General features: G+C 37.7%; 3 protein-coding genes across 3 annotated transcripts; 2 read left to right on the top strand and 1 right to left on the bottom strand.

Moving 5' to 3' along the window:
- Nucleotides 1-30,247: 30,247 nt before the first annotated feature.
- On the top strand, nt 30,248-32,577 carry LOC141691316 (uncharacterized). Its single transcript, XM_074496048.1, has 3 exons — nt 30,248-31,467; nt 31,596-32,029; nt 32,122-32,577. Exons 1-3 carry the CDS (start codon nt 30,699-30,701, stop codon nt 32,575-32,577), a joined length of 1,659 nt encoding a protein of 552 aa, XP_074352149.1. The 5' UTR covers nt 30,248-30,698.
- A 2,305-nt stretch (nt 32,578-34,882) lies between these two features.
- On the bottom strand, nt 34,883-35,377 carry LOC141691317 (uncharacterized). Its single transcript, XM_074496049.1, has one exon. The coding sequence runs from the start codon at nt 35,375-35,377 to the stop codon at nt 34,883-34,885; it is 495 nt and encodes a 164-aa protein (XP_074352150.1).
- Nucleotides 35,378-44,504: 9,127 nt separating this feature from the next.
- LOC141692579 (phosphoinositide phospholipase C 6-like) lies at nt 44,505-49,937 on the top strand. Its single transcript, XM_074497469.1, has 12 exons — nt 44,505-45,140; nt 45,590-45,786; nt 46,237-46,372; nt 46,471-46,746; nt 46,836-46,889; nt 46,978-47,082; nt 47,203-47,781; nt 47,857-48,068; nt 48,168-48,285; nt 48,540-48,689; nt 48,767-48,853; nt 49,401-49,937. The coding sequence occupies exons 1-12, from the start codon at nt 44,814-44,816 to the stop codon at nt 49,692-49,694; spliced, it is 2,535 nt and encodes an 844-aa protein (XP_074353570.1). The 5' UTR covers nt 44,505-44,813; the 3' UTR covers nt 49,695-49,937.
- The last annotated feature ends 22,152 nt before the right edge of the window (nt 49,938-72,089 follow it).

Raw genomic sequence — 72,089 nt, forward strand, 5'->3', positions numbered from 1 at the left:
AAGTATAACTGATGTGTTTGAAAGATTCAATAAGCTGATAAATGACTTGCAGCTCCATGACAAATACTATAAAGCTGAAGAAGTGAACTTAAAGCTCTTGCTTACTCTCCCTGATCATTTGAACAGAAAATCTCAGCAATCAGGGAAGGGAGATACTTCAACAGAATAATACTGGAAGCTCTATATGGAATTCTTAAAACATATGAACTAGAAATGATTCAAAGGAAATCATTGAGATCTGGTCAATGACATGTTGTAGATGGCTTAAGTGCTTTATTTGTAAATGAAATCCAAACATCTAATGATTAGACAAGATCTCAAACTCCAGTTGCCTCGCCAAGTGAGCAAAGAACAATGGATTCATAGGAACAAGTCATTCTGGAATTGGAAGAAGATGAGTTCTATACTTTTGATGAACTGGATGAGCTAGATCAGTCAATGACCTATTTGGCTAGAAAATTCTCTAACATTAGAGTAAAGAAACCAAGATACTTCAAGGGTAAATGACAGTCTTTCAACAAAGATAACAGCTGGAAAGGAAAAGGGAAATACACTTTTAACAGAAAGAATGGTTACAAAACTGGATCTGTTGACAGATCTAAGATAAGGTGCTACAACTGTGATGAACTAGGCCATTTTGCTACAGAATGCAGGAAACCCAAGAAAGCAAAGAAAGACTGTTGGATATATTTGAGATGTCATGTCTAATATGTTTCATGTTTAGTTTTCAGATCTTAAATAACAGGAAATATCAGTTCTTACTGAAATTAAGACTTACTGGAAGTCAGGACTTAAGGATATCAGGACTTAGATTATCAGAAGATAATATCAGAAGATGGATATCAAAACTTAAGTACTGGAGGACTAACAGTTAAGGAAGGAAGCTGATTTACAGGAAAGAAGATCGAAACTAATACGGAATAAGATATGCATGGAAAGAGTTCGAGGACTAGAAGAATTATATAAGATATCTGGTTGATATATTTTAGGAGACAGAATTATATTCCATATCAACTAGAAGTTATCTTGTAACTGTGTGTCTATATAAACACAGACATAGGTTTACTCTATAAGAGTTACGATCATCGAGAAGATCATATATTGTAACTTAGCAGCTCTCGTGATATTTGTTCATCACTGAGAGAGAACAGTTCCATTGTAACAGAGTTTGTTATATCGAATACATCTATTTACTGTTACTTGTGCTTTAAATCGATTTGATTGTATTCTACACTGTATTCAACCCCCTTCTACAGTGTTGTGTGACCTAACAAAGACAATGCTTATCTTGAACTGGAAGCAAAGTATGAAGCTCTTCTGAAGAAACAGTAAAATAAAGCTTATATTGTTGAGGGAAAAAGTTGGGATGATTCTGATGAAGATGAGGAAGTTGGAAACTATGCTTTAATGGCCCTGGAGCAAGGAGAATCATCCTCATCAAAATCATAGGTACCAACTCTCACTACCATTGATTTAAATGTGAGTCAATATAAGGAAACTGTAGAAAAGATGAACACATAAATGTTTTACATACATACAAGTATGGTTGCTGCTAATGAAGAAGTTAGCAGACTGACAAAGATAAATGAGAAGCTTGAAAGTGAGAAACAAAAAGATGAATTGTTGTTGGTGGAGCTTGAAATTGTAAGACAAGAAAATGCATATCTGAAGAACAAGCTCAAGTGTGTAAGTGAAACTGAAGCAGTGATAAGGGAGAAGCTGGAAAAGAATGAAGTTAAATTGAAATCCTTCAAGAATGCATCTGAGTTAATTGGACAGTACCATGAGAAAAATAAGCCATATGCAAACATTGTTATTGGTCTTGACTATGATGCCTTAAACAACAAAAAGAAAGATATAGATGACAAAGGAAAAGCAACAGAAAATGAAAATGTTCCAGCAATGCTGAAAAAGGTTGTCTCACCTATGTTCAAGGCATGTGAAGTTAATTTCAGTGAAAAAGAGTTGATATTCAAGCAAGAAATTGTTGATGAAGATAAAGAGAAGAAAAATGCAGAAATAACTCCATCTTCTAAAGCTGAAGAGAAGCTCATGAATAAACAAAGTTCCAAGACACCTGTCAAAGAGACCAAGACTGAAGATGCAAGAAAGAAGAAGAAAAATAGAAATGGTAAAATTGGGATAAATAAAAGAAATGATTTTGTTTATATTGCAGATGATCCAAGAAAGAAGTGTGAAAAATATGGCTCTGTAAATCATCTAACTCACCTTTGTAAAAAGGTTGTTAGCAAGCTAGTTGAAGGAGCATGCAAGTACAATGAAGCAGATGCAAATGATCCTTACTCATTCTGTGATAAGTTTGACTGTATCCCTTGCAACTTGAAAGTGATGAAGAGTTGCCGCAAACTGAGAATAGATCTTAAAAAAACAAAAATTGGGTCTACATCAGATAGGGAAAATGCAAAACAGTCATTGAATTCTATTTTATCTGAAACAACTCATTCTACTTCTGCTAAATCAGTTAACATGAAGAAAGTACCCAACACTGCTTGGGTTGCTAAACACACTTAAAACTCATTGTGTGCAGGGAAAAATGAAGAAGGTCATATGGATCATTGATAGTGGATGTTCCAGACGTATGACAGGTGATAAGGCCCTGCTATCACAATTTGAGAAGAAAGCTGGCCCTTTGGTGACCTTTGGAGACAAAACCAAAGAATTCACAATCGGATATGGCAAGATTGTTTCTGAAAAAGTTGTTATTGATGATGTAGCACTGGTAGCTGGTCTTGTAGTGAATCTTCTCAGTGTTAGCCAATTTGCAGACAAAGTGTTTGAAGTCTTATTCAACAAAGAAGAATTCACTTTTATCAGCAAGAGAACTGGTGAAGTTGCTCTGAAAGGAGCAAGGAAAAGAAGCTTGTTTGTTACAGACTTGGACTCAATAAATAAGGATGGAATTTGATGCTTCTACACCAAGGCATCAGAAGAAGAAAGCAAGCTATGGCATAAGAAGTTGCCTCACTTGAATTTCAAGGCAATTAACACCTTGGTCAAAAAGGAGTTAGTGAGAGACATACCTAAACTGGAGTTTGCTCAAGTTGAAGTTTGTGAAGCTTGTCAGAAAGAAAAAATGAAAAGATCAAGTCACAAGTCAAAAACTGTGAATTCTATAAGTGCACCATTGCAACTTATTCACATGGACTTGTTTGGGCCAGTAAATATCTTATCAATTTCAAGGAACAAATATGCATTTGTGATGGTGGATGATTTCTCAAGATAAACCTGGGCAGAGTTCATGCACTCTAAAGATAAAACTCCACATATCATAATTGAGCACATCAAGAAGATAGAAAAATAGGCTGAAGATCACAATTGTGTAAAAATATTGAGAAGTGATAATGGAACAGAATTTAGAAATTCAATATTGAGTAAATTCTGCAAAAGTAAGGGCATTGTTCAAGAATTCTCAGCTGCTAGAACACCTCAATAAAATGGAGTAGTTGAAAGAAAGAACAAAACATTAGTTCAAGCTGCTAGAACAATGCTGCAAGATGCCAAGTTGCCAACAAGTTTCTGGGAAGAGGCTGTTAACACTGCATGTTACACTCAGAACAAATATCTCATTAACAAGGCATATGGAAAATCACCATACTCAATCATGTCTAAAAGAAAGCCTACTGTAAAGTATCTTCATGTGTTTGGAATCAAGTGTTATATTTTGAAAGACAACTCTGAATATGTGAGAAAATTTGACTCAAAAGTATTTGAAGCAATTTTTCTGGGATATTCATTGGAGAGAACTGCCTACAAGGTCTATGTGATAGATCAAAAGAAGATTATGGAAAGCACAGATGTGACTTTTGATGATGACAAGTGTCCAGGCTTGGAATGCCTTGATGAAAATGAATCTGAAGCCCTTGTATTTGAAAACCTCAGCATTGATAGTGATTCTGATGGTGAAGATGAAGTCAATGCACAACAGATGTTGAATGAAGAGATTACTGAACTGGAAAATTATGGGAATGGCAACTCATCTTAAACACCTGAATTTGATAGCACAAACTCAGGGGAGAAAGAGAAGAAGGATCTATCAGTCATACCAATAATGAAGAGAATGATGAAGGCACAAGTCAACAAACTCATACAAGGAAGTGGGATAGGAGTCACACTAGAGAAGCAATTATTGGTGATCTTACTGCTGATGTGAGGACTAGAAGTGCAACTGCTAATAAGTTTCTACATGCATGCTTTCTGTCTCAAATTGAACCCAAGAAAACTGAAGAAGCTCTGATGGATCCTGATTGAATATCTTCTATGCAAGAGGAGCTTATTCAGTTTGAAAGGAACAAAGTTTGATAGTTAGTTCCTGCACCAAAGAATAGAAGCATTATTGGAACAAAATAGATGTTCAGAAAAAAGATGGATGAAAATGGTATAGTTACCAGAAACAAAGCAAGGTTGGTTGCAAAAGGCTACTCACAAGAAGAAAGAATTGATTATGATAAAACTTTTGCTCCAGTTGCAAGACTTGAAGTAATAAGGATTTTTCTAGCATTTGCTGCACATTCAAATTTTAAAGTGTATCAAATGGATGTCAAGAGTACCTTCCTAAATGGTGAATTAGAAGAAGAAGTTTATGTGCAACAGCCTCCTGGCTTTGAAGATCCGGAATTTCCAAATTTTGTGTACAAATTACTCAAGACTTTATATGGACTAAAACAGGCACCTAGAGCTTGGTATGATACATTATCAGAATTCATACTGAAGCATGATTTTACTAGAGGTACTATAGACAAGACTCTCTTCTACAAGAAATATGGGGAAGATATGATCCTAGTTCAGATCTATATGGATGATATCATCTTTGGTTCTACAAATGAAAAGTTTTGCCAAAGATTTTCTAAGCTTATGCAGAGTGAATATAAAATGAGTATGATGGGGGAATTAAGTTACTTTCTTGGACTACAAGTCAGTCAAAAAAGTGATAGGATCTTCTTCATCCAAACTAAGTATGTCAAGGACTTATTGAAAAAGTTTGGTATGGTTGATTGTTCACCTGCTTCTACACCTATGTCTACAGCAACAAAGCTGGATGAAGATAGTAAAGGCAAGAGTGTAGATATTTCAAGCTATAGAGGAATGATTGGATCATTACTTTACTTAACTGCAAGTAGACCAGACATCATGTTTGTAACATGTCTATGTGCAAGATTTCAAGCCAATCCAAAAGAATCACATTTGATGGCTGTGAAGAGGATTTTTAGATATTTGAAAGGGACTCCAAACTTGGGATTATGGTATCCTGAGGGAACTGGTTTTGAAGTTGTTGGCTACACAGATGCAGATTTTGCTGGATGCAGGGTTGACAGAAAGAGTACTAGTGGAAGCTATCAATTCTTGGACAAAGATTGGTATCCTGGTATAGCAAGAAACAACAATCTGTATCAACTTCTATAGAAGAGGCTGAATACATAGCTGCAGGAAGTTGTTGTGCTCAAGTGCTTTAGATTAGAAATCAGCTAATGGATTATGGTCTAGTATTACACAAAATTTCTATCATGTGTGACAATACTAGTGCTATATCTATAGTGGCTAATCCAGTTAATCATTCTAGAACAAAGCACATTGATGTAAGGTACCATTTTATTAGAGAACATTCTACAAATGGTACCATTGAGCTCATTTTTATTCCCACAGAAAAATAATTGGCTGATATTTTTACTAAACCTTTGGATGAAGCAACTTATACTAGACTTGTAGGTGAAATTGGAATGCTTAATTCTTCATCCTAAGGCAAGAACTCAGCTAATATTTTGCAGCAGATTAATTTCTAGTAAATCAAAATTAATTTGATTCAATTGGAAATTAACTGAAATATGAATTATAAATATTTCAGAAATCTCTGCATATTTATTTTTCAAAATAAAAAATTTAGTTTGGAATTTTTCAAATTCTAAGTAAACTACTCAGTTGTTAATTCACATTCTTAATATGTAAAATTAACAAAAGGAAGAATTGAGTTGTTCAAAAGTATATAGAGAACTGAGTTCTCGATAAGTCTAATTGACTTATCGACAAGTCATTTAAGACTTCTCGAGTGAGTTCTTTATAAGTCAATTCATTGACTTCTCGAGTGACTTCTCGATAAGCTTTATTATGACTTATCGGTAAGTCCTTGTAGAGTTCTCTAGTAGTGTTAATTCACAGGGTTCTCTACAAGTATAATTTTTAGACTTCTCAATAACTCAAACTGAAATAATTTAACTTAATAAATTATTTTGGTAAAATACTTTTGGCAAATTTATTCTAATTTTTTTTTTGAATTTATTCAAATAAAAGTTGGAATTAATTCAGTCCATTTTTGGACAAACTGGGTATTTATTTGACATCTCGATAAGTCAACTTTTAGTTCTCTATAAGAGTAATTTAAAATGACTTTGTTAGGTCACACACACTGTAGAGGGGGTGAATACAGTGTAAAATACAATCAAATCGAACTTTAATATCTTAAGTAACAGAAAACAAACTATATTGAAACAATAAACTCTGTTACAGTATGGAACTGTTACCTCTCAGTGATGAACAAATATCACGAGAGCTGCTAGGGTTACAATGAATAATCTTCTCGAATATGATAACACTTATAGTGTAAACCCTATGTCTGTGTTTATATATTACACAGTTACAAGATAATCGCTAATTGATATGGAATATAATTCTGCTTCCTAAAATATATCAATCAGATATCTTTTCTTCCAAGTATTCCATTCTTCACGGAACTCCTTCTTCATGCATATCTCTTCTTATGTTTATCTGGATCTTCTTTCCTTTAATCAGCTACTATCCTTATCTGATTGTCCTTCAGCACTTAAGTTCTGATATCCAACTTCTGATGATTATCTCCTGATAATATAAGTACTGATATCCTTAAGTCCTGACTTCCAGTATAAGTACTGATTCCCAGTTAAGTACTGATTTGTCCTGTTAAGTAAGATCTGAAAACTAAACATAAATCATATTAGCCATGATATTATCAAATATATCTAACAATCTCCCCCAACTTGTAAATTTGCATAATATACAAGTTTAATAGATATTTGATGATGTCAAAAATATTAAGTACAAATGCATGAGAATTAGACTAGATAGCTACAACTTACAGTCCTTAAAGCTTTATCAATATTTAACTTCTGATAACAACTTCAGTCTGTACAAATATCAGAATTTAAGCAGTTGTAGATCTTCGACTTGGCTTCATCTTCTGATCTCTCTGATGTCAGGAGTTGTTCTGAGATAGTTCTTCAACAAACATCTCTCAGCATATCTAAGTTCATCAATCATCCTCCTTTTAGCATCTTTAAGCTCTGTAGTATCTTCACCAATTTGAAAGATTGCAGCCCTGAGATCATTAATCTTTGCTTTTCTTATATCATGATCCAGTCTGATCAAATAAGCTTTATCAGGCTCAAGATTGAATTCCACAGCCCTGTAACCTAGAAAGGTAGTTATAATTTTAGCAGTATTGGGCTTCATTTCAACTATATCATCCTTGTGATCTCTGTACTTTGGAACATATGTGCTGTCAGACTTAACAGAATAAAGCCTTTCCTGTCTCTGAATCTGATCCTTCAAATAGTTTGCAGCAGTTCCTGTCAATCTGTCATCCACTTGAAGTAAGAATAGTACATGCTCCAGTTCTTCAAAATACTTCAATGGAATGGTATTTTGCCTTATATGATAAACCCTACCATCTGTCATGAAGTACAACAAGATGTGTTCTTTCAAGTAGGTATGGTAAACCATTTGTACAGATTCTAGTTGATTCAATCTCTCAGGAGTTGCTCCAATACCTGGTTCACTCAAGAAAGTTGGATCATTGGTAGTGTTCTGTATTCTTCTTTCATCAGCACTTCCCAATCCAGTTTTATCTCTTGCTTCCTTTCTAGTAACTACTCTTGCTTCAAAACCACTTGCAGCAGTCTTCAAAGGTTGAGTCTGTTTTGCTTTAGTGAATCCTGGTAGGAGTGTCTTTGGTCTAACTTCTGATATCAAGTTAACTTGAGTTGTGTCAGAGGTTACTTGCTTCTTTGAAATATCAAAACTTACTTTATCTTGACTCTGAACAACTTGAGCCATGTCAGAGGTTGTTTTAAGAACTTTTCTTGAAGTCAGAGCAAGATCATCCTTTTCATCAGTAATTTCTTCATCCTCAGGAGGCACATAAACCTTGATAGGTTCACCGACCTTTTCTTTACCCTTGGATCTTGGATCTATCTGCGGTTGTGATTTAGCCAATGTTGCTTCATCATTTGTCCTTTCTTTTATCACAATGCCTTTGAGTTTTGGAAGTGGCTTTTTACCAGAAGCTTCAGATTTAGATGTGACTTTCTCTGATTTAAGTCTGGCTTCTTCCTCCATTACACTCTCCAAGTCCATTCCTGGATTTTCCTGAAGAAATAACTGTCTTGAGATTTCCTCATCAAGATCTAAAAGTTCATCAGAACTTATCCTTTTACCAGTAGCAGAACTTATTATTTTCCCAGTATCAGAACTTGTCCTGTGACTTGTGATTTCATCTTTTCTTGATGTGAAACCTCTACCTTGACTATGACCTCTACCCATTCCAGAGCGTCCTTGATCATCCTTTTCATTATCCTTCCCTTTCAGTGTCTTGTCAGTCTTGCATTTGGACTTCATTACTTTCTCCCCCTTTTTGGCATCAGCAGGAAGTAGAAGAGAGACAAGCAATTCCACTGAGGCTTGGATTTCAGTAAGTTGAGATTGCTGAGAAGCTTGATTTGTCAGAATATCATTAATCTGAGCTTGTTGTTTTTCTTGAGTCTTCTCAATATAAGCAATCCTGTCAAAGGTAGGTTGGAAGAACTTTTTCTTATCAATCTTTTGAATTTGTTCCTGTTTGATGAATTTTTCCTGAATCTTGTGTAGCTCTACATGATTAGTTGAATGAAGACCTTGTAGATGTTTAGTACTCAATGCAGTGACTCTAAGCTGAATTTTGAAATCATCAAAATTTAACATTTCATCAGCTTTAGTCAAGTGCTCAGCAAGATGCTTTTCAGTTGGAACACAGGAAACTGAGTTCCACTCCTTAGTCCACTCCTGTCCTGCAGGAGTTTCACTCCAAGGCACTGGTGCTTCTCTGGTAACAAACTTCTTAACAAGTTCAGACTTAAGAATAGTTTGTTGAGGAGCATGTCCTGAAGGACCTGCTGCATCAACATCTGCATTTGGAGCAGCATCACCAGTATCTCTAGCATTTGCAGCATCGGAACTTACAGAATCAGTATCTTCGGATAAGACAACAGTGTGAGTAGCAATGGAGGCTTCAGCATCCTCTAATTGCTGATCTGGTTCAAAGGTCTGATCAACAGCCATATCCTGATGCTCACCTATATTCTAATCATCAGCATTTAGATGCAGAGAAGGTGTAGTAGATAACTCTGGAGTTTGAACAGCATCAGTAACAGGTGTTGTTGATAGATTATTTGCTGTTGGAGCTTCTAGGAAAATTACTTCAGGCACAACCAAGTTTTGAACATCAATATCAGCACTTGTGCCTGGATCAACAGGAGATACAGATGGTGTGTTGGCCTTTTCAGAAACAGCTTCCTGAGATGGAGTTAATGGAGAAGAAGTGACTTTAGCAAATTCCTTTTCTTGTGAGATCAGAGATTCCTGATCCCCTTCCTTAACTGCTTCCTCTTCATCATCTGAAACTGGCCTATTTGCCCTCTGTTTCTTGTATCTCTTTGTAGATTTGGATTCCTTGGGAGTTTCAGGAACTGTCATTCTTCTAAGCCTCTTGAGAAGCCTAGATCCCCCAATTCCAGAATCCTTCTGAGAAGTCTCTTTCTCAGCTTCATCAATAACAGGTTCTGAAGAAGGAACCTGGTCCTCAGTATCAGATTCATCTCTCAAGGCAATCCTCCTTCTCTTTTGAGGTGTTTGAGGAACAGTCTTTGTCCTCTTTGGCTTGGAAGATGAAGGCTTCACAGTAGATACTGAGGTTGAGAGTTGAACTGTCTGTGAAGTGGAGAGATAGGATTTGATATATTGCCTGAGGGTTGGTTGAGTAGAATCGGTGGTAGGTGCTGATGGTTGTTGTGGTGTTTGGGAGGTTGTTGTTGGTTGGACATCAGAATAAACAGATCTATAAGTAACAGGATCAGCATTTACTAAGATCTGTTTTACAGATTGAGGAATCTGTAAAGGTCTAACCACTGATTTCTTAGTGTCAGCATTTATCAGGTCATTAAAGTAACATTTTGTAACCTTAAAAGGTGGAGTTGAGGAACTGACTAATTGAGGTTCATCAGTACAAAAAGTATATATAAGTTGACAGAATCTAGCAAAGTAAACAACATTCCTATCCTCTGTCATCCTATCCCCAATAAAACCAATTATAGCAGTTGCAAAATCAAAATGAGTTTGGTTTATAATAGCATACCCGATGTGCTGACTCAGAATTGGGATAGCATCAAAATTCGAACACTTGTTCCCAAAAGCTTTAGTGATGCAATCGAAGAAGAAGCTCCATTCTCTTCTGATATGAGCCCGTTTCAACTGCCCAAGCTTTTCCAAACTCTGTTCATACCCCAAATGGGCCATTAAATCCTGAAGAGCTGATTCCTCTGGAATTGAAAAGGTACATCCTTCTGAGAGATGTAGAGCCTTGCGTATTGTACCAGGAGTGACTGCATATGAAGAATCACCCACTTCGAAAACAATACTGGGAGTGCCATGTGTACCACCATTATCAAAGTGCCCAGTCCGCCAAAATTTCAGAACTTGTTGGCTCGAAAAGACTGAAGGCTGGGTCAATGCATACCCAATCTCACTATGTGTAAGAAGATCTTGCACAAAATGCAATTCAGATGGAGCTTCAACATGATCAAGAATTGCAGCATAGTTATTTGGAACAAACTTAGCTCCATTAATGATTAAATCCTTAGGTGCCATGTGAAAAATTGAGATTTAAGAGTGCCTGTTAGGTGTTTGAGAAAATGTCTGTATGAAAAACCAACGTGAGAAGAAGAAAGAGAGTAAAAGCAAGTAGAGAAAAAGTATGAAGGGAAATAAAAGATTAAAAAATCTTCTCTCTGTCTTACTTATACTCCTTTTTTTTAAAAAAAAATGTAACCGTTGGACACCTGTCAGACATGCAGTAATAACGGATAGTTACTGGGCTCGAGAAAACAGTAATCATTACTTACCCACTTGCAGTTTTTCAAGGAAAAACCGTTCCACTTACCCAGATATTCCATTAATCAAGGTGAAACAGTTTTAATTCAAAATTGAAACCGTTCCCACTTATTTAATTATTTTTCACTGCAACATTAATATTTTGAAAATAAATCAAGTGAAAATGACCAAAATAAATTAGATGAGTAAGTACTAATAAAGTAAAATCAGAACTTAGAATTTATATGGTCATCAGAATATGAATATTTATCAGGATTTATCAATGCATTACAAAATATCTCAGGGACAAAATCTTGAAACAAAAACAAATTTCATTAATATATCAAGAGAATACATTCATGAAATTGAAACTACATCAGAATTTATACAAGATTTCCCAAAGCTGCTAAACCTAACATCAACAGCCTTAGTCCTAGCTCAAGAAGCAGGGCAAGGCTGATGATGAAGAAAAACAGGATGAAGAAAATAAATCATTTTTTCTTCCTACTCTCGATAAACAGAATGGCGAGTCAAATGATTCGCTCTTGCTGGCGGAGAGCTTCCAGCCTTTCCTCCTCCAATCGCTCCAGATGGCGATGGTATAGAAGAACAGGAGGTGGGTGAGTACCTCCTGTGGGACAGAGTCCCATATCTCATCAGGAATGGCAGTGACGTGCCATTCCTGCCGCCAATCAGCACAGCTTAGCTCCATATTGAAGGTTTCGTAGTTCAAAAACATGTTGTATCTGACCATGGTGTTTGTGATAGAAAAAGTATGAAGGTAAGTTTGTGAGAAAAGATATGATGGGAAGACTGATGTGAAGTGGTTGCTTATATAGGCAGGAGAATGCCAGGAGACGCAAAGAAATTTAATGTTGACAGGTAGAATTAATTCTACCTCGTCTCCCCAGACTTGGAAAAAGAAAAACATTCATTGGAAAGAGAAAACATGATTTAATGCGCACAAGAAGCAAGTAAAAGTTGACTGTTCAAGTACGAATATCACTAACCCTAACCATAGTGACTATTAATCTTCCACTTCACATATTTTAGTTTGAACCGAGACTGTTATTAAATTTTATCCACAGATAAGTCAAGTAAAGAATTAGACTGTAATATCAGAACTTAGACTTATATCAGAACTTAACAGTCATCAGAACATAATTTCTTAACTCGAAAAAGGAATGCCTATCTTAGGAAGTCCTCACACAAATTCTGATTTATATTCTTCAGAACTTAATCATCAGAATATGTAATCAGAACTTGTCCTCAGAATTTGTGCAATGAAACACAATGACTGTTCATCTAAAACAACATAGATCACCACAGTAATTTTCATCATTCATATGTAGTGATTAGTGTGTGCATTAAGCTAAATATCAGACAAAGAGTAAAGTCTGATTCACTTCAGTACATCTTAGAAATAAGGCATAACTAAAACTTTGCTAAAGAGCTGTCATTAGCCTGAAACCTACTGATGAATGAGTTCATGCTTGAGTCCACCTCAACTATTTTGTGCTAATTTTATGCATCTTTTATAAAGTCCATTTCACAGTGGCTTCTCAGTGTAAGTGAGTCACGACTGCTTACAGAATTTATGCTATTATCAGAGTATTTCTCCAGTAATCATAGAGTGTGAAAAGTCACCAAGAAAATATTTTAGTTGCTTTTCTGATGCATATTACTTAATACCAGCAATGCACTTGGGTCGTCCCTTCCACATTTTTACTCTAGATCTCAAAGGAGTACCTGATTTTATTCTTTGATCCTTTTGCTTTTTCTTTTGATAAGTGAGGTTTATCAGCACTTAGTGCATTCAGCAGATTTACTAGTATCAAAACTTAACAGATGAGTAGCATTATTCTAATTTGTGACTTAGTAATAAGATAGACAAAGTAAACTCAACTATGCTCATTTATCAGAATTTGCTCGTGTCAATAGATTTCCACAGAAATAATTACTTCTTATATGGGATCCTTTGTTTATTGAAGACTACTAGGTCAGCATCTAGCACAGTTATCCTCATAGGATTGAATAGTTACTTAAACAGACATATCACTTATCAGAGTTTAGAAACATATATCAGACAACAGTCAGTACTTAAACACATTTGTCAATTAAGCACAGAATACACAAAGAGATTAAATTCTGTAAATACTGATCATAAAGTCTGATATAACAGAACAAAACTAAGCAGATTTCGAGAAAGAAACTGAAACCATTCCAAGTTCATTTACCAATCTTGTAAAAGTGGCTTCACACAATGGTTTTGTGAAGATATCTGCTAGTTGTTGATCTGTTGGAACAAAGTGCAATTCCACTATACCTTCATCCACATGTTCCCTGATGAAGTGATACCTGATGCTGATGTGCTTTATCATAGAGTGTTGAACTGGATTACCTGTCATAGCAATAGCACTTTGATTATCACAGTAAATAGGGATTTTGAAATATGTTAACCCATAATCCAGTAACTGATTCTTTATCCAAAGAATCTGTGCACAACAGCTTCATGCAGCAATATACTCTGCTTTTGCAGTTGATGTGGAAATTGACTTTTGTTTCTTGATGAACCAAGAAACCAATCTGCCTCCAAGAAATTGGCAGCTTCCACTTGTGCTTTTCCTGTCAATTTTGTAACCTGCAAAATCTGCATCTGAGTAACCTATTAGTTTAAAATCTGATTCTCTAGGATACCACAATCCCAGATCAGCTGTTCCTTTAAGATACTTGAAAATTCTTTTCACAGCTATTAAGTGAGGTTCTCTTGGATCTGCTTGAAATCTTGCACAAAGACAGGTAGCATACATGATATCAGGTCTACTAGCAGTTAGATAGAGTAGAGAGCCAATCATACCTCTATAATCAGTAACATCTACTGATTTACCAGTATCCTTATCCAGTTTTGTTGTAGTGGCCATGGGAGTGGATGCACTTGAACAATCTTGCATTCCAAATTTCTTCAGCAAGTTTCTGGTGTACTTAGACTGACAAATAAAAGTGCCTTCTTTATTCTGCTTGACTTAAAGGCCCAAAAATAGCTAAGTTCCCCCATCATACTCATCTGATACCTTGACTGTATCAGTTTGGCAAACTTCTTGCAAAGTTTGTCATTTATAGACCCAAAAATGATATCATCAACATAAATCTGGACCAGAAGTAAGTCATTTCCATGGTTGAGGTAGAACAATGTTTTGTCTATTATTCCTCTGTTAAATCCACTTTCCAGAAGAAACTGAGCTAAAGTCTCATACCATGCTCTAGGAGCTTGCTTAAGTCCATAAAGTGCTTTATCAAGCCTGTAGACATAATCTGGATGTTTGGAATCTCCAAAGCCTGGAGGTTGTTCAACATATACTTCCTCCTCTAATTCTCCATTGAGAAAAGCACTTTTCACATCCATTTGAAAGACAGTAAACTTTTTGTGAGCAGCATAAGCCAAAAATATCCTTATGGCTTCTAACCTAGCAACTGGTGCAAATGTTTCATCATAATCAATTCCCTCCTGTTGAGAATATCCTTTTGCAACCAGCCTTGCCTTATTCCTTGTAATTATGCCATCACTGTCAGTTTTGTTTCTGAATACCCACTTTGTACCAACAACAGATCTATTCTTTGGTCTTGGCACTAGGGTCCAGACTTTGTTTCTTTCAAATTCATTTAACTCTTCCTGCATTGCTTGCACCCAATCAGCATCTTGAAGAGCTTCTTCCACTTTCTTTGGCTCAGTCTGAGAGAGAAAAGAATTGTAAATACATTCATTTGAAGTACATGTTCTAGTTCTGACACCTGCATCAGGATTTCCAATTATCAAATCAGGTGTATGTGATTTTGTCCACTTCCCTGCAGATGGAAGGTTTTCTCTAGAACTGGATGCTCCCCCATGATCCATGCTGTCTTCATTTTCATTTTCTGATGCTCCCCCTGAAACTATGTTCTCTGAGTTGGATTCTTCAGAATTTAGATTTTCAGCACTATCAGAACTTGGCTTATCAGAACTTGACGAATCAGAACTTGAAGAGCCAGATGTATATTCTGGTGTTTCTTGAGATGTGGTATTATCTTGAGTATGCTCCCCCTGCATAGGTGCATCTTCCTTTGGCGTAGTCACCATAGTTTCAATAACATCAGAGTTTAATCCATCAGAGTTTATAGTATCAGGACTTAGACTGTCAGGATTTTCAGTATCAGAATTTGAGTCTTCATTTTCAAATCTCAGCTGATCATGATCAATAAAATCTTCAAGACCAGTAATCTTCTTGTCATCAAAAGAGATATTGATAGATTCCATGACCACTTTTGTTCTCAAATTATAGACTCTGAAGGCTTTTGTGGAAAGCGGATATCCAACAAAAATTCCTTCATCAACTTTTAGATCAAACTTGGATAGCTGTTCAGGATGAGTCTTGAGAATAAAACACTTGCATCCAAATACATGAAAGTACTTCAGATTTGGCTTCTTTTTCTTCACCATCTCATATGGTATTTTTCCTTGCTTGTTAATGAGTGTTGCATTTTGAGTAAAACAAGCAGTCTGCACAGCTTCAGCCCAGAAATAGGTTGGAAGCTTTGCTTCTTCAAGCATTGTACGTGCAGCTTCAATGAGAGTTCTATTCTTCCTTTCAACAACTCCATTTTGTTGTGGAGTTCCAGGAGCAGAAAATTTCTGCTTAATTCCATGGTTTTTGCAGAACTCTTCCATTATCAAATTCTTGAACTCAGTGCCATTATCACTCCTTATTGTTTTCACAGAATCTTTGACCAATTTATCCAGATGTTTGACATGATCAATCAAGATAGATGCAGTTTCACTTTTTATGTGCAAGAAATACACCCATGTGTATCTAATGAACTCATCCACTATGACCAATGCATATTTCTTCTTTGCAATAGACATGACATTTACTGGACCAAATAGATCAACATGTAGTAGATGATAAGACTCAAGAATTGATGATTCAGTCTTGCTCTTGAATGAAGATTTTCTTTGTTTGGCCTTCTGACAAGAATCACAAAGGCCATCAGGAGCAAATACTGACTTTGGCAGTCCTCTCACAAGATCTTTCTTGACCAGCTCATTTATATTGTTGAAATTTAAATGAGAGAGTTTCTTGTGCCAGTTCCAGCTTTCTTCAATTGATGATCTACTAATCAGACAGACTGCAGAACCATCAGTACTTGTTGAAAGCTTGGTTTCATAAATGTTACCACGCCTGTAACCTTGCAGAACAACTTTGCCTGTAGATTTACTTACAACTTCACAGTGTTCTTTAAAGAAATCCACATGATAACCTCTGTCACAGATTTGACTAATACTCAGCAGATTGTGTTTAAGTCCTGAGACTAGAGCTACTTCTTTAATGATGACATTCCCAAGATTGATATTGCCATATCCCAACGTTTTTCCAATATTTCCATCTCCATAAAAAACACTTGGGTCAGCCTTCTCCACAAAGTCTGATAGCAGGGCTTTATTTCCAGTCATATGTCCTGAACATCCACTGTCCAGAACTAAGATATTTTTCCTGTTGCCCTGCAATTACAAAGACCACTAATGATTAGTTTTAAGGACCCAAACTTGCTTGGATCCTTTGGCCTTATTAAGTTTGTTAACATTTGCAGCGGATTTAGCATCATAATTTATGTTAACATTTTTCTTATCAGAATTTACATTATCAGACTTTGAATCAGAACTTACACTAGAAGGAATAATGCTAACTTTCTTTAAAGAAGGTTTTATTTGATAATAATCATAGTACAAACTATGATATTCCTTACAAGTATAAATGGAATGCCATAAACTACCACAATGAAAACAAGGATTTTATGGCTTATATCTAACAGACTGACTCTTAACTCCTGACTTTGAAGGTAAGGAGTTTATGTTCTTATCCTTCCTGCAAAAAGAAGCCAGATGGTTAGAACTTCCACAGTTATGACATGTTTTCCTAGGAGCATCAGGAACAGGTTTATAATCATTGCTTTTATTCACACCTTCCTTTCCATTCCTATTTTTCCTAGGTTATTTTACCTTGTTTACATTCTTAACATCTTTCAGCTTATGCTTAAGCTGCTTCTTAGTCATTAAGCCTATGTTTACTTCAGCTGTCTTTTCCTGTTTTAGTTTGTCAGAAGTTAATCCCTCTCTAACTTCTGATTTATCATTATCAGACTTTACAGTTACAAACTTAACAGGTTTTAACTTTGGCTTTTGCTTAATAACAGGCTTAATTTCTACAGTTCCTTTATCATTCTTATCCTCTCCATAACCTAAGCCCTCTTTCCAATTTTCACTACTTAGCAAATTTTGAGTTGTTCTGCCAGAGTTAGTCCAAGTCCTGATTATCTCTCTTTCCTTTTCTAACTCAGTTTTTAGAGATTCAATCATTTTTAGCACTTCATCCCTAACATAAAAAGCATCATCTCTATCCTTCTGAGTTTGATGGAACATAACTAACTCTTTTTCTAAGAAATCATTTCTTTTCTTAAAAGCAAGATTTTCAGAAGTTAATCTTTCACATGTTAAAATTTGATCTCTATAACTAACAAACATGGTTTTAAGATATCTTCTCAACTCATTAATATCATCAGTATGAAAAGCATAAGTAGTCTGAGGTACCTTTGTTTCAGCAGCTTCAGAACTGCTCTCAGCACTTTGTTTATCAGCATTTGCCATCAACGCATAGTTCTCCTCACTTTCAGAGTCTGAGGTGTCTGTCCAGCTTTTCTGCTTTGTGACAAGAGCCTTGCCTTTGTCACCCTTTACCTTCTTGTAATCAGGAGATATGTGAACTTTCTCACCACAGTTATAGCATTTGACATTGGTATAATCTCCTCTATCAGACTTTCCTCCTCTGCCTTCAGATCTTCTGAAATTCTTCTTATCAGAACTTATGCCTTTCCTGGAAAACTTCTTTCCCTTCCTGAACTTCCTGTATGCAATCTTTGTGATCCCTTTCACCATAAGAGCACACAGTTTCATCATCTCCTCATCAGCATCAGTCTCAAGCAAGCTTTCAGAATCCGAGTCATCATCACTTTCAGAACTTGATGACTCAGTTTCAGACTTTGTGAACAGAGCTTTACCCTTGTCTTTCCTTGAGGTAGCTGCCTTGGGGGATTCTTCTTCAGCCTTAAGAGCAACTGTCCTTGACTTTCCTCCTTTCCTCTTGCTTCTTTGTTCCATCTCAAGTTCATGAGTCTTGAGCATTCCATAAATTTCATCAAGAGTTGTTTCATCAAGATTGTAATTGTCTCTTATTGTTGTTGCCTTCAAATCCCAACATTCAGGAAGAGCTAACAGGAATTTAAGGTTTGAATCTTCAAGATCATACTCCTTATTAACCAGTGACAGATCATTCAAGAGTTTGACAAATCTATCATATAAATCAGTCAATGATTCATTTGCATTTGAGTCAAAGTGTTCATACTCTTGAGTGAGTATTGTCTTCCTGTTCTTCTTAATTATATCAGTTCCCTGACACCTTGTTTCCAGAGCATCCCATATCTCCTTAGCAGTCTTACAGTTAATTACTCTGTTTGACATTACATTATCAATGGCACTATGCAGTAAGTGTCGTACCTTAGCATCCTTAGCAATTGATGCGATATCTTCAGCAGTATAATCACTCTTTTCCTTTGGTACAGTCTTTGCTGCCTTACCTGCAACTGCAACAGCGAGCTTGGTTGGTTTGTGAGGCCCTTCCTTGATTCTATCAAGATATTCTGGATCTGTAGCTTCCAGAAATATGGTCATCCTCACTTTCCATATGGCATATTCAGATGGTCTCAGTATGGGAACTCTGATGGTTTCATACCGACTTTGGATTTGTGTCTTTGGAGGTTCTTCAGTTTTGGTAGGCTTAGTTGGAGTTTCTGTGTCAGACTTGATTATGTTTGGATCTTTAACTGTATGTGTGTTAACAGATAGGCTCTGATACCACTTGTTAGGTCACACACACTGTAGAGGGGGTGAATACAGTGTAAAATACAATCAAATCGAACTTTAATATCTTATGTAACAGAAAACAAACTATATTGAAACAATAAACTCTGTTACAGTATGGAACTGTTACCTCTCAGTGATGAACAAATATCACGAGAGCTGTTAGGGTTACAATGAATAATCTTCTCGAATATGATAACACTTATAGTGTAAACCTTATGTCTGTGTTTATATATTACACAGTTACAAGATAATCGCTAATTGATATGGAATATAATTCTGCTTCCTAAAATATATCAATCAGATATCTTTTCTTCCAAGTATTCCATTCTTCACGGAACTCCTTCTTCATACATATCTCTTCTTATATTTATCTGGATCTTCTTTCCTTTAATCAGCTACTATCCTTACCTGATTGTCCTTCAGCACTTAAGTTCTGATATCCAACTTCTGATGATCATCTCCTGATAATATAAGTACTGATATCCTTAAGTCCTGACTTCCAGTATAAGTACTGATTCCCAGTTAAGTACTGATTTGTCCTGTTAAGTAAGATCTGAAAACTAAACATAAATCATATTAGCCATGACATTATCAAATATATCTAATAGACTTCTCGATATGTTTTTCATTTCTTAAAATGACTTCTCGATAGACTAATTCCAAACGTCTATTTTTGAGTTCTCGACAAGTCATTTGCTTTTACTATAAACACCCAGACATCTCGATACATATACATACTTACAACTTTCGAGATCCTAAGTGACCTAGCCCTTCAAGCAAAAACAGATTTCTCTCTCGTTTCCACTTTTTCCCAAAAAAAATTCTTACCTATTCATTCTCATCAATCAACAATGGCACTAAATGTTGCAAGAGCCTCTATTCTAGATAAAGGAACAAACTACATCGCTTTTACTGATGCTAACCAAGCTCCTGATAGTTTGAAGGGGTTTATGAAACTTTTGGCTGAATCTTATCTTGCAGGTGCTTTGACTTCAAATCATGTTCTGTATCTGGATGTTCTGCATAAATTCTGGACTACAGCAGTAGTGAGGACTGATATGAATGACAACTCTCTTTCTTGGCGGTGACATGCACAATTGGAGGCCAGCTAATAGAGTTCAATGAACAAGATGTGAATAGAGCTTTGGGCCTGCCAACTGAAAATCTAGTGGAGGTATCAACTCCTGATGAATTGACAGAGTTTATGGACTTCATCAACTATGGTGGAAGAATCAACATGTCAAGATTGAACAGAACAAATCTAAGGAAGGAGTGGTCCTTTATCTTTAATTCTGTGGTGAGGGCCTTCACATGTAGGAAGACAAGGTATGATAACATTTCAAGTGTGGTGCAAAAGCTGGTGTACTCAATTGCCCACAATAGACACTTGAATATTGGTCTATTAATCCCGGAAGAACTTGCAACCAGGCTAACAATGCCCTTGTCAGCTAGAGGTAAGGAAATTTTCTTTCACAGATTTATTATGTCCACTTTAAATCATAAAGTAGCATACATAAATTTATTGAATTGTATAGATAGCACAAAAATAGGCAATTTTAAGTAAGTGTCCAAAATAATATTTGGTTCACTTACTACAAAGAATAAGGTAAATGTAAGTCTGAAAATCACTCCATTCATGTTGGAGAGGTTTAGGACTTACCCTTATCCAATGCCTGATATGAGATCAAATGTACAATCTATCACAACTATGATCCCTGAACATGTGGAAGTACAAATACCGGAACACCCACAAGGATCTTCCCACGCTGAAACCATTCCTTCAAAACCTGTAGAAGCTAGGAAACCAACCACCTCATCTTCTCAAAAGGATGAGGTGAGTAAAAAGAAGAGAACGGAGATCACCCTAACTGTTATAACTGAGAGTGGTGAGGATCAACATGAAACTGAGCCACCCTTGGTCAAGAGATCAAAGAAGAGTAAGAAAACTGAGTTGACCACTCAAGCCACGTATGTATCCTCTCAACAGGATGCAGTTGTAAAAATGGGGACTAAACAGACTCTAGATTCATCCTCTCAACAACGTGTGTCTATTGAAAAGAGTATTCACCCCAATGCACCCTGTACAGACTCTACACAGCCTGTACCTGAAGTAATTCAAGTGTATGATAGGAGAAATAAGGATGGCACACACAGTGAGGGAACATCTTTTGAAGCTCTCTCATCTATTCAGGGGGAGTTGCCAACACTCACATCTAAGCAACACTCTCTCATATCTCAAATTTCTTCTCTACCAACAGCACTTGAATTCAATTTTCAAGTGAAAGCTCACTCAAGTGACTTGGTTCAAGAAACCTTGCTCACCACCCAGACACTTCATTCAAATGGTGAGAGGCTACTAGCTGGGGTAGACCTTGATGACACTATCAAGACCATGGGGGATTTATCAGTTTTTACTGAAGACCCCATGGAGATACTAAATGCACCTTCATGTGCAAATCAGTCTTCACAGACTGTAAGGTTTGAGGGTAGTACTTTTGAGGGGGAGCTATCTAAATTCTATCCAATTCAATTGGAGGTTCCTCATGAAGGGACAACTCCCCTCAAAATCCTAGCTGAAATTGCCCTGACAATTGAAGCTGGGAGTACAATTGCCAATGATCATGTCATAGGGGAGGAAAGTATAGCACTTTTAGGTGACAGTGTGGTACAAGACATACAAGGGTTTGAGGTTGGTGTACATGACAGTAACCCAGTCAAATCCCCTCCAATTTAATTGGAGGTCCCCACTACCAGTGGAGGACAACACACTGTCACAAACATAGAGCAATCTGTGAGTAAAACTGTGACTTTAGTCACAGGTGGTTATGATCCCCTACAACAACCATCAACCTCTCAACCACCACAACCACATCATGTCTCTAATTGGCTCCAAGAAACTACATCTCAGAAAAATCTTAGAGAATTCAGGGTAGATCAGCTTGGAGGCCTAGCACAAATTTCTCAATAATTGCTGACTTTTGACATGTCTAACCAGGACTATCAAGCAATCATGTTCTCCTATCAATCAGATGTCCAAGAGCAACATAACAAAATTGTTAATGAAGCTGAACAGGATGGCAACTGGCAACTGTGATGCTTGGCTGAACAAGGACTATAATCTGGATATGGAGGATGTTCTAGCTAGGTTCAGGGAAGACTACTTGACAATTCTGGGCAGAAATTCTAAGGCATTGACACCTAGTGAAGTCTATGATGCAGTCAATGAAGTCTCAAAGGTTCAACTCAAAGCTTTCCATCTTTTTAGAAAAACTCTAGAACTGAGATTGATTGGCCATGAAGATAGGATTAGAAAGTTGGTAAATGAGAAGGTGGATGAGTTTATACCTTCTCAAGTCAAGATCACCTGAATGTTTCAACACTTTACTGATAAAATGAAAAGCTTATATTTGACCACTATGGAAAAGGAAGTCAAGAGTCTGAAACAGTCATTCATTGCTCTTCATGAAGTGGTCCAACAACAAATGACCAATGCAAATGACTCAGAGGTCAATTTGGACCAGCTTCACCAGACCAGATATGAGCCTTCTGCATTGCTCATGGATGGTATCAAACAGGATGTGGAAGCAACTTTTGGCTCCTCAACATCTACCAGCTCAACTTCTACAAATCTGCAAATTCAATCTCTCCAAATCCAAGTCTCAGAATTGCAGACCTCCAATGCTTCACTTAATGCACAAGTCTATGCCTTGAATTCTCTAGTCAAGAGTCAACAATATGATATCCAGACATTGGTGGACTCCCACAAGCATCTTCAAATGTAGAATTTTTTTATTTTGGGAGCCATCATGGGGAAACTCAACATACCATTACCTTCTCTACCTGAACAAGTGAGGCCTGAAATTCCAACTCTCTTCCTCATGAATGTCACCAAGACTAAGGGGGTGATTGAGGCTAGAATTTAAAAAACTAAATCTAAGGTTAAAGAGACTGTTCTAATTGGTCAAATCTCAAGTGCTCAAATTGATGTTGGAAAGGAAAGACTTTAAAGGGCTGCAGAATAACCAAATCAAGATCAGGAATTCAATGACCTTCTTGCAGCACTAAGAGTGTTTCTTAAAACAACTATGTGACTTGAAAGAAAGCTTTGGCCAAGAACATCAACTTCATAAGGGTAGTGGTAGTGAAGATTGATAACTTTATGGAGAAAAGGATTGTCATGAACATCAATGATGGTGGTGTAGACAGGTGCATTCAGGTGACTCTCACAAATCTCCAAACTCTAAGAGCATCTGAACTTGATGTGATGATTGACAAAGTAAATCCAGTCATTCAATAAGATACTCAACTTCTCCAAGAGCTTAAGAAGGCAAAGATAGAAGCTTTTCCAGAAGCTTATCTATATCCAAACCAAGGAGTAGTTTACAGCTGCCCAATGACCAAACAAGCCATACATCTTCTTGTTCCCAAACATTGTGTCAGATCAAACATGAGGTTGATCATGACATTGCAGTCTGACTTGAAGCATAAAAAGAACAAGAAGTATGAAGATGTGGAGATGATAAACATTTTGGAGAAATATGTTGTAAACCCTGACACCATGCTGCCAAATATACAGTATAATCTAAGAAAAGACAAGGATGATGATGAGCAGAAGAAAAATGATCAAAATCCTTCTGGCTCAAATCCAAGTCAATTCACTAAGCCATCTGGCAGTAAGGGTGGAGAGAAGAAGAATGAGGATGATAAGAAAGATGAGGAGAAGAAGAGAAGAAGTGAGAGGAGGAGTAAAAAGAATCATGATGGCTAAGAATCACACCAAACCCTAAAAAACCAAACACAACCAGCTCAAACCTCAACTCAACCTTCAACATCAAATATCTTAAACATGCAACCACTTCTAACTTCTAAGCCAAATTTTTTATATAAACAAACATCCAACTCTTTCCTAAAATTTCCAATCACCACAAGTCAGACAAGTCTCAAGAAAATCACAACCTTGCCTTTAGCCAAGCCTTCACTAAAAGTCAATCTCAAATCTGTTGGGAGAGGAATGGCCGCTTTTGAGATGCTTAGTCAAAGTTGTTCGGTGGGCGAGAGGGATTTTCTGTGTGCGAGTCGCTGTGGTCGCTTTCACTTGTTGGGTCGGGCCCGGTGATGCAGCGGTTTCCTCCACTTTTTTCATGAATGGGATTAGAGAAACAACCTTTTCTGAAATTATAAACAAGAAATAATGTCAAATATAAACACAATGCGAGCAGGAAGAAGATGCATGAAAAAGGATGCAAGTAATTTAAATGAAAAATGCGTGCAGAAATGAAAAAATATATATAACAAAGCGAGCCCAATGCACTTGCCTTTTTTGGCTTTCTTTTTTGATTTCTTTCTTTTAAGGAGTAAGCCTTACTCCCTCTTTTAAAAATTCACACTCGACTAGATTCGAGGTGGTAATAAGTTTGCGGATGTTCGTGTCCCAACCGGGAGCTCAGGAAGGTTGTCCGCGTTTGACTTTTCCTGCCCGTGGAGAACAGTGCGAGGCTGGGTGCCTGATGATCAACAAAATGATAGGTTATTAAAATAATCTATTATAAAAGAAGAAATGCGACCAGATGAGATTTGTCTTACATGGGCTGTAATAAAAATGGGTTTGAACTCGAGGAACCTTATGGATGTAGAATCATGGGCTATTTAACTTCTCTGAGTTGCTTGGCCCACTGTGATATAATTTTTTTATTATAGCACGGCTAGACAGACATGTAAAATTACCCGAAGTCATTTGTTGAGTGCTTCAAGTTGAGGAAGTAGCCTAGCTGCCTCACAGTTAGAGGAGGGAATTGGCATTTGTGATACATGATGTACAAGGCAATGACAACCCTGTATCCATTGGGATTAATTTAAAGTGGTGCGAGCTGGTAATACTCACACACGTTCTTGATGAATGGATGAAGAGGGAAGGAAATTCCTCGCCTAAGCAGGAAGGTGGAAATTATCATGCGGGGGCTCGACCACCATTTTCAGGATGATTGAATATATAACATCTCATATGGGGGCGTGGAAGAATAACATGACCTTCGAGCTGAAATTGATCCACAATATCAGCTAGGTATTTCGGGTAAGCGAGGACGCGAGGTCGCAGTAAGCTAAGACCTTCACCTTATCTTGTGCTAAGCTCAATCTCTCCTCTCCATCTAAACTTATTTATGTTCTGAAAATGATTTCATCCTCAAGCTCGGGTTGGGAAGTAGGAAGATATGGCTCAGGGAAGGCCTCGAGGACATAGTTGTAGTTACAGACATTGATTTGGCTTTTGAGATATGCCACATCCTCACTTCTAGGGGTCATATGACCAATGTGAGCCATCCGCCTCACCCTCGAGCCCAAAAATGGGATAGTTTTCGGGGACTGATTTTTTTTCCTTTGTTAAGATCATAATAGGCAATTCTAAGGTCGGTGTTAGTAGATTCAGAATCAAGATGGACATGGTCGATAGAAGTAGCCGCAACTAGTTTAAGACAAGCCTCTCTCTCCTGGGCCATCCCCCTAAGAATCTCATCAGCTCGCTCTTTATCCATGCGAGTAGGCTCGCTCCTGAGGATATCCTCCACTCCAAGCGAGCTAAGAATATTTGAAAGATCTACGGGTCTCTTCCTCTAGTCATAAATGTTGGTTTCCCTAGTATAATCCTCAGGGTTGGGGTCGAGGTTCATATTAAGCGAGCTAGAGCCACTAACTCACATCGAGCTATCCACCCTGGCTATGTTCATGGCCCCTTGCGGGGTAATGGCAAAGCTGGGTTGGCTAAGGCGACCAGAAATAGAAGTTAGCTCGTGCTGAAAATCTTCGGAGCCTCGTTGCTCAGAGGATATTGATTGAGAGGGGAATGAGTAGCAGAGGAGCGATCCGGGCTCGATGAAAAGCGGGACGAGCCATAAGAGCGAGCTAAATACGCACTCGACATCTATAGGGGATGGTGAAAGTTATTGTGTGCCCATAATCATATAAATTACAAAAGTAAAATTAAAGAAATTAGTGTCCTCGCATCGCACACGAATAAACGGGGTCGCACCTATCAGTTTACGCGAGCCAGTGGGCTCGCATTACGATTGTTGAGTGTGTGTGCCAAAATGGGCTCGCATTGAACAGTTAGTGTGTGCTCGCATGATGCATCAAACTGATAAATAAACAACAATAAAAGTGTATGCTTTTGGATCAAAAGGGTACCTGTAGATAATCCCAAAGAAGATCCTGAATATCGCCGGAGAATAACGCTGCCTGTGAACGGTCCTTATGGTGATGATTGTTTTTGTCGTGGTAGATCCTTGAGCAAAAATGGCAAGAGTTTGTTAATGTTCTTGGAAAAAGTAAGAAATGGTAAGTGGAGTTCTCAATTTTATAGAGGATAGGAGAGAGAAAGATGTTTTGACACGTGTCATCATCCTGATGGATGACATAGATCCCCATGACGGCTGTCTTACAACTGTAAACCTTTCAAGGGACGTGACCGTTGGAAGGATGCGAGGCACCCTCCTCGGCTCGCATTGTGTTAAGCACTTGTTCAAATTTTCTTCTTCACAAAGTTGGTAAAAAGCGACCCTGTGGGCTCGCTTTGCTGAAAAATTTCTAGCCTCAAATGCGACCAAAATTTTTTAGGATAGTTCTTATACCCATTTTTTGGCATGGCCCTAAACAGGTCCTCATGAGCATATTAGACAGTTGAGCCTAAATCTATGAAAAGCGCGAGCTTGGGTGGTGGGCTCGCACTTTCGCTCATATGTTAAGAAATGTGGGTTTTTAAGTCACAAGAAGACTCAACGAGCTGGGCTCGCGAGCTCACTATGCATTAACATAACACATGGGCCCAAATAAGGAAGACTGATTATAGAGTGCGTGATGGGCTCGTGGGCTCGCATCACCTTATTCTCAGGATTAGTGGACTGCAAGCCCATCACATGACATCATGCCCGCATCGCATATGAATTGGGTTACAAAATAAGCCCCTCCACATACGAGCTGGGTTCGCGAGCTCGCATCAAGTGGGATTATGAAAGAGAGAGCTGACAGATTGATAAAAAAAGAGTTTGTGCGAGCCGAGGTGACCAGGCCGGCTCGCATTAGGTGATTTATCTAAATATAAAAAATGACTCATAGATGACTGAGTTATTCGTAAATTTTGGGTCCGACACGGGATATTCATACAATCACATGAAGAAATTCGGAGATGCTGTGAGATTGTAGGAAACATGTAGTGTCGGTCGAGATTTACGTGACTAGTTGGCTAAAGGCCTGACAAATATATGGGCTCGGGCTACATGGTAAAAAAAACCTAACTCTAGCCTAATAACTTGTTTACCAAAAATTACGTGAGACTTGATCTCTATAAATAGAAGACGTAGACATTTGTATGAGACATGGGTTGACACTTGACGAAAAATAAAGAAAATTGTATTCTTTCTTCGGGAGTCATCGAAAAACTTAGCCACCACCATCTACAACCTTCCTCCACCCTAAAAATATCACCCTTGATTTTTATTCCGACCATTAACCTCTGAAAAACTGTTAAACGAAATTCTCTCTTTTAACACATAAAATGTTCATGTCGATTTATAAATAGCTAAAATCTTTAAAAATAAAATTAGTGGATTTCAGGAAATTAACTGAAACTTTTCTAATATTTACACTCACCTTTTTTTTATTATCTATACCCAATCATAACGGGGTGACACTAAGTGAATATTATAAATTCGTTTTAAAACCATCTATACAAATTCATTTACCAAGTTTGTGGGTATATTGGCCGATTTATAAAGGTAATAATCGAGATTAAGTTCATTTTTTGTATTAAACTTATTTGTAATATTTGTAACATGATTAATTAAATTTAATTTGCTAATATATATATATATATATATAAATTATAAAATGATATATCATTGAGATTTCCTCAATACGTTGGTGATTTTCTAAATTTCCCAAATATTATTCAAACTCTAATACGTGTATGGCCACAAATTTATCGCCACCGAATTGAACATTTAATTTACAAGATATAGGCGATAAAGTTGACTTGTAAAGTTTTGTGACGAACACACAAACGCACCCTATTAATATAAAATTTGAAAGAGAATTACTAGGTTGCTTGGTTATTGCTTGTATATTTAGCATGACTTCTTTTAATACTTATTTTATGTTTATTTATTTAAGATTATCTTTTATATTCAATCCCAAATTCCCAAAAGATACGCAACACACACATATCTTGAAAGGAGTTTCAATAAAAATAATTATGGCACGCTAATTGTCAACGACAGACGCTTGATAATGAACTAATTAAGCAAACATTTGTTTTAGTTACACTTACTACACTTATCTTTTACCAAAATTTATAAAATAGATACATGCAGTAGTACTAGAAAGTTGATTTTTGATAAGGATGAAATTTGAAGATGAAGGGGTTGACTTAGTTGTTTAAAAAAAAGATAATTATTTTCTTGATTATACGTTCGAATTTCGGAGAATTTATGATGAGTCAGAATTTATCACTTAAATACTGTTTATCTTGATTCACGTGATTTGCAGGAAATTACGAGAATCCGTAGAGTTTACTCCGTACACACCCGAAGGATAGCGGCTGCAGGTTAACTACGATAAAAAAAATAAAAATTTGAAGATGGTTTGTGCAGTGAAATGCTCTAATTTAAATATATAATTTCTTATAGGTATGAAAACTTGGAGAATATGCATAAAATATTATATGATTGACTAAAACGATATCATTGACCAAAATCTCTCACGGGATCATTAGCTAATGTGTTTAGGTTGAGAGTGATTAATTAGGGGTGCATACATTTGATCTTGTGTTGTGTTGATGAGCCGCCGCATGTGGCTGCGTTCTAAGTCAAGGTCACTGTGTGGTAAAGAAAATTTCAAACTAAGACCAACTTAGCAGGCCTTGATCCACCACTCAAAAAACGTGACACTTCCTGTTTAGCCTAACCAGCCATCTCCACCTGAGACTCAATTAATCTCCGTACTGGATTAATACATATACACTTTTAATGTATTAATGATCATCTGCCTGTATAACAACTGCCCAGGGCACCAGAATTTTTTTCCGGTACAACCTTGTTCTTAATTTTTTTTTGAGAGACTTTTTTTAAATCTTAACACATACAGTTTTTTTAGCTAATTTTACTGTTTTTGATTTGGAGTTGTTACGCCCAGATTCCTTCGGGAGCTTGAACAGGCTTTGGCTGCCTTGAAGCTGGCTTCGGCTGCCTTGAAGCTGGCTTCGGCTTGTACCTGAAAGTGAACAGAATGCGAGGGTTTGTACCCCCGATTCACCTCCGGTGTGAGAATCATAATCTGGTTGTGAGGGTAGGGTAATAATACAAGAAAAACAGAGTGTTTACGAGAATGTGTCTATTTTGTCTTACTTCACAAGGGTTTTTATACCCAATTCTGGCTTGAATGTCCAGCCGTTACAAATCATTAAGGAGGGAGTGAAAAAGGGGCGTTATGTCCCTTGTATTTTTCCCACGGTCTGTAAGAAGAGTGGGACTTGACCTGGGAATTTCGTGGGCCTTCGTCTCGCGGGCCTGAAGGTCCTTCGGCCCAGTAGCTTAATCGCATATTGGGCCTTCGTTCGATGGGCCCTGTTGGGCCTATAACCAACATGTCCCTGTCTTTCGGCTGGGCCTTCGGGTCGGCCGACGGACACCGGTCTCGGCCCATATTGGGGTGGAGAACCCTAGGGCGACCGCTTCAGTTCCGCCTCGATCTTCGGTCGTACACGTGGCAAGCTTGTGGGGACTTGCAGTGCATTAATGCGACAGCTGTTGGCACGTCGTTCCATGGCTCAATCTCAGCCGTTGAATCTCAACCGTTTTAATTTGGGACGTCTATTTCAAAAATCCCCAAACGTCGCTTTTCTGAATTCATTTTAGGCGCCTATATAAGCCCATTTGTGCATTTCCTTTTCTTTTTATCACTTTCAGTTTCTCCACACACGGTAACGAATTGCGGTGAATTTTTCAATCACGGGCAACAACAACTCCGTCTTCCCAGATTATCCCATTTCAATCCAAGAACATCTTCAAATAAGTAAGTCCCTTTTCTTGCTTTTCAGTTGCCTTTTATATTTGCATGCAAGTTTCTGTGTTTTATGATGTTTGCATGTGGGCTCAATGGTTTTGCTCTGAGTCTATGGGGTTTTTCTGGGTTTTATGCGTGCGTTATTGTGTTTTTTTGGGGGTTTTGGGCATTTCTGGGTAGGTAATAGAAGTTTTTCTGGGTTTTACCAATTTGAGGGGGGCCCCCGGGTTTAAAGATGGCATACGAGGCATTTTCTGGCCAAGAACGTTCTTCGGGGCTTCTTGGTTCTCAAACGTCTTTCGGGAGCCGACCCAGGGCGTAAACATGTGGCCCGGAGTTCGAGATACTTGCGAAGGGTTCTCTGTGGGCAAGAACATCCTTCGGGCTGGCTTGCCCCAGGAACAACCTTCGGAAACCACCTCCGAGTTTTTTGTTCATTCTGTCCTGGGACGTGTACTCAGTTTTTTATTTTTTATCTTATGTCTGCTAATCCGAGTACATGGACTAATGTCTCTCTGTTTCCGAGTACAGGGACATGGACCGAGCGAACCGCCCCCCAGATTCTTGGGACCCCTTGTTGAACAGCTTGGCGGGAACGTCTTATATTCGCCCCGAGCGAACGGGACGGGCCTTTTCTGGTTCGTCCGCGGACTATCCGGTGGCCAACAATCGATCAGAGATGTCGAAGGGGCGCGTGGTCCAGATGTACGATGATTATTCCGTCCCTCGAGGGTTCTGTTGGCTGTATGCGCCAAGGGAGGACGAAAGGATCTACGATACTCCCGGGGTGCCGGAGGGATACGGAGGCTGTGCCGTGGGAGTTTCAGAAGCAGCCTTTAAGTGTGGCCTAAGGGTGCCTCCGCTGAAGTTAATAAAGCATCTTTTCTTCCAGATAGGCATCGCCCTCGGACAGATGGACCCAAATGGGTTCATCCATATTAACTGTTTTCAGAACAGATGCCTCCACGCCCGGATCGCACCTAACACTCGTCTATTCTGGTATCATTATGACTTTCGGAAGAACCCGAAGAGTCCCAGTTTTTACACCATCGCTCGTCGAGCAGGGCGACCTGATTGGATGGAGACCAACTCGAACAACAATGCCACTCACACTCATTGGTGTTATGTGAGTGGTCCGCGGTTGGCTGCCATGTCGATTTGGTGCGATGTGAATCCCTCGCTGCTTCTTATGCCGAGCCTGACCTTGGAGGAGAAGGAGAATTACACGGCGTTGGTGGACGTCAGTGTGAAGAAGTTGGGTCCCGGAGAGTTTCGGGAAAAGGACTGGCTCTTCAGCTTGTGGGGTAGGGGTAACAAAACTTCTTCCTTCATTTTTTCTTTCATTAGTTTTGTTCACCTGTATAATTGTTTGTCCTTGTTATGCATTCGGTTATATATACTTGGACTGACTTGCTTCCTTTTTACATTTCAGTGTCTTCAAGAGAGGCTTTGATTGAGAGGAAAAAGGCCAGGGCGGCTGAGAGGAGGGCTGCCGAGGAGGCGGCGAAGAAGGCCGCCGAAGGGAGGGCTACGCCAGATCCTTCGAAGGAGACGGCTCAGACCGAGATGGCTTCGCCGCCCCGCCAATCTCGTGCGGCTTCTGAGGCCGAGGAAGGGGACGGTCTGGAGTATATGGGAGAGGGGAACCCTTCTAACCGTACCCGTAACCAGGAGGGGATCGTGCGTTCCTATCTCCCAGGGTGGGGCGTGCTAACGTCCGACCATATTGTGTACCCGGCCCGACAATCCACAAAGGAGGTGGCTTCGGACTTGTGTCATGGCCTCCAGCTTTCGGTCGATCTTCCGACCTTTGCTTCGGCCTCTGCTACCGAGGCCTGTACGGAGCTTCTGTCCTTCTTGTCCCTGGTATGTTTTTAATTTTTCTCCCTTTTTTTCTTTCGCCCGTCTTTTTTCCTTCGGCACCCTTTAGTAATGTTTTTGTCTTGTCTTTTTTGCAGGCTGCTCCTTGGGCCGCAGCCGTGGAGGATAAAGTTCGAGATATGGAGACTCGGATGGCCGAGGTGAAGGAGCTGGAGAGGAGGGCCACGGTAGCCGAGGAGGAACTTGTAAGGGTGAAAGCCCATAACGAGGTCCTGGACGGCGAGGCCACTGTGCTGAAGGAGGACAAGTCCCGACTGGAGAAGGTGAACCGGAGGATCTCCCACCGGAACGTCCAGCTGAAGAGGTCCCGAAAGGAGCTTCGGAAGAAGCAGAAGCAGCTGGACCAGACGGAGGAGCGCTGCTTCCAGTTCGGCGCTGACTATGTCTTGGAGAAGGCCCATGGCCTGAACTGGGATTATAAGCAGTTGCTGGATGACAACCTGGAGGATCCTATCGGCCGGTCAGCAATCGAAGTCCCTCTTATCTCCTCCGGCGAAGATGAAGAGCTCTCGGATGAAGACCCACAAGCATAAGCCTTCAGCACTGAGGTGCTTGATATGACGGAAGATGATCTTGTTGCGAAGTTTGCCGTTGGTGTTTCCATGGTCATACCCAACTCTTGCAGCGGCATTCTTCGTTCATCTTCTTGACTTGTATTTTTATTTTTTATAATCGGTACTCCTTCCTTTTGTAATTGGTACTCCTGCCTTCGAGCTTCTGTAATTTAACTAGCCTTCGACTTTTATATTTTAATGTATCTTCCATCTTTTGTCAGCACTGTCTCATATTTATTGCTTTTAATAGTTGTATCTTTGGCTTCGTTCGCCTTAACCATTAAAACAAATCGCCTCTTCGGCATTATTGATGCCTTAACAATTTTAATAAAATGAATTGTATCTTCGGCTTCATTTGCCTTAACAATTTTAATGAATCGTCTCTTCTGCATTATTGATGCCTTAACGATTTTAATAAAATGAATTGTATCTTCGGCTTCATTTGCCTTAACAATTTTAATGAATCGTCTCTTCGGCATTATTGATGCCTTAACGATTTTAATAAAATGAATTGTATCTTTGGCTTTATTCGCCTTAATAATTTTAACAATTTTAATATAATTAATCATATCTTCGGCTTATTCATTCGCCTTAACGATCTTAATAAAGTGAATTGCTGTCTTACTACCCCCTATGGCCCCAAGGGTTAAAGGCCGAAGGTGACTTCGGGCTGTTAATTCTTTTACTTCATTTAGGCGAGGGAACAGGGATGCTGGTCTTTCAGCTATTGCCCCTAGAGCAGCATGTCATGGTTCATTCGGCCTGGAGGTCTTCTTCGGGATTGCCCCTAGACCAGGTTTTGGGTCCTTTTTAGAACACAGGATTGAGGCCGAAGGACCATGGGACCATGTTCTTTTAGATTGCCCCAGGTCAGGGGTTCCCTCGGACTTTTTAATATCAAATGAATAAGGGAAGACGAATGATAGGGCGTTATTCTAGGATTGCCCCTTAAGGCCCTTAATTCGTGTTTACCATGTGTAAATTGAATCATAATAGTGTAGTGAAGGATGTTCGAGTTTTGGGTGATTGCCCTTTATGTTACATGTTTAACAAATTAGACAAGGGCGGCTGTAGGGTTTATCTTCTTCGGGATCGCCCTCAGATAATACTCGGGCGACCGCGGCATGTGTAAATAAAGAAATGTGACAGGAAATGCATCTTTATTTATAGTCGAATTGTTTAAATTCTTCACACATAATTCAAATACAAACTTTTAAGAAATTTCTTACTGATAAAATTTTCGAAGGCGACTGGCGTGCCAAGTGTTTTTGATTGCTTCGCCCGACAACGTTTCGAGCTTATATGTTCCAGGGTGAATGACCTCGATCACCTTATAGGGCCCTTCCCAGTGAGGCTGGAGCTTTCCTTGTTTGGCCGGCATAGATGCGGCCAACTCCCTTAGGACTAGGTCTCCGACTCCGAAGGACCTTTTTTTCACATTGGAGTCATAGTGTTGTGCCGCTTGTAGTAAATACCTCATGCTCCTTTGGTGGGCAGCTTCCCTTTCCTCCTCTAGTAAGTCTACGTTCGCCCTCAACCCAAAGCTATTAGTTTCCATATTGTAGGTCTCGGTTCGGTATGATTCCAAGCCCACTTCGACAGGAACTAGGGCCTCGGTTCCGTAGGCCATTCTGAAAGGAGTTTCTCCCGTTGACATCCTAGGGGTCGTTCGGTAAGCCCATAAGATCCAAGGGAGTTCTTCCGTCCATCTTCCTTTGGCCTCGCCCAGCCTCTTTTTTATTCCTCGGAATATCACTTTGTTTGCCGCCTCGATTGCCCCATTTCCTTGTGGGTGGGCGACTGAGCTAAATTTCTGTTCAATTGCGAAATGGTGCAGAAACTTGCGGAATTTGTTCCCAATAAACTGAATTCCATTAAATGAAATGCACATTTTCGGGATGCCAAATCGGAGAATGACCTGTTCCAGGAAGAACTTTTTCGCGGCTTCTTCGGTTATGGATGATAGAGGACGGGCTTCGACCCACTTGGTCATATAGTCGATGGCGATTATGCAGTACTTCGCTTGCTTCGTGCTAGTTGGTAGTATGCCGACTATGTCCACGGCCCATACAGTGAATGGAATAGGGCTTAGTACAGAGGTCATTTCTTCTGGGGGCTGTTTCGGGACAGTGGCGAACAGCTGGCACTGTACACACCTTTTTGTATAGTCGCTGGCGTCGGCTCTCAGAGTGGGCCAGAAGAATCCCTGTCGGAGAATTTTAAAGGCGAGCGACCGACCAGCCAGGTGCTCGCCACAAATTCCTTCGTGCACTGCCTCTAGAGCCTATTGTTGTTCTTCGTTGTTCAAACATCGCAGAAGGGGTTGACTGACTGACCGGCGATACATCCGCCCATTAATTATTGTGTAGTTCGATGCTCTGTATTTAATTTTCAACGCTTCCTTTCGGTCTGATGGTAGAATGCCTTTCTCCCGAAAGTTCCTAAGGGGGGTCATCCAGTCACTCCCCTGGTGGATTTCAAGACATTCTTTCTTCTCGATCGAAGGCGTCTTGGCTTCAGTGAGGTAAATAGAACCAGTTAAGTTCTGTGTCTCGACCGAAGCTAGCCTGGAAAGGGCGTCTGCATTAGAATTATTCTCTCTGCCAATTTGACTTAGTTCAAAGGTTTCAAATGATAAAGAAGCATCTCGTACCTTGGCAGCATAGGCTTTCGTTCGGGGATCCCTTTGCTCATATTCCCCCGTGAAGTGTTTCACGACCAACATGGAATCACTGAAGGCCCTTAGGTGTTTCGCCTCAAGGCTTCGGGCCAGCTTCATCTCTGCGAGGAGGGCCTCATATTCGGCCTCATTATTTATCAAAGGAAAGTCGAATCTTATGGCTTAGCATATCTCGAATCTTTCGGGGCTGGAGAAGATTAAGCCGGCCCCACACTTTTTTCCGGCTACCGACCCATCTACAAAAAGTTCCCACTTCCCTGGGATCCGGATTAGTTGTTCGTCAGGTAAAAAATCCTTCGGGCCCGAGAATGTGCATTCAACCATGAAGTTGGCTAAAGCCTGAGCCTTAATTGTCGTTCCGGGAACGTACTCGAGATCAAATTCCCCGAGTTCGATGAACCATGCTACGACTCTTCCAGAGGCTTCGGGCCTAGTCATAATCTTCTTCAGAGGTTGGCTGGTGACAACTTGGACCGTTCGGCCTTGAAAATAATGTCACAATTTTCGGGAGGCCATAACCAACCCATATGCGAATTTTTCGGCGTTGGGGTACCTTGTATGTGCATCCTTGAGGACATGGGACACGTAGAACACGGGATGCTGATTGCCTTCGTAGTTTTTCACAAGGACGGCCCCCAGAGTTCTGTCGGACACGGCTAGATAAAGCTGAAGGGTTTCCTTCGGATCGGGCCTCATCAAGAGTGGTGCCTTTGTTAGATATTCTTTTACTTCTTCGAATGCCTTTTGACATTCAGGCCCCCATTCAAAATTCTTTGACCCTTTGAGTACGGCGAAGAAGGGGAGTGCCTTCTCGGCTGACCGGGAAATGAAACGCCGAAGGGCAGCGAGCCGGCCTGTCAATTTCTGGATGTCTCTGATGCATTTGGGAGGTTCCATATTAATAACTGCCTCGATCTTCTCTGGGTTCACCTCTATTCCCCGGGCGCTGACCATGTACCCGAGAAACTTGCCACTAGAGACTCCGAAGATACATTTGTTCGGATTGATCCTCATGTTGTTCCTTCGGAGTGTTTCGAAGCATTCTTTTAAGTCTTCGGCATGATCTTGGAATAGTGATTTTACTATCATATCATCCACATATGCTTCCATGTTATTTCTGATCTCCTCTTTAAAGACTTTGTTCACCATTCGCTGGAATGTGGCTCCAGCGTTCTTTAGTCCGAAGGGCATTTTAATATAAACATAAGTCCCCTTCGGAGTTATGAACGCTGTCTTGGGCACATCCCTATCATTCATAGCAATTTGATGATAACCAGAAAAAGCGTCCACAAAACTAAGTACCTCATATCCTGTCGTGGCGTCTATCAGTTGGTCGATGTTAGACAAGGGGTAGTGATCATTCGGACATGCTTTATTGAGGTCCGTGTAATCCACGCACATCCTCCATTTCCCATTTGACTTCTTGACGACCACCACATTGGCTAGCCAGTCGGGATACTCAATTTCCTCGATAAATTTGGCTTCTAACAATTTTTCCACTTCGGCCTCTATGACCTTCCGTCGTTCGACTGTAAATGTCCTCTTCTTCTTCTTTACCGACTTGGCCTCGGGCTACACATTCAAGCAGTGCGTTGCCATCTTGGGATCCAATCCGGGCATGTCTTCCGCCCCCCAGGCGAACACATCATGGTATTGCTGAATGACAGCTATTACCTTTGTCTTCAGATCCGCCCCCATGTTTTTTCCAATCCGAACCATATTTCCCGAATGGCCCGCGTATAATTCCACTTCTTCGATCTCCGCGTCGGGTTCGACGATCGGGCTGGAGAGATCGGCCCCAAATTTCTCCAACTCGATGTTCAATATTTCCCGGCTTCCGCTAGGTTCGGACTCTGCCCGCTTTCTCTTCCCGGTTCCATCCGGTCCTTCGTATTCCTGATCCTTCTCAAGGTCTTCGAGCATTATGATTCGGGCGGTTTTCTGATCGCCCCTCATTTCTCCTACCCCTTTTTCAGTGGGGAACTTAAGTTTAAGGTGGGGTATAGACGCCACTGCTTCAAAGGTCGATAAGAAGGGCCTGCCGAATATTGCATTGTACGGGCTTTCGATCCGAACTACATAGAACTTTACCAACTTTTCGACGGTATATGGCAACTTGCCTAGGAGGACTGGTAGAGTAATCGTTCCTTCGAACTGAATGGGATGCCCTCCGATGGCATAAATGGGAGCCTCATTGCAGGGCTCTAGTTGCTCTCTGGCCAAGTTCATCTTGCAGTAGGTTTTGTGGAACAGTATGTTGGCCGAGCTGCTTGTATCCACCATTACTTTCCATATTTTATTCTGCCCGATGATAGGATTGATGATTAGAGGATCCTCGTGCGGGCGAATGACATCCTCGTAGTCTTCGGTGCTGAAGGTCATGGGCATATGGGGCTTTGCTTGTCCGAACTGGTACAGGTTGTACACCTGCCGGGCATACTTCTTTTTTACTGTCTTAATATCCTTATCCAGGATGTTTCCCCCATATATAGTTTTTACTTCGCTCCTTATCCTGTCCCTTCGTTCTGGCTCATCGGCCTCTATCTCCTCCTCTTGGTTCTCCTTCGGCCCCAACCTATCTCTCAGATCTCAGACGAATTGATTAAGCTCGCCGTCTTTGATCATGCGCTCAATGAGCTTTTTGAGGTGATAGCACTCATTTGTGTTATGCCCCTTGTGCCTGTGATAGTCGCAGTACTTATCGGGGTTTTTCTTGGGGTTCGGGACCTTCATCTTGGCGGGGCGAACGAATCCTGGCTTGCCCTTTATCTCATGGAAAATCTTGGAGATCGGCGCATTCAAAGGAGTGAATACGGCCGAATCTCTATCTCGACGCCGTTCGGCCCCACGATCTGTTTCTTTCCTTCCTTCTTTCCTGCTATCCCTTCGGTCAGATCCTGATCTTGAGCCATCATATCTGTCGGCTCGCTTTGATCGGTCGTATCTTCTTGAATCTTTAAACCCCCCAATACTTTCCATCTTTCGGCGAATATTCTCGCCTCTTACATATATATCATTCAGTGATTTTGGGGGAAAATCGTAAAGAGATGAGCGAAGCTTTTTACCTTTATAGGGGTCCATCCCCGCCGTTAGGAAGCCCATTGCTTTGATTTTGTCCAAGTTAGTGACCATCCCCGCTTCTTTCTTGAACCGAGCGAGATAATCCCTCAGCTCTTCATTCGCCCTCTGTCGGCAGTGGACCAGGGCTTCAGTATCCTTCGCCTTTCGGCATAAGTGCGGGTAGTACTTCAAGAACTTCCTCTTCAATTGCTCGTAGGACCTGATGGACCGAGGTTTTAGGGGCTTGTACCACATCGACGCAGACCCTTTGAGATAAGTCTTGAACATTTTGCACAACATAATATCATTGTGGCCCATCCCAACCATCAGGAGTTCATATTTTTCACAGTGGTCCTCGGGGTCTCCTTTCCCATTGAACTCGCTCATCTTAGGGAATTGTCTCTCTTCGCCTGGGGGGGTTCGGTATAGCTCGATTTCTTGTGTCACAACAGGTTCTCGATCGGGCATTCTATCACCGAACAGGGCCTTCTCTAGGCGGTTGAGCCTGAGGCGGGATCCATCAGGCTCTTCATCTGAATCAGAAGAAAAGGGTTGTTTGGTCCTTTTCCTCCGGGGATGCGAATCAGAGTCAGACTTATCTTCTTCGTCATACACCCTACGTTCCCTTCTATCCTTATTCGCTCTGCCGCGCTCGTCGGCCCGCATCGCTTCCCTCAAAGTTCGTTCTTGCAATTCAATTTCCTCCCTTTGCAGTTGCAGGGCCTTCAGCCGGAGCGCATCAGCTTCTCTTTTCTTGGCTCGCGCTTCCGCTTCCTTGTCAACTTGATCAACTTTGGCCTTACCCTTCTCCGAGGCCTTTTCTGCCCGGATCTTTAGGAGTAAGGCCTCTTCTTCAGGAGTTAGTGTAATAACCCCGTCCTCGTCGACTAGGGAGGACGGTTGTCCTTTGTCGGTAAAACCAGGCGGCGGTGAATGTTCATGAATTGTTTCTGTCATGGTCTCGTTCTCAGCTTATAACTCTCGTAGTTCCCACAGATGGCGCCAAATGTTACGCCCAGATTCCTTCGGGAGCTTGAACAGGCTTCGGCTGCCTTGAAGGTGGCTTCGGCTTGTACCTGAAAGTGAAGAGAATGCGAGAGTTTGTACCCCCGATTCACCTCCGGTGTGAGAATCAGAATCTGGTTGTGAGGGTAGGGTAATAATACAAGAAAAGCATAGTGTTTACGAGAATGTGTCTGTTTTGTCTTACTTCACAAGGGTTTTTATACCCAATTCTGCCTTGAATGTCCTGCCGTTACAAATCATTAAGGAGGGAGTGAAAATGGGGCATTATGTCCCTTGTATTTTTCCAACGGTCTGTAAGAAGAGTGGGACTTGACCTGGGAATAATGTGGGTCTTCGTCTCGTGGGCCTGAAGGTCCTTCGGCCCAGTAGCTTAATCGCATATTGGGTCTTCGTTCGATGAGCCATGTTGGGCCTATAACCAACATGAGTTTTGCATTTGTTCTTCTACTCCCTTCGTCTCAATTTATCTATCATGTTTAACTTTTTGCAATCAAATTAATCACACCATCAAAAATCAAACAAAACAGATAAATTGGGACGGAGGGAGTACTTCTAAAAGCAAAACCATCACATGTCCCCCTTTTTACTGTTTTCCATTAAAAAGTTACGTGGAAGTACTCGTATCTCACTGCCCACTTTACTGAATGTCGAAAATTCTGCCCACTTTACTGAATGTCGAAAATTTGAAACTTGTCAAATACATAATGCGTGAGTGCCTGTAATCAAGGAAAAAAAAATATGGAGGTCTTGTTCTTCGGTGTTTCAACTGCTCAATTCTTCGTTTAACTGCTACTATTACATAACCTACCGAGTATAATAACTTTCTAAGTTAAATTATAGAAGTTAGTGTTATCCAGCAACCGAACTAATAAAGCTCAAGGGAAAAGATAGATTGATGAATGATGTGTGAAATTTGCTTTTTCTGGAGAGCGAAGGGACTAAAGGGGGATATAATAAAATAATGTGAAATTATTCATCTACTTAGTTTTACACGTCATAAACACGGAGCTTAACTGTTAAATGATGTGTAAAAACGTTAAATGCTTGCATTTGTGCACAAGTTAAATATATATAAGTCATCTCTCCAAATTCTTTTTGACGTTAACTCTTTGTTCCTTCCCTACATCTTTGTGCAACAAAGTTCTAACAGCATCTCTGTAAATTTATATAAAATATTGAATTTTAATAACTTGGAGCACCTCGAATAGATTCCTAAATTTTTCTCTAAAAATATTATAATTAATAAACTCTTAAATATTTAGAAGAGAAAAATGTACTATTTCTCCTACAATTCTCTTCAATACACTCTATTAACATTTTATTCTTTTAATTAAATAAAAATACTACATGACAAAATTCAAGTGCATGAACATATTATTTATTAATATAAAAATTGAGGAAATGTTAGGAGCTCCTCATTAGTGAGTAAGGATATAGAGATCCGGAATTTTTTAGAATGAGTTAGAACATTGTTGGAGACCATTTTAATGCCAAAATCCTCAAATTTTGACTTATGAGTTTATAAGAGGAGTTATTGGAGTTGTTCTTAAGACATCAATAACTATTCTCATCTTATTAACATTTTCTATATTCATTTCTTATATAATATATTTTTTTATTAAAAAGTATGATTGTTACAAAAAAAGTGTTTTTTTTTTCAAATATATATTATAAAATAAAATTTATAAGAGGAGAGAGGTTAACTAAGAGCAAGTCCAGGAAAACTTAGAGCAAGTCCATATAATGTCCCAACTCAAAATAGGGCATTTGACAAAAAAAGATAAATTTTCTTGAAAACTCTCTTTCTCTCTACTATATATTGTATTTTAATAATGAAATGGATCATAAGTAAAAAAATATTGAATTCATAGTAAGGATAAGTCACCAGATGAATTTACTTAAACATATCCCAAGTTTACAACATAATATTTTATATTATATTTAAGATTTGAACTAGGACATTGTTGGACTTACTCTTAGTTATTTGGAGTCTTAAAATAAAATATAAGAAATATGAATTAAAAAAATCCGATAAAATCTTCTTCTAATTTCTTATCTATAGCTAACTTTTGTCATCTTCAAATTTTATTTTATAATATATATTTGAAAAAAATACTTTCTCTTTCTTCATTTTATGTAATAATGATATTTTTTAATGATAAAATATTATATAAGGAATGAATATAAGTAATGTTTTAAGAGGTGAGAATAGCTATTGATGTTTTAGAGTTACTAGGATCCAATTTTTTATATTAAATTTATGGAATTAACTAAAAAGTTGTTGGAGATGCTCTAAAAACACGGAATTGGAAGAACATTTTAGTGGATCTTAGTGATTTAAGTAATCATTGGAATACTGTTTGAACAGTTTTTTTCCCATATTCCTTATAGTGTACTTTAAGATTTCAAATAACTAAACTCTTAGAATTGCTCTAAGCTTTACACATTTACAATACTCAAAGAAATATATATTAAGGATAACAATTTTACCCAACCCGTTCTAATCAGTTTGGATATACCTGAACTCGATTTTTTGGATATGGATCCGGATCCGGATCTCATTTATAGACCCAAAATAGTTTGTATCTGGATTTGGATCTTAGATATACCGAATCGATACCCAACCCGAAACCCGAAATCCGTTCTAAACCCAATTCGAACCCGAAACCCGAATAAAATTTGATAACATATTCAAATTCTACATAATTTTATACCAATTATACATGATTTATATACATCAAATAATTAAATTTAATATTTATTACTGATATGTTGGATAATTGTTGACAATTAAATTTATTAAATTTGACGTTAATATTGAATTACATAAATATATACGTAGATTACTATTTTTTAATTAAACAAATGAACACACATAATTGAATCGAATCTTTAACCTAAATTTGAAAAAGTAAGACTAAGACCCCGGCTATTTTACCAACCATTTATTAACAATATATAAAATATCACTTTTGTATTATTACCATTCAAATAAAATGCGTTATATAACATATTTGTTTAATAATATAAATTTATTTATTTTTAATTAATTATTTTTAAATTATATGAATTAAACTCGAAATCGACACGAAACCCGAAAGATCGGACCTGGATTTTTATTTTCAATATCCGGACCCGGACCCGAACTCGAACCGAACCGAACCGAAACATAACGGATCGGATTTGGAGTTTACAAAACACTATTCAATCCCACCTGTTGTCATCCGTGATATATACAGTATTCTAAAAATCGTTCTATGCGGGCCGCCTAGGCGGTGGTAAAATACCCGACTCGGACATTGGCGGTGATTTAGACATTTTTTTAAAAATCATGATTACGCAGTCAAAAATCGGTCGTAAGTGGAAAATTATTAAAAAATTATTTTTTTACATTTTTTGATTTTAATTCATTAATTTTATAATTTCACAATATATCATACAAATTTCCAATACAAAGTATTTGTAAAAAGTAACAAATAATCTAATATATTTATTTTCTCACTTAAAATATAAAATGATATATTGTAATTAGTTTAGAAGTGCGAATTAAAATATAGTTAATATTGTAAACTAAATAATTAGTAAATAACGAATTTCAAGTGTGCAGATATTGTTTAATACCATTCTAATTTCTTTTTTTCAAACAAATATTTGACATATTGATCATTATATAATTATAAAAATTAAAAATAATATTTATATTTTTCCGATTAATCTCCGACTTGCCGATTAATATTTCGAAAATATTATCAGCGCCCAAGAACACCTAGCGATTCTTGGAACACGGGTATATATACGAAGCTGGATTCTGGAGGCCAAGCCGCTTAGCATATTTTGATACTCATAGCAGGTTTAAGATCCAACCTAGAAACTAAAACCCATAAACGAAATTGGAATATTTTTCACAACCGGCTATGATCGTCACACGCGTATTTACATTCGGTTCCTATTATTTAAGACAAAACAAAATTAAACTTGCCATATGAAAATTTAAGATGAAGTTGATATGTGTTTTAACAACGTTTACGTTGTTAACAAAAATCTGAGATTAAAATATTATCCGTACCAAAAATCGAACCTAGCTCCATCATAACACATGTAAATAGACCGATACAGACACAATCATGAATAATTTAGAAGTTTTAATTGTCAATTTGTCATCACCTTTTAATTTGCTTGTACTGATGAGTAATTTGTCATTACTAGTATTTTAAACAGAGTCAGTTGATGTGAAGACAAACAAAGGTTTTCTTATCTGCGCACACGGATTGCACACTGAACGGTTTGTAGTTAAAACCTTAAACTATATTGCCACCTTAGGGTTTCTTCCGAGCTCGATTATATCAATAGATATGGCCCCCCCACAAACAATACTGGCTTTAACCCTACCGCTAAAACTACACATTTGTAATTTGTGTTATATCTCAATTCTCAACCATCCAGAGGCTCCACAAAATTTTGAAACGGTATCGTTTTCTTACATAAATGAAGCTGTATTAAAATCGCTATAACAACTGTGAAATATATATTTTTTCTTCATATATTTTATGTCTTTATTTATTATTTTCCTTATTTAAATACTTGCCATTTTGGGTATCTACACGTATTTTAAAATACTAAAAAAATTATTACTTTTACATAGTTCAAAATTATATTTTTCAAACTTTAAATAGAAAATAAGGTATAATTTCTTTTTTTTTTTACCTATTATACAAAAAGTTAATATAACATTAGATAATTAACTTTTGAATGATAAAAAAAAAATTCTTATGACAATAGTTTTAAAAAACCTGCGTGTACAAGTTTAATTTTCCTAAAAATTAACTACCGCGCTACTACTTAACAACAACGATTAATCACAAATAAAAATGATAATTTGGACAAAAAGAAATTGATAATTACTTTGTTTTATGTACATAAGTTTGGACTGGTTAGATAACCCATGAGCATATCACAAAAAACATTACTAGCACACATCCACAATCATTTCGGATCCAAAAACATCAAAATTGGCCCAAAACAACAAAAGAAAATCAAAGCCCAATCTTGAATCTCCTATTCTGGTGATTAACATTAACGTGTTCAGATTTTGGTCATCGTTTCCTTCAAAAACTCGTAGCCTCTCCCCCTCCAAAGAACTCAAAAAATGAAAATTTCACCAAAATCCACTTTCACATTTTGTTGTTTATTTTCACTTTTTCTCTCTCATCATAACATCAATTCACCTTTCACCCTGCAAATTTTAAAATTAGACTGCAATGTTTAACTAAAAATTTCATGTATGTTGATTAGAAAACTCTCAACATGCAATCATATTCATATACCTACAAAAATATCATACACACGAGGCATACATGCACATATTAGACGTAGATGATACATAAACATAATTGATATACATGCAATAATTTTTGCATATGTAGAAGGCCATATATTTAATTTGGTTGATATGGCGGGAAGTTACAATTACTACAAGATGTTCGGTTGTTTTAATCGAAAGTTTAAAATGACCGATGTTGGGCCGCCGCTGGATGTTATAGAAACATTTAACGTTTATTCCGACGGCGGGAATCATTTATCGTCCGATCAACTTTTGAAATTCTTGATTGAATATCAATGTGAAGCAAATTTCAGTATTTTGGATGCAGAGGAATTGTTGCAAGAGGTTCTAAATCAACGCCATCAATTGGTTAAGTACACTCGGAATACCCTGGATGTCGATGATTTTTTCTTCTTGCTCTTCCATCATGAACTCAATCCTCCCATAGATTCGCAGGTTATTGCTTTCTCCCATGTTTAAACTTTTCTTATTGCATTGGTTAAAAAACTGTTGCATATTGTTCATCAAATTCATGTGCCATTTTCGAGTTTATGTTTGTGTTCAGAATCCGCTTATGTGATTAATTGTATAGTTAAAAACAGCAAAATGAAATAAATCCATTCCTGCAAAAATGGATCAAAATGGATGTATAAGTTTTATAAAAGAATCAATTTGGGACGGAGGGAGTAACTACGTTGTGATCTTGATCTGGCTACACTGTTTAAAATTCATGTTCCAGGATCTCTTTTTCTTTTTGATTAATCCGTATATTTTGCCATGCATTCAACACAGTTAGTGCACTTTCTTGTTTGTTCTTTGTCTTGTAATTCTGATATGTAAGTTATTTAGACAATATATACATGAGTGCTTGATCTTTGACAAGTTCTATACTTCTATTGTTCTAGGTACACCACGATATGACTGCTCCGTTGCAGCACTATTTCATATATACTGGACACAATTCTTACCTAACTGGAAACCAGCTAAGTAGTGATTGCAGTGATGTCCCGATTATAAATGCTCTTGAACGAGGCGTGAGGGGAATAGAACTTGATTTATGGCCAAATTCAACAAAAGATGACATCCACGTTCTTCATGGGAGGTACACTGATGCTCTTAATTTTCCATTTTGTAAGTTTGCTTTAAAAGTCTGTAAATTCTGCTATACAGTGAAAGATAGAAGATTATTTATTATGATTTAGTTCAGCGATGTATTAGTCCACTTGATGCCTGAAATTTATGTTGAAGACATCAATGGTTTGATAAACAAAATGTTTCACAAGTGAGATTAGTTATCAGAACTTTGTGATTATACGTTATGGCATTAACACTGATCCAGAGAGGCTGCTGAAAGTTTTTAAGACATTTAAAAATGATGGTGTGGCAGCTTGGCTAATATTGTTTTAATTGTCAGTAATTTGATAACTGATGCCATATCGATATGGTCTCAGCTTAATTTTCGTACATTATAATCCATGTTTAAATTGAATTGGTTTGTTAATCCGTTTCATTGTAGCTGTTTGAAGTAACTGGATTTTTTTATGAATTATAGGACCCTGACTACTCCGGTGAGGCTCGATAAATGCTTCCAGTCTATCACAGAGCATGCATTTGTCAAATCTCCTTATCCTGTTATAGTAACTTTAGAGGACCACCTTAACCCAAGCCTTCGGGCTAAGGTTGCAGAGGTTAGATATTAATACTTAAACAAATGCACCTTTTAGAAGAATTTCCTTGATTTCAGTTTTTAATATATTACAACTGATGTCTGCTGATCCACTTCCAGATGGCAATTCGAATATTTGGAGAACTTCTTTATTACCCCGAGCCAGGATGCTTCCTTGAATTCCCTTCTCCTGAAGAATTGAAACATCGTATCATACTTTCGACTAAACCACCAAAAGAATACCTTGAATCAAAAAATTCAAAGGAGAGGGATACTGCTTCCCCTATGAAAAAAGAGAAGGATACTGATTCCCCATTGAAAAAAGAGAAGGATTATGCTTCCCCAATTAAAAAAGACACAACAGAGGAGTTGTACAATGAGAATGATACACAAGGGGTGAGCTAAGAAGCTAATACATTTTTATCTATTTATACTATAAATTATTTATTATTTAATTATTATTTCAAAATTAAACACCTCGACAGCTTGAAGAATCTGAAATTAAGCATATGGATGTAATACGAACAGTTGGCCACAAGGTGAGATTAAAAAAACTCGAGTTTATACATTTTTTCATCCCTTATATTTTTGTCGAGTTTCACATTTTACAACTGATATAATCTATAGGAAAGTGAGAGTGATAGTGATGGAGATGATTCAGGCAGTCAGACATTATCCCAGCAAGGGACACCAGGGTATAAGCGTCAGGTTGCAACTCAAACACCTGACCAGGTGAGCAGTTGTTAAGTACTATTTCAGACTCACTTTTAAAAGTGTGGATTTCCTTAATCTAAATAATTATTGTTGATAAGGGTGTTGAACATTTAAATTTCTCTTAATAATATATTCCAGCATGAGACGTCTGATCAATCTGCCGAAGACTGCAGTTTAGACTACGAGAAATCAATGCAGCTCAAAGCACCTGATGAACATGATAAAGACAAGATATCAGAATGCAATACATCTTGTCATCCTGGGGATGCTGATAAACATGATAAAGTAGGAACATCAGAATGCAACAAATCTAGGCAGCTAGGGAAAACTGATGAACATGTTGAAGATTGTGGCAGGGACGACCAGAAATCCAGCAATTTCGAGAAAAATGATAAACATACTGAAGTTCATAATGTTGATAACCAAATATCTAGCCAACTTGGGACAACTGATAAACATTCGGAAAACTGCATTACAGACATTCACCAATCTGGCCAGCTTGGGAAACCTGTTGAACCTGAGGACAACAGTATAGTGAAGAAACATCCTAAGCAGAATGAAACACCAGAAAAAGAACATAGTCTTGCAGCTAAAACTCGTGATGTTGATAAGAATGAAAACGGTCCTGATAGTCACCTTGTTAACGCCAAACAACCTCACCAGCTTGTGCTAACTGGACGCAAGCCTCTCTCTTCACTTCTTGATGTTGGTGAATGGGTGAGCTAAAAATAAGACTGTCATATCCAGTTATTATTCTGCGATATTGTTCCTTCTAACCTAGTTTTATTGCAGAACGGTGATGATCAAGCTAATGTGGACGATGATGGCAACAAATTCCAACTTACAGCATCAGCCTACAAGCATCTCATTGCAATTCATGCAGAAAAACCGAGGGATGGATTAAGGAGGACACTAATAGTTGGAGTTGATAAGGTTAGGCGTCTTAGTTTAAGCGAACAAGAACTTGCAAGAGCAGCTGAATCTTATGGAACTGATATAGTTAGGTAACTCTTAGTTTGTTACATTAAATTTCTTCATGAAGTACATAATTAATTTACCATTCATATTTTATCACATATATCTGAATATGGCATATATTTTAGGTTTACACAAAAAAATTTAGTGAGAGTATACCCAAAGGGGACTCGTGTAACATCCTCAAATTTTAGGCCACTAACTGGGTGGATGGTTGGAGCCCAGATGGTCGCATTCAATATGCAGGTTAGTTTTGGAGTCGAGGTACCTGGATATATATTATCTCTACTTACACATTTAATGTCATTAATACATCATTTAAGATCTGAAAATTAACCTAATCTTAGTACTAAATTAGCAAAGTATGCAAAAAAAAATAAAATCTTATGATAGTACGATTATAATAGACATCAATAAAACAAAGAGGAGAAAGAATGCAGAAGAAATAGATTAATAGCGTTTTTCCCCAATCGTCATCTTTATACAATGCTGTGTTACAGGGATATGGTAGATTACTGTGGTTGATGCATGGAATGTTTAGAGCCAATGGTGGTTGTGGTTATGTGAAAAAACCTAAACTTCTTATGAAGAACACCCCAAATGAGGTATATGATCCTAAAGCAAAATTGCCTGTAAAGATGACTTTAAAGGTGAGTGAATAGCAGTTTTCATAAAGAATTTCATTTAAATGACAATAACTACCTTATAACAGTCAATGGTTTGATAGGTAAAAGTATACTCGGGGGATGGATGGCGTCTCGATTTCAGCCAGACACACTTTGATGCATACTCGCCACCAGATTTTTACACAAAGGTCGGTAACTTAGTATGCATTAGTTCAAGTTTGCAATTGCTAATTAAGTTCAATCTGCAAGCCTAAACTGAATATTTTGTATTTGTACTGCATTTCCTGAAGAGAACCTAATATACAGATCCTGGCCTTTATTTTTTAAAAAAAATTATTACCTTTTGCTGTCAAACTTTAATGCCTTTGTATCCCTTATTTGACTGATATATGAAGAATAATGATATCAGTATAAGCTTGCAAGATCTGTTTCTTATGTTCGATGCTAATAAAACAATTGATTAGATTTTTTTGTAACCTGGAAATTTTAGTTACTGTTAATTGAGAAACTTCATTTTATGCATATTTGTGAATCTGAGTAGGAACCAGAAATATTTTTTTACAACTAGTAATTTGTGCTTTAGATATTGAAAGCTGGATAAACTGGTTGGTGTTTGCATACACTGGCGTAATCAGGATTTCAAAATTCGTAGGAGAGTAATATTTAAAATAAATGTTATTACAGAGATAGCTAACACTATAAATAAAAATTAGGCTGACAAATATAAGTATTCAGGTTCGCATAGTTGGAGTACCAGCAGATATAGCAAATTATAAAACAAGAATCATTGAGGATGATTGGACTCCAAAATGGGATGAAGAATTTGAGTTTCCTTTGACAGTACCAGAGCTAGCTTTGCTTCAGATAGTAGTTCAAGAGTATGACAGGTCCGAAAAAGATGACTTTGGTGGACAGACATGTTTCCCTGTGACAGAACTCAAATCTGGGATCCGAGCAGTTCCACTTCATGACAAAAAGGGTGTGAAATATAAATCTGTTAAGCTTCTTATGCGGTTTCAGTTCGTATAAAAAAGCATCATGCGCTTTCACCATCTTGTTAGCCTAGTTTGCGTCTGCGATTTGCATCTGTTATTAGTGATTTTTTTCCCCACAGTTAATTTTCTCTTGTGCAGCTTACATGTAGTTAGGTGACAAAAGGTGAAGAGAAATATGTTGTATCATGTTCCCAATGCCTACTGATTTTAGTCTACTGAAGTTATATACTTATCTGCAAATGGGCATTTCAGTAGTTATGCAGCTAAATTTAAAATCTGTTAGAGGCTTACAGTTACAGCCACATTTACATATCAGTTATTACTAGGTGAAACAGCAAGTGATGAATGAAATAATAAAAGTTGCAGTTATTTTTGAGTTGTGATTGTTAAAAAAATCTCATCTGGTAAAATCCCATGTACTAGTGGATTTTGTAGTTATGAAAGGTTCCAACTCAATGGGTGCTACTATTTTTATTTTTTGGTACCAGAGGTGAGTAAATATTATCTTAATGGTGGGGATACTGGGATTGTGGTGCCCTCCACAACCCAATGATTTTACAGTGAGATTGCATGTTTTCTTTGTTTATATTTCCATAGGTGATTAATTGATGGTGTATGATGAGTTTATTCTGCCATGACATCTTAGCTTCATCTCTTTGAATTGCATATGTCTCCTCATATTCTTTGTATTAAATTATTAAAAAAAGAGTAATTTAAATTACAAAGAATGATTTAAATGGCAGAGGTTAATAAATTATGCTGCAATATTGCAATTTTATCATCCTAAATACATTACTGTGTAATTAGTACAGTTTTATTCATGACAAATTCTTATATTTGCACCTTTTCTATTTTGCTTAATCCGCTTAAATACAAAACTAAAAATCAAATACAACGATTTTTTTACCGGAATGAAAAAATTATTTTAGTTTATAGTGAACCTAAAGGCAGAATTTATAGAATTTATATATTCAATAAATCTAACTGTTACTACGAATAAGACAATCTCTTTTGTTAATGAGACATAATTTTTAACGAATAAGGCAGACTCAATTCAATTACTCTGTCCGGTGTCAATTACTAAAAAAATGAAATTTAATAATAAAGTAAATAAATAATGTGAAACCCTGAGAAGTTTTCACTTAGTTGCCCTACTCATAATTTATGGCCTACATCCAAGTATCCACGTGTTATATCAACTTCAATAAATAATTTACGATCTTTCTTGATTATACATTAATAGTTATCGAAAGAACTCTTTTCTCTAGCACGCTTGCTACCTCGCACTACTACTACAACTTAGCCCACTGAATACCTTTGACTATTCTTCGATAATCAAACTCCTACCACAATCCGACATAAGTTGATAACGATGTAAAATATGATCAAAAATACAACTCAAACTATCTTCTTCGAGACAAGAAATAAGAAGGTTTTCAGAGAATAGATGTTAACATTAGTTGTGATATGAAAACATGAGATGTGTATTACAATTCAAACTATCATTCTTATTTGATAGGAAATTCAAAAGAATGAAATAAGAATAGTTTTTCAGAGAATAAAGATAGAACGTGAAATGAACTTTAGTTCCAATCTAAAAACAACACACAAGTTTAACCGATAATATTTTCAAAATAAGAAAAGATAAGATGAGATAATTTTTTTATTTGAAAATATTTGAATAGGTCTTTGTAAAGAGTTTGTTTTAGAGATAAACTGTTTACTCAGTCAAATAAGAACACAAACAAACCCTATCAACTAAGCAGAATAATCTGCATTCTTTTCGAACTTCTTGTATTAGGTCATCATCAAAAATCTGCAAGTTAAAATTCTCCCCCTTTATGATGATGACAGAGAAAACAAAAGCTCCCCCTATCAAAAATATTTTGATCCATGTTCAAGATGTTAGAACCATATCAATAATATATATGCAGATTATCTTTAATGCAATAGATAAAACCAATATAAAACCAAACAATTATTTCTCCCCTCAACATCATTAAAAGGACAAAAGAATTAATTAGATAAAGAGCACATGCTAAGTTCTCTACACATCAAACATAAATGATCTTCAACCAAGGGTTTAATAAAAATATCAGTACGTTGTTTCTCAGTAAAAATATAAATAAGCTCGATATTACCTTTAAAACATTATCTCGCAGAAAATGGTAACGAACATCAATATGCTTATACGAGAATGCATGACAGGATTTTTAGAAATATTTATGGCAGAGGTATTATCACAATAAATAAGAATATTTTAGTATGAAATACTAAAATCTTGTAAAATTTGTTGCATCCATATGATCTGAGCAGGGAAATTAACAACGGTTATATATTCCCCTTTAGCAGTGGAGAGAGCTACATATGTTTTCTTTTTACTATGCCATGCAATCAAACAATCACCTAAAAATTTACAAACACCGCATGTACTTTTTCTATCAACCTGTGACCCAATATAGTTAGCATCATAAAAACTAATTAAATCAAATAAGGATGAGCTAGGATAAAATAATCCCAAGTCACTCGCACCTTTAAAATATTTAAAAATACATTTAATGGCATTCAAATGAGATTTTTTAGGTTGAGACTGAAAACGAGCACATAAACATACACTATACATGATGTCTGGACGAGCGGCAGTTTAATATAAAAGTGGTCTGATCATATATAAGAACCCAAATTTTTGACATCGGTAAAAGACCTTTATGAATGGTAATATAATAACTTGGATTTTTGAGAACTTGTAAAACGTTTAATGAATAGTAATCTTGACGGACGAGAAAAACTTTTGAGCCCACACTATGTAGTGCATGAGAAAATGAGTTTTGGAGTTGATATTACGATTATACGTACTAAATGAGTGTATGTAAACGCTATTAGTTTTCGAAGAAAACGAACTTTGAAAAACGACCGTATTTACGACTCATCGAAGATTACGGGAATCATAGTATAATTATGATATTAAAACCCTACGGATTTATATTCAAGTATGATAATTAAAAATATAAGGAATAAATACGAAAGGAATTACGTCGCGAATCATTTATGAATACGTATTACGAAAACGTTTAAGCGACCAAGCGAACGCGTAAACGATTAAATAAACGTAACACACTAACTAAACCATGGTAAGAAAGTAACCATGGTTACTTTATCAGATAATAAGCTAACCATAGGATTATCAAGCAAGCTATCCAAATATTATGCTAAGGAAGCTAACATAAGTAATTTCTAGGAAGCTACCAAAGATTTGTCCCTGAGATTTGCAACAAGAATAAACCTAGGATTCAACCTAGGAGAATAAAAATCTAGTGCAAGATCTTCCTCCCCATTTCCTGGAAGTTACCTAGCAAATCAACCAAGCTAAGCAACCAAGAGGAGTATAAATACCCCCCTTGATACTTCCATTCGGCCCTAATGCAAAAGAAGGAGAATTCAAATTCAAATCTCCAAGTTCTAGCTCTTGTAAAATCATCCAATTAATTCTCAAGCCTCCTAGCAATTAAACTAAGGTAAGAAAATTCTTTCATCTCTTTTTATCAAGGTTTGAAGGGTAAAATAAAATCAAGAAACTCACTAGTGAATAGTATGAATAGTAACCTCTCTTTGGTTTCTTAATTTCAATGGTGGTTCTAGGCTCCAAAAATCATACCAAGCACTTCCAAGCCTCCACCATCCTCAATAACACATCTCAAGCTTTCAGGAAAGGTAAAAATCTTTGGCCCAACTTTATTTAAGATTCATTTTTAAGATCCATTTAGTATGTGGTAGAAAACTTAGTTTAAGAAGTGGTATTGTTGAGATCTTGAAGTTTAAGTTGAGTAGATTTAAGGTTGATTGTTGTTGCCTCAAGAACATGATGTTCTTGAGATGAGTTTGTGTGTTGATGATGATATGATGATTGTTGGTGGTTGTGTTAAGAGTTAGGGCGTAAACGAAACCCCGATCGTAAACGTAACTCCGTTAAAACCAACGAATCGTAACTTTAAGTTTCTGCAGAAAATCCCGGAGTTTTAAACTATAGTTTCTTAAAAAACAACCCTTGATTATAATAGGCAATTTTATAAGGATCGTTTAGGCGCTTGAATCTCTTAATTCCGATTTACGGATCAAAAGTTATGGTCGTTTTAGTAAAAGTGATTTACGCGACAAAAACTGCTACAAATCACGAACTTTGAAAATATAAAGGTTCAACTTAAAAGTATTTATAAATCATGAAATTTTTACAGAGAGTAACATATTGAGTTTCCTAACTGCCATAAAAATTTCAAGTAAAAAAAATTATTTTTCAGTTTTATAAAAATATCGGAGCCGAGACCGCGCGATTAGAAACCGTAAGAATCCATAAGCGGAGCCGACGACGATAAAGAGAATGAACCTAAGATACTTAGAAAAATGAAGCGACCATGATGTGAAAAAGGACTTAAAGGAATAATAAGGGTAGTATAAATTGAGAGGGTGCATAATAAATAACGCATAAGTGCGAGTCGCCGTAAATTAGAACGGGACCTAACAAGATGAATTGTGTTTATGGTCATAGATTTCCGAGCAGAACCTAGAACATCCTCCACCTCGAGATACCCAGGCAAGTTTTCAAACCCTACCTTTTAAGAATTGTTGTGTTGTGAATATTTTACAAAACTGTGATATATGCATGAGATTTCTTTAAACTGTTTTACGAAGTTTGAGATGTATTACATTACTCAATTATTGATAATTTCTAGTATATGTTCATACCGAGTTCGAAATGTTATATTTAGACCGAGAGTCGGTCGGTGTAAGCTTATAAAAACCCGGAGGTATCCCGAAGGAATTTATAATTGAGAACGTAACGCTAGCGAGTAGCGTGACATGTATATATTTTAGACCGAGGATCGGTCAGTAAAAATTGATGAAAACCCGGAAGTATTCCAGAGGTGCTTATTAAGAATATTAACGCTATAGTAGAGCATGATGTATAAGTCGTAAGACCGAAAGTCGATCAGTTTTGTTTTATAAAATATAAACCCGGAAATCATCCCGGTGATATTATAGGACGATTAAAAGTCCATAATAGTACGTTTTAAAGGGACTCAACGTCCACTTACGAAACATTAAAATACCTCGAATTTTTATTAAAACGATTTCCAAAGACCGTATTCCCTCAACTATACTTTATCGTTCGGACAAGAATTATTTATCTACTAATCATTTATTATAGGAAAAGTATTCTCCGACGCTTATTTATTCAAACCTGATTAATCATTAAAGATTATTAATTTCATAGCCATAAACTAGTTGAGGAATATTATTTTAAATATTCTTTTACAAGAGTAAACTTATTCGAGGTTAATTATCTATCGATTCTCATTTAATTATTTATTATTTATTAAAGAGTTTATTATTGATTTAAAAATCATAGATCCTGATTTAAAATATACTTCCTGATTTCAGAATATCATTCGAATAATTTCAGATCGTCGGTGAACATTATCCCGACTTATTTAATATTTTGAATATAGTTTCAAGGAGAAACTTTTCCCCCTTATTTAATTATCTGTTGACAACGGTCAACTCACATCCTTAGTACTTCCTCCGAAATTCTCGGAAGTACGTATATACATATATACACTTATATCTTAGAGAGATAAACTGTTTCTATCAACAAGCAAAACGCTTGGGGAACTTCGATGTGCTTCGAGTTCTCGAGATTGATAGAATTCTTTTAAAAGACAAGGGAGGGGTAGACTCTGATACTATGTGTGCTAGATGGACTACCAAAGGTACCGCAGGCGAAGGTACTCAGTGTACTCAGGAACTTGTGAAGTATGTGTATACCCGAAAATGGGACACGTAGCCCGAATGCGCCAAGGGTGATAACCGGGATACGAAGGTGTCGTCCTTCTACTAGTAGAAAAGGTTACTTTATCGCAGTACGACTGATCATCGTATGCGGTGGCTCCAACGAATGTCCTATTCTTCCAATTGGAATTGTGATGCAATACCGTAACCCAAGCCTAGGTGCTGGGTTTACTATTAAGGTATTCGCTGGTTAATAAAATCCACTAAAGGATTGTTTTCATAAAGAGGTGTGTATCACCAAGGAAAACTATTTTTGAAGAAAACGTATTTATTAAATATGATGTTTTACGTGAGTTTATCATACAGTCATTTTCATACTGTACATTATTATGCTGGGTATTATAGCTCACTCTTGCTTTTTTTTAAATGACACAACACAACAAATAACCAGTATGCCGGTGTAGGACTTAGTCGCTTGCAGTCATGGGGAGGACCCCTGACAGGTTTGTCTCAGGTGTGCTAGAGTATTAGATAGATATAAGATATCGGTCGTAATTATTGTAACTTCATGTAGAGGTTATAAATAATTGTTTGAGATCCTGTAAAGTACATTTGAGTGTAATAAAAAAAGATTACATTTTGTATGTCATTTCTAAGGCTATAACTTGTGTGTGCGAGTATGAGATTGGGGTCTGTTGGATTATTAAATCAATACCAGGTTACACTTGAGTGAAGGATGGCGTGACGACCCAGATTCCTGACCCTGGATTTGGGGGCGTTACATCATACCTCTAAATTTAGTGACATCTATAGGTGTACCGTGTTCATCTTTAGTGAGCTTAACTAAAGTACTCATAGGTCTAGCTTTAGGAGTAACATTCTCAAGTGCAAACCTTTTGAGGAGATCATTAATATACTTGCTTTAATGTATAAAAATACCTGCAGCAGACTAATTAATTTGCAAACCTAGAAAATACTGAAGTTCGCCCATTAAACTCATATCAAATTCTTTATGCATGCAGTTAGAAAACCACTTACACATAGATTCATTAGTAGATCCAAACATAATATTATCATCTATATAAACTTGTAGTAATAAAAAATGACTACGTTTATGAAATATAAAGAGAGTTGGATCGAGTGCACCGTGAGTAAAGCCACTGTCTACTAAGAATTGACTGAGACGTTCATACCAGCATCGAGGATACTGTCTCAATCCATAGACTGACATAATTTATATATTTTTCATGAATGAAACCTGCACGCTGCTTCACGTAGACTTCTTTATTGAGGTATCCATTAAGAAAGGCACTTTTGACGTCCATTTGATAAAGCTTGAACTTCTTGTGAGCTGCAAAAATCATTAGAATACGAATAGCTTCTAAACGATCTACGGAAGCATAAGTCTCGTCCTTCTTGTGATTGTACCTTGAGTTACCAAAAAAGCTTTGTTTCGAATAATGTTGCCATCTTCATCCTTTTATTCTTGAAAATCCAACGAGCACCAATGATTTTGGCATCTTTAGGAGGTGGGATGAGTTTCCATACTTGACATCTTTTTAATTGATTTAAATTTTCCTGCATAGCCACTGATCAGTGTTCATATTGTTGAGTGGCATTTATGACACTTTATTACGCTCCGTAAAATTTTGAATTGGTGTATTTATACTCAAGTTATTGGTGTTTTAATGTGTTTTCTAGTGTTTTTGCATTTCAGGCATTAATATGAAAATCAGGTGGATTAGCATTATTTTGGTGCTAATTTGGTGTCAAAGTGATGTTGGAATAAAAGCTCGTGGAAAGCCGGCTGAAATCTTCAAAGAAAAAGAAAGAAGTCAAGTTTTGGCAGAAGCCTAGCGCGCCCGCGCTGATCAAGCGCGCGGCCGCGCCCGAACTTCAGAGAGCCAACGCGCCCGCGCTGATCAAGCGTGCGGCTGTGCCAGGTCGGGTTTCAAGAATCCTGTTTTGAATAGAAGACTGATTTCTGGACTTCTCTGCTGATTAGGGCTGCTATATAAATAACTTTAGGTCATTTTTAATAAGATATTAAGCCTGGGACTTATCCAGGAGAGCTGTAAGAAGACCGTTTTAGCACGATTCAAGGAAGACGAAGAAGATCTTATTTTTACTTGTGAATCTTTGTTCTAAGTTGTAACTTGGATACTAGTTTTCTTATTTGTGAACCTTACTCTTGTTTCGTACTTGGTTTTATTTATTCATTATAAAGACTACATTTATTATACCACATTTTCATCGGAACCCACGTTGATGATGAGTTCGATTATGGGTTAATCGTTATCGTGGGGTTCTAGCGGATTTATTTATGGATTTCTTTAGTTAAATTATTTCGATGCCTTAGTATGTGATGATTGTATGATAACCTAGTATTGGTTGTGCGTATTCGTCTTATGAGCGTCGCGAACTTATAAGATAGTGTGTTAATTCTTAATAAAGCGAAAGTGAATTTAAGGATTTAGAACTTGCCATGCTAGCATAGGTTCATGTATTTGTTATACATGAAGTGTGGGTAATTTTAACCATCTTATTCGCCCTATGTAATCAAGATAGATAACTTGTGCTTAAACCGTTATGTTGTCAAATTCTATAGACATATAGGGTCTCAATATAATTGGTGTCTATTTAGCTTATATCTCTTTTGTGGATGTCTGGTAGTATGGTATTCATACAATGAAAGTTGGCATTTATCAGTTTTGTGTTATCTGTTTAGTGTCATCACCATTGCATGCTAAGGTTAAGAACAATAAGGCTATTGAATGAAGTATTTAATGAAGTTAGAATCCCATATTTGTCATATATATTAATTCAGTCAATCTTATTATCTTAGTTATAATTGTTAATTTAATTCTTAGTTATAAATAACCTCAAATTGTTTTCGTCTTAACATTGAATAATAACCATACATTGTTGCTTAAATGCGTGAATTAATTAGTTAACCAAGCCAGTCTCTGTGAGAACGAACTAGAAAAGATTCTATATTACTTGCGAACGCGTATACTTGCGTGTATTATTAGCACGTGTTTAGCGACTAACAAGTTTTTGGCGCTGCTGCCGGGGACTGCCGTGTTAATTTATAGTTTATGTGCTTTCCATCAGTGGTCGTTAAAGTTCATTGACTCGGACATTGTTACTTATTCGTTTCCTTGGATTATTTCAGGTACTCTAGCGAGGGTGTATGCATACGCGTTCACGTACTCGTAAGAGAACACTGGATAAAGCCGAGGAAGAAGTTGTGGTAGTTCGAAGGAAGTTTTTGAAGAAGAAAAGAAGGTAGAAGAAGAAGAGAAAGTCGAGGAACCAGCTTTAGTAGAGATGGGTGATCAAGCTGAAAATCCTAAGGCTTTGATGAACTATTCTCAGCCTAAGATCAATGACATTTAGTCTAGCATCATCAGGCTAGCCATCAGGGTTAACACTTTTGAGATCAAGTCAAGCACGATTTAGATGATACATAACTCAGTTCAGTTTGGGGGTTCTCCTACTGAAGACCCCAACATGCACATCAGAGATTTCATCGAGATCTGCGATACTTTCAAGTTCAATGATGTGACTGAAGATGCTATCAAGATGCGACTCTTCCCATTTTCTCTTAGGGACAAAGATAAGTGTTGGTTATATTCTCTACCAGCAGGTTCTATCACCACTTGGGAGGATATTTCTCAAAAGTTTCTCACTAAATTCTTCCCTATGGCGAAGTCTGCTGCAATCAGGAATGCTCTTACTCAGTTTGCTCAACAAACTGGAGAATCTCTATGTGAGGATTGTGATCGATATAAGAAGATGCTAAGATTATCAACTGTTTCTACAATGGATTGGGTGCTACTTCTAGACCCATGTTCGATATAGCATCAGGAGGAGCCTTGTGGGATAAGAGCTATGATGAAGTTTATGAACTTATTGAACTGATGGCTGCTAATGAATATCATAATCCTTCCCAAAGACTGACTCAGGGAAAGGTAGCAGGAATTCTGGAGTTGGATGCAACAACTGCTATAGCTGCCCAACTTAAGGCTTTGACGATGATGGTGGACACTTTGGCTAATTATGGAGTTAATCAAATCTCTAGTGTTTGTGAGCTTGATGCTGGTGCTCATGAGACTGATCAGTGCGCCATTTCTAGTGAATCCGCTCAGTTCGTGAGCAACTTTCAGCGCTCGCAGCTGTCTGTGCCAGCCACTTATCATCCCAACAACCACAATCATCCTATATTCAGATGGAGCAATACTCAGAATGCGGTTCAACAACCTTATCAGCAGTATCCAGCTAAACAATACAACCCCTTGGTTTTCAGCAACCGTAATATGCACCGAGACAACAACTCCAACTGCAACAAGCTAATGAAAAATCTGAATTAGAGGAGTTGAAGCTTATGTGCAAAAGTCAAGCTGTTTCTATCAAGACCTTGGAAAATCAAATTGGGCAAATTTCCAATGCCTTGCTAAATCGTCAACCTGGTACACTACCTAGTGACACTGAAGTGCCGGGAAAGAGGGAAGCTAAGGAGCAGGTAAAGGCAATCACTTTGAGGTCTGGAAAGGTTGCGAATCCCGAACAAACTCAAGTGTTGACTGAAGAAGCTGGGGCTGAAAAAAAAAGTAGAGCAGCAGGAACTAGAAGTGGAACCAAGGAAGACTAATGTTGAGTACACTCCTCCTGAAGGTAATACAGGGGAGAAACAGATCTATCCTCCACCGCCTTTTCCTAAGCGGCTGCAGAAGAAAAAGTTGGACAAGCAATTTGAGAAGTTTCTGGAGGTGTTCAAAAAACTTCATATCAACATACCTTTCGCTGAGGCTCTTGAGAAGATGCCTAATTATGCAAATTTTATGAAAGGTATTCTCTCTCGGAAGGTGAAGATAGATGATTTAGAGACTGTCGCTAGTGTTGTGCTGCAACAGAAGTTGCCTTCGAAGCTTAAAGATCCAGGAAGTTTCACTATTCCATGTACTATTGGAAAAGTGTCTTTTGACAGATGCTTATGTGAATTGGGAGCTAACATCAATCTGATGCCTTTGTCAATTTTCAAGTACTTGTCTGATCCAAAACCGACTTATATGACCTTACAATTGGCCGACCGTTCTACTACATATCCGCGAGGTATTGTGGAGGATGTCTTGGTCAAGGTTGATAAACTCATCTTCCCTGCTGATTTCGAAATTCTTGATTTCGAGGAGGATAAGAAGATTCCCATAATCTTGGGAAGACCTTTCTTGGCGACTGGCCGAACCTTGATAGATGTGCAGAAGGGTGAGCTCACAATGCGAGTGCTAGATCAGGATGTAACTTTTAATGTGTTCAATGCTATGAAATTTCCTACAAAAAATGAGGAGTGCCTGAAGGTGGAGTTGGTTGATTCTGTGGTTACTTCAGAACTTGATCAATTGCTAAGGTCTGATGCCTTAGAAAAAGCCTTATTGGGAAATTCAGATAGTGAAGATGACGAAGGTGAAGAACAATTGTAATATTTGAATGCTTCTCCCTAGAAGAGGAAGATTGATATGCCTTTTGAATCTCTTGGAATGAAGGAATTGAACAAAGCTCCTAAACGCCTCAAACCATCTATTGAGCAAGCTCCCACTCTTGAGCTTAAGCCTTTACATGAGCATTTGAGGTTTTAGGTGATGCATCTACTTTGCCTGTTATTATTGCATCTGACCTTTCAGGTAGCGACAAGGAAAAGCTTCTGAGGATTTTGAGAGAGTTCAAATCGGCAATTGGCTAGACTATAGCAGATATCAAGGGAATCATCCATTCTTATCGCATGCATAAAATTCTTCTAGAGGAAGGTAGCAAGCTTACGGTCGAGCTGCAAAGACGACTTAATCCAATCAGGAAGGAAGTAGTGAAAAAGGAAATTCTTAAGTGGCTAGATGCAGGGATCATCTATCCTATTTCTGAAAAATCATGGGTAAGCCCGGATCAATGTGTGCCAAAGAAAGGTGGAATTACTGTGGTAGCAAATGAGAAAAATGAGCTTATTCCTACACGAACAGTCAAGAGGTGGATAGTTTGCATGGACTACAGGAAGCTGAAAAAAGACACTAGGAAGGATCATTTCCCTTTGCCCTTCATTGATCAGATGCTTGACAGATTGGCCAGCCATGAGTACTACTATTTTCTGGATGGTTATTCAGGCTACAATCAGATTTGTATCGCTCCTAAAGATCAGGAGAAAACTACCTTCACTTCTCCATTTGCTACTTTCACCTTCAGACGAGTTTCTTTTGGTCTGTGTGGTGCACCAGCCACATTTTAGAGATGCATGATGGCCATCTTTTCTGATATGATTGGCCAGAATGTGGAGGTGTTCATGGACAACTTCTCTGTATTTGGCGATTCTTTTGATGAATGCTTGCAAAATCTTGGACACGTTCTCAAGAGGTGTGTTGAGACCAATTTGGTTCTCAATTGGGAGAAATGTCACTTTATGGTGCATCAGGGCATTATTCTCGGGCACAAGATTTCTAGTAAGGGTCTTGAGGTGGACAAGACCAAGGTGGGGGTCATTGAGAATCTTCCTCCACCTATTTCTGTTAAGGGAATTCACAGTTTCCTTGGTCCTGCGGGTTTCTATAGGTGTTTCATCAAAGACTTCTCTAAGATTTCAAAGCCATTGAGCAGTTTGCTAGAGAAAGATGTCCCTTTCAAGTTTGATGACGAGTGTCTCATAACTTTTGAGACATTGAAGAAGAGTTTAATCATGACACCAGTCAGAACTGCACCTGATTGGAATGAACCTTTTGAGATGATGTGCGATGTAAGTGACTATGTAGTTGGAGCAGTTCTTGGGCAGAGGAAGAACAACATATTTCATGTGGTCTACTATGCTAGCAAGACCCTAAATGGTGCTCAACTGAATTACACTACTAAGGAGAAAGAACTTTTGGCTATCGTCTATGGTTTTGAGAAATTTAGATCTTATCTACTTGGGACTAAGGTGACAGTTTTCACTGATCACGCTGCAATTCGTTATCTCGTCTCAAAGAAGGACTCGAAGCCTAGATTGATTAGATGGGTTTCGTTGCTTCAAGAATTTGAACTAGAGATCAAGAACATAAAGGGGACTGAAAATCAAGTCACTGATCATCTCTCGCGTTTAAAGAATCCTAATACTGCTTCATTGGATAAGACATTGATAAATGAGTCTTTTCCCGACGAGCAACTGTTTGGAGTGCAAGAAGAAGAACCGTGGTTTGCAGACATTGTGAACTACCTTGTGAGTAATATCATGCCTCCTGCCTTATCTTATGCTCAAAGGAAGAAGTTTCTACATGAAGTAAAGTGGTATATGTGGGATGAGCCGTTTCTTTTTCGTCAAGGACCTGACCAAATCATCAAGAGATGTATTCCTTACAGCGAAACGGGGGGGGGGGGGGATCTTGCGAGATTGCCACTCAACGACGTATGGAGGACATTATGGTGGAGAAAAGACAACAACTCGTATTCTTCAAGCAGGTTTCTTTTGACCGACCTTGTTTTAGGATGTTCACCAGTTCATTTTGAAATGTTATCGATGTCAACGTGTGGGTGATATGTCTAAGAGGGATGAGATGCCTCTTAATGTGCTTCTAGAGGTTGAGGTCTTCGATGTTTGGGGAATTGACTTCATGGGACCATTTGTCTCATCTTGTAACAATCAGTACATCTTTTGGGCAGTTGATTATGTGTCGAAATGGGTTGAAGTTAAGGTGTTGCCAACGAACGATGCAAAAGTGGTGCTTAATTTTCTTCACAAACAGATATTCACAAGGTTTGAAACTCCAAGAGTCATAATCAGTGATGAGGGGTCGCATTTTTGCAATCACAAGTTCACTGCTATGATGCAAAGGTATAATATGAATCATCGCATTGACACGGCTTATCATCCTCAGACAAATGGTCAAGCTGAGGTGTCTAACAGAGAGATCAAGCGCATTTTAGATAAAGTTGTGTGTCCATCGAGGAAAGATTGGTCTTTGAAGCTTGATGAAGCTGTTTGGGCGTATAGAATAACATATAAGACTTCATTAGGAATGTTGCCATTTCAGTTGGTTTATGGTAAGGGGTGTCATTTGCCTGTGGAGTTCGAGCATAAGGCATATTGGGCTTTGAAGAAATTGAATCTTGACATGGATGCGGCTGGAAAGAAGAGGATGCTTCAATTGAATGAACTCGACGAGTTTCGACTTCAAGCTTATGAGAACAACAAAATGTACAAGGAGAAAATCAAGAGGTGGCATGATCGGGGTCTAGTGCTCAAATCGTTTATGTCGGGGCCACAAGTTCTTTTGTTCAACTCTCGTCTCCGTTTTTTTCCTGGAAAGTTGAAGTCAAGGTGGTCAGGGCCCTTCATAATCAAAACTGTGTTCCCACATGGAGCGGTGGAAATTTTTTAGAATGATCCGGGCCAAGCATTCAAGGTAAATGGTCAGAGGTTGAAGCATTATTATGGTGACACGCAAACCGCGAGGTGGTTAGTGTCGTTCTATTGTCCATTTGAGCTCAAGGTTCTACGTCGAGCTAGTGACGTAAAAGAAGCGCTTCTTGGGAGGCAACCTAAGTTTATTGTACATTGGTAGGTAGAGGAAGCAAGAAGAAAGGAGAAAAACACAAAAAAAATCAGAAAAAGTGCGCTGATCCAGCGCGCGGCTGCACTGTTTTTCCACCACGCCAGGTCCTATTCGAAAAAAATTAATTACAGCAAAATAAAGAGAAAATCGGGACTTTTACTCCAAAATCAATCCTCACCCGATTTTTACTCTTCCACATCCCATAATTCCCTCTCCCAATCAAAACCATTATTCCCACGATTCCCATAATCAATTCCCACTTCTATTCCATATCTATTTCTCAACCCTCCACCTATAAATACACACACTTATATATAAACTTCTCCACCACTTCACAAATTCTCAAACACAAATCTCTCTCAAACACTTAGTTTTTATTTTCTCTTAGTTTATCCCAATGGCACCAAAGAGACAAAGAACACAAGTAGGCAGCAGCACCACCGATTCTTCATTTGCGGGTGGTGTGAGGTCAAAGTTTTCTATTCCTGAGGCTGAAGAGGAGTACACGAGGCTTCTCTCGAAGCCTATTGCTAAGGAGCGAGGTTTTCTGCCATCGGGGAAGGATGGTAAGCGATTGGAGATGATTATTGAGATGGGATGGGTTCCTTTTTGTGAGGCTCCCACTGCTGTGCCCATGAGTGTTGTACGGTAGTTCTATGCTAACACTAAGGTGGAGAAGAATGGCTTCACGGTGGTTAGGGGGATGACTGTAGAGTACAGTGCTGATGCGATTAGGAGGGTGATTGAGCAGCCCGCGAGGAAGCCCGGTCAGGACACCTGGAATGATAAGACTTCCGAGGACTTCGACTTGGATCTGATCATTGTAACTCTGTGCGTGCCTAAGACTCACTGGTAGTTCAAGAGGGGCACTGCTGATTACTCCACGTTCCCTGCATCGTGCATGAACAGGTTTGCACGGCTTTGAATTCGTTTATTTGTGTTAACATCATGCCATCTTCGCATGTGCATGAGATTACTGTGGAGCGTGCTCGTCTGCTGTGGGGTATTCTTCAGGGCGATTACATTGATTTGGGGATGGTGATTTATCAGGGGCTTTTGAGATTCTTGAGAGGAGGTACTACATGTGTTATTTTGTATGCGTCCATTGTGACGAAGTTGTGCGTGGCAGTTGGTGTTCATTGGCCCGTACATGAGCAGCTGCAGCTTCCCAGTGCTCCTATCGACAGTTCTACGCTGTTGAGCATGCAGGAGTGGGGAGGAGGAAACCCCGATCCTAAGGGGTTTGGTTATTCATTTGCTCATCTTCTAGGTGGTGTACCTATGGATCAGATATATGCGGGTGGTACGCAGCAAGCGAGTAAGGCAGCTTAAAGAGCAAAGTTGGGAGAGGAGGTTGGCTCGTCGCAGCAGCAGCAGCAGGAGGCAGCATGAGCGGATGTTGGAGATGGTTTGAGTTCGACGCAGTATAGGCGTCTAGCGAGGAGGATGGATGCGATGCACGAATTCCATAGTCGTTTTGCACATGATCTCACCCAGGTGCTCGGGACAGCTTTCAGAGCCACCGGTGTTGACATCCAGTGGCCAGTATTTGGTGAGGATTCTGTGTATCCACCTCCTGACACGCCTGACACTCCACCCATTGAGGTTGATGATTCTGATTCATAGTTGGTATGCCTAAATTCCTTTCTATTACCTTCACTGAGGACAGTGAATATTTTAAGTTTGGGGGTAGTAGTTGAAGGAATATGTTTTGTGTGAGTCACATATAGTTGCATATTCATGATAGTTTAGTACATATAGTTTGCTTATTTTTCCATGTTTTTTTTATTTTTGGTATTTTTTATGATATTTTGTTCATTTAGTTTCATGCATTTGCATTATAACATGATCCCTTAGATATTTTTTCCGATTAATTGGTAATATTGATGCTAGTGTAGTGATGTCATATTTAGTGATGTTAAGTCTTATCGAATTGACTTGCATGCTAGAGACACTTGTATTTCACTAAGTCTTATAGGTTGCTAGAGTGCTAGATCATGATTTGTTGGTTTGTCGAGGTTTAATCGCTTATTTATATTTAGAATTTTGGATATTCTCTTAATAATAAAAGACATGGATATTTAGAAATTGGAGATAATTGGATTTCATTGCTAGTTGTGTGGTTAGGTGTCAAATGGCTAGTAGCGGCTCATATTTATATGAGTAGTCTAGGGTTGAGCGAGATGGAGCGAAACGCACTTGTTCAGAAATTGAAAAAAAAGAAAAAAAAAGAAGAAAAAAGAATAAGTGTTATGTATAATTGATCACGAGTGGGCTCTTTAGTACTCGAGTTATTAAGTTTTTAGGGGACTTTGTGCCTAGTGACCTAAGGCTTTTATAGTCTGGCTAACCAAACGCTCGCTACATGGGTACTATTGTAAGTCTTTTGGGGACCTCACTCATTGCACGATCAAATAAGCATACCTGTATTGTTTTGTTGTGAATAAAAGCGTAAATCCATGTTAAACTCCAATATAAGAATTGAAGTGTCTAGCTTTTATTCTATTTATAAACTTGCGATTTTTTGATAAGTAGTGAGTCATGATTGTTGATCTAATTGTGATAGTATATCTGTAAGCAGTTGCACACACGCACGTTTCTGGTTTGTAGGTTGATTTGTGAGATTTGATTGACCTTTATACGATTAACTGCATTTGATGAGGTGTTGCTTGTTGATTGGTTTAGTTATTCTATGGGGATCGTTGCATTCATTTAGTTGCATTCATGTATTTTTATTTCTTATTTTTTGAGTCTGTTTATGCTTGAGGATAAACATCGATTCAAGTTTGGGGGTATGGTGAGTGGCATTTATGACACTTTATTACGCTCCGTAAAGCTTTGAATTGGTGTATTTATACTCAATTTATTGGTGTTTTAATGTGTTTTCTAGTGTTTTTGCATTTCAGGCATTAATCTGAGAATTAGGTTGATTAACATTATTTTGGTGCTAATTTGGTGTCAAAGTGATGTTGGAATAAAAGCTCGTGGAAAGCCGGCTGAAATCTGCAAGGAAAAAGAAAGAAGTCAAGTTTTGGCAGAAGCCTAGCGCACCCGCTGATCAACCGCGCGGCCGCGCCCGAACTTCAGAGAGCCAGCGCGCCCACGCTAATCAAGCGTGCGGCCGTGCCAGGTCGGGTTTCAAGAATCCTGTTTAGAATAGAAGACTGATTTCTGGACTCCTCTGCTGATTAGGGCTGCTATATAAATAAATTTAGGTCATTTTTAATAAGATATCAAGCTTGAGACTTATCAATGAGAGCTATAAGAAGACCGTTTCAGCACGATTCAACGAAGACGAAGAAGATCTTGTTTTTACTTGTGAATCTTTGTTCTAAGTTATAACTTGAATGCTAGTTTTCTTATTTATGAACCTTACTCTTGTTTCGTACTTGGTTTTATTTATTCATTATAAAGACTACATTTATTATACCATATTTTCATCGAGACCCACATTGATGATGAGTCCGATTATGGGCTAATCGTTATCGTGGGGTTCTAGCGGATTTATTTATGGATTTCTTTAGTTAAATTATTTTGATGCCTTAATATGTGGTGATTGTATGATAACCTAGTATTGGTTGTGCATATTCCTCTTACGAGCTTCGTGAACTTATAAGATAATGTGTTAATTCTTAATGAAACAAAAGTGAATTTAAGGATTTAGAACTTGCCATGCTAGCATAGGTGCATGTATTTGTTATGCATGATGTGTGGGTAATTTTAACCATCTTATTTGCCCTATGTAATCAAGATAGATAACTTGTGCTTAAACCTTTATGTTGTCAAATTCTATAGATATATATGGTCTCAATATAATTGGTGTCTATTTAGCTTTTATCTCTTTTGTGGATGTCTGGTAGTATGGTATTCGTACAATGAAAGTTGACATTTATCAGTTTCGTGTTATCTGATTAGTGTCATCACCGTTGCATGCTAAGGTTAAGAACAATAAGGCTATTGAATAAAGTATTTAATGATGTTAGAATCTCATGTTCGTCATATATATTAATACAGTCAATCTTATTATCTTAGTTATAATTGTTAGTTTAATTCTTAGTTATAAACAACCTCAAATTATTATCGTCTTAGTATTGAATAATAACCATATATTGTTGCTTAAGTGCGTGAATTAATTAGTTAACCAAGCCAGTCTCTGTGGGAACGAACTAAAAAAGATTTTATATTACTTGCGAACGCGTGATGAGCGTGCACTTTATCTTAATATTATCCCTATATTTTGGTTATTTTACATTGATTTGGATTTTTATTTAATAAATATTAATTTTTTATTGTAGGTTTTAAGGAGATATAATAAAGGAAGGCTTGGAGTTAAAAAGAATCATATTTGGAGTTTAATTTGATTAAAAATCGGATTTTACGGGCCAGCTGCGCAGTCTACACTGTTTGGGCCATATCTAGAGTATTAGAAGTCCGATTTTGACGATTCAACAACCCACATAAAGCTTATGAGAAGAAATTTATTTCAGAAGTGGTCTTGAAGTCAAGGTCCAGATGAATCGGCCCAGAATCAGAGCCCAAAAGTCAACTATGAATTTTCACTTTCCCGGAATTTAATTCTAATTGGGAAATCTCCTTATATTTGTTTTAATTCATAAAAAGGGACTTTTATCAGAGATTATTAGATTAGACCAGAACTAGTACATAGATAGGGAGACGAGAGACAAGTAGCCGCACAAGGGAGGAGGAGAAAAAGTCATCAACGGAGGAGAATCCAGTCATTGGAGACATCTATTTGGCTTTGTTTTCTCTTATCTCTTTATATCTCTTCTTATGAACATGTGTTAGTTATTTTGGGATTATTTTGATACTTTGATTATGAACTAAATTTATATGAGTTAGGATTTTTATGGAACCCTAGTATGGAATTGTTAGTGTTTTGATAAGAATTACTATATGTAGTTTACAGTTTATTCATTCAAGTGGATATCATGATAGATACCTGTTATTTCCTGATCAACTCTAGTAGGTGTAATAGTTAATTATAATACTAAGAGGGTTATAGTTAATTAACAATATACTTGAATGGTGCATGCTTATATCTTTTGATTATAATATTGTACGGTATAGACATATATAGTGATCATGCATAGCTTTATGAATTGGTGCTTAAATAAATTCCGATGAGTAAATTAGCATAGACATATGTTAGTTTATTTGATAGGAATTATACTGTGGTGATTCCGAGAGGAACCAACGACCATTGAATTCTAGCTAATGAGTTATGATCTTGTTGTAGTATTACACTGCTTTATTACTGACATGAACATATTAGGGGGAAGTAATTATCTTAACTCAGCTTTTCGTATCTAGAACTCATCCGCTCTCTTTGCCAGTATAGTATTAGTTACTTAATTTAGTTGTTAATTAATTAGTTCAATTAAATAAATCAAAACTCTCTTGTATTCTATAACTGAATTATTTGATATTAATTGTGATTTACAAGCATAGATAGTCCTTGAGGAACGAAATCTAGTATTTACTACTATATTACTTGTTTGCGATTGTGTACACTTGCACATTAGTATTTTACGCAACAAGTTTTTGGCGCCGCTGCCGAGGAATGTTATTGTGTTTATTGTAAAGTTAATTATCTTGCAGTTTGGTTTAATTTTTTGTGCTTAATTGAGTAATTCTTGTTGTTTATCAGGTTTAATAACAAAGAATTATGTATTCTTCATATGAGATGGATATGATGTATGATGAAGAGTGTGCTGCTCGAGACTGCGAAATTCTTTCCTTGCAGGATAGAATAGCTTTTATGTATGAGATGGTTAATAAGTTATGCACGAGAACAAATCAACCTATCTGGCATCTAGGGATTCCAACACGGAGCCAAGCTGACAATGTTTCTTGTGTTTATTGTTGCGGTGCTCATACCTATGACCACTGTCCTTCTAATCCAGATTCAATTTTCTTTGATGTCAATCAACCTTTGGTGCAACCTCTGAATTATTCATGGATTGATGAAGGGTTTTTTCTTGGAATTTCATCAATGGACTCTGACTATTCATATTTTCAACAATCTCAACAACAAGAGCTTGACAATGGGAAGGAGAATTTGGAACTCATGTCAGTTGAGAGCGAAGAAGAGATTGAGGTCTCTCAGACGACATCTAAACTTGAAGGATATGTACATAAATCTCCAGCAAACTCTATTATTGATTTTCTAATTTCTGATAAATTCGAGCATATATCATCTGAAGATCAAGTGGAGCAGCAAATGAATATTCTTGATTTTGAACATGAGAATAAGGAAGATGAGAATTTAATCTTGGTGGAGGTTAATTCACAAGAAGTAGAGACAGTGCATTGTTTTGAGTCATTGAAAGTGCTATTTTCAAAATTTAACCCTCTAAAAGCTTCTTTTAAGGAACCACCTGATTTTAAATTGAAGATGCATTCTCATTCTAAAGAAGTTTATTTGAGCTCATCTACGACTTTATCCATCATAATCTCAACTGATCTACCTCCTGATTAAGAAATATTATTTTTGGAGGTTCTACAAAAGCACGAGTCAAGTAGTGGTTTGATCATGTCAAATATTCAGAATGCTATCTACTCTTTTATTATGGAAACATGGTGTGAGTACAATATCATAAGCGATGAGCAGCGGAGCAAACTATCTTGTTGTCAAAGACGTGGTTCCAAAAAATGTAATTAAGTGGCCATTAGGAGAAACGATGCATAATTTTACATTGCGGTGTAAAATTTTCAATTAAAAAGGTTGGTTCCACGTCTAGCCACCCAATGTGTTGAATTTTGCAGGATGAGAAAGAAAAAAATGCTAAAAATTGATTCAAGGAATGAATTTAGATTTTCAACTCCTTTCTTCCACACCAGGGCATGATCATGCATTCATGTAATTCCCGTATATTTATCATGCCGTTAATGGGCATCCTCACACTTCCTCCATCTTCAGCTACTGGTGAGAATTGATCTTTTAGCACGATCATGCAAGACCTAGATATGATCATGCAATGCTGTTATTGAGATACTATATTAATCTGCTATTTATCATGTCGTTAATGGGCATCCTCACGCTTCCTCCATCTTCAGCTACTGGTGAGAATTGATCTTTTGGCACGATCATGCAAGACCTGGACATGATCATGCAATGCTGTTATTGAGATACTATATTAATCTGCCCTTTTAGCATGAGCATGCTACCACCTTTAGCATGTTCATGTCCGTTGTTCACAAATTCGGCGCTTCAAACCTCATCTACACGCGCTATCCGCACAACTCTTTATTCCCGTGTCTTGTTACTTCAAGCCCATTTAGCAATAGGTCCATTAGCAATTTAGCTCTTTATTCCTGTGTCTTGTTACTTCAAGCCCATTTAGCAATAGGCCCATTAGCAATTCAGTAGGCACAGCTCTTTATTCCCGTGTATTGTTACTTCAAGCCCATTTAGCAATAGGCCCATTAGCAATTCAGTAGCCCAGCTTGGAGATACCCACTCAGTGTTGCATCATATGCCACATGTCAGTGCTCCATCAGCATCCAATCACCCTCTACTGTTTGAACCCAGGACCTCCAACTTAACAGAAAACAACAACAACCACTACACCAACTTGGAGTTGGTGTTAAATTTTGGTTTGATTATTTTAATAAAGAGAAGATGAGCCTGCACATCAAATTAATGGACAAAGGAGCAAGCTTCAATATTATTTTTATGGATACTTCATGCGACATTAGGGGAGTACTTTTTACCCTTCTTTGTATAATTTTTATATTAGTTTGCATCCTATCTTTTTTCTTTTATTTATTTATGTATTTTTTTTAGGATTATTTTAATTACATATAATATATTATATATTGTTGTTCATTGGGGACAATGAACCACTTAAGTGTGGCGAGGGGTTTCCAACATTATTTTTTAGGATTTTTTTTATTTTTTTAGAATTTTTTTAGGATAATTAAAAAATACAAAAAAAAATAGAAAATTTAAAAATTGATTGCCTAGTCAATATAGCATGTAAATAAGGATAAGTACACACCATGTAGACTTATTTTTCGTGTGTCATATGTATGTTTCCTTAGCATAAAATACCTTA

Source organism: Apium graveolens, chromosome 10 (genome assembly GCF_009905375.1).
Source record: "Apium graveolens cultivar Ventura chromosome 10, ASM990537v1, whole genome shotgun sequence".
Lineage (NCBI taxonomy): Eukaryota > Viridiplantae > Streptophyta > Magnoliopsida > Apiales > Apiaceae > Apium > Apium graveolens.

Bases quoted from the DNA above. Each gene is read 5' to 3' on its own strand.
- LOC141691316 (XM_074496048.1), top strand. From the start codon at position 30,699: ATGGACCGAGCGAACCGCCCCCCAGATTCTTGGGACCCCTTGTTGAAC. The intron at 31,468-31,595 runs GTAGGGGTAACA...TTTACATTTCAG, and splicing joins CTGGCTCTTCAGCTTGTGGG to TGTCTTCAAGAGAGGCTTTG. The intron at 32,030-32,121 runs GTATGTTTTTAA...TCTTTTTTGCAG, and splicing joins TTCTGTCCTTCTTGTCCCTG to GCTGCTCCTTGGGCCGCAGC.
- LOC141691317 (XM_074496049.1), bottom strand. From the start codon at position 35,377: ATGAAGCTGGCCCGAAGCCTTGAGGCGAAACACCTAAGGGCCTTCAGT.
- LOC141692579 (XM_074497469.1), top strand. From the start codon at position 44,814: ATGGCGGGAAGTTACAATTACTACAAGATGTTCGGTTGTTTTAATCGA. The intron at 45,141-45,589 runs GTTATTGCTTTC...CTATTGTTCTAG, and splicing joins ATCCTCCCATAGATTCGCAG to GTACACCACGATATGACTGC. The intron at 47,782-47,856 runs GTGAGCTAAAAA...GTTTTATTGCAG, and splicing joins TTCTTGATGTTGGTGAATGG to AACGGTGATGATCAAGCTAA.